Consider the following 71,759-nt stretch of genomic DNA (forward strand, 5'->3'; position numbering starts at 1 on the left):
TATTACTTCTCCCTCCCCTCAACTAGCTATACCTCAACTCATTTCAGCTCTCACCACTTTCTCCACCTGGTGTTCTACACATGGCTTAAGAATAAACTGGAACAAAACTTTTTTTCTAGTCTTTACTCGCAAACGCTCTCCCGCCCTAACCTCCCTTACTTTCAACGGTATCACTCTTCCTCGCCGTCCTTCTGTTAAATACCTTGGAATCGTCTTAGACTCTTCTTTACGTTGGACCCCCCCATTATCATCTTCTACATCAAAAAACATCATCCTTCTTACGTTTAATTCGTTCCACTTCTACTTGGTCTACAGATTTTCGTGTTCTCCTCCTGTTATATAAACAGGTTTACTTACCTATTTTAACGTATGGTGTTTTTTTTTTTATATCTCCATCTCCTTCTAGTCTTTCAAAAATTCCAATCCCTTCAATATACTACTTTCTGCCGTACTCTTAGCCTCCCTTCCACCACTGCTGCCACTGCGCTTTATTCTGAGACCCGAGTTCCACCTTTAGCAATGCACTTGAAACACCTCTCAGACAAATTCTGTCTTCAACGTTTCCAATTTACACGATCCTCTCTCCTCCCTAAACTCACTCTGTTTCGACACCTTCATACCGGCCGCAAACGTTCTCCATATCTCGCATCTCTCCCTTTCATATACTCCAGTTACCTAGATCTTGCACCACATCTATTACACATCCAGCGCACGTATACCCTCCCTTGCTACTTGCATGACTATCCAGTTTTTTTTCAATCTTTTTCTATCATTTTTCCCCAATACCCTTCCACCCACCTTTTCCCTCCCGCATCTTACCAACATTGCTTTTCCTCATCCATTTCTCCTCTCCCTCAGGACACTGTTCATTTGTACTGCGATGGTTCTGGCCAGGGCGTGCATTTGGGATCAGCCTTCTACGATTCCTCTCTTCAACAATGTTTCAGCTTTCAACTGCCCCATTATGTCTCTACCTTTCTCACTGAAGCTTATGCCTTGTTTGCGACTCTTCTTCATTCTCTTCAGCATCAGTATACATCTATCTGTATCGCCACTAATTCTAAATCTCTTCTCCAATCCTTACAATCTTCCCCCTGGACTTCAAAATCCTCCTGGATTCTTTATGAAATTTGTTTTCTTATATACCGTCGGACTTCCCTCAACTATACTACTTGCTTCATTTGGTCCAAAGGTCATGTCAACATCCTCGGGAATTCTCTAGCTGATGCCGCAGCCCGTTTCGGAGCCCTGCACGGCACTCCCATAGATCTTTCAGTCTCGCCTATTGACCTTTTTCCACGACTTATTACACTTCATTATCAACGCTGGACTGCTTATAATGCCTCCTGTACAAAGGCACGTTGGTACTGGTACCATCCTTGCTCTCTCCGCTCTCCATCTTGGCTTATTCAACATCCTTTCTCTCCCTCCTACCTCCATTTTCTGCTCCGTAACAGACTTCACATTCTGTATACTCCCCAACGCTTATATCTTCTCCGAAAACGTACTACTCCGCTTTGTAAATGTGGTCTCGATACAGGCTCTATCGATCATCTCACTTTCTCTTGCCCTCTCTATCATCAATATCGCCCGCCATTTTTCTCTATTCTTCATAAAATTCACGGTACTGGCCCTTTTAATGTAGATTCGTTCATTTTCACCTTATCCCCTCCTGTTCTTACTGCCTATTATCTTTATTTACAAAGAACTAAGTTATTTAGCATCTTATAAGCATCTCTAAAGATTCCTCTCAATTCCTCATCTCTTTCTTTTCATCATACCGTCTATAATTGCCGGGAGAGCGATCTTCGCTAAGGCAAGTTGCAACCGCAGAAGAAGAAGAAAAGGCCAGCCTTGGTTAGCTTCGTTCTTATTCGTCCACTTGCGTTGCATCGTGATGAACTTGTGTACTGCTTAAATAGTTTTCGTCTGCTTACAGCGATGGGTGAGTGGCTGTCACCGCCTACTCTTATTTGATTCTATGAGAAGGGCTGAAGGCTAGGGGAAAACAGCCACCAATGCTATGTTTTAGGAGCTCTATTTCAAAATCTATTAGTATTCGTTTGATGTTTATTATAAATCAATTTTAATAAAATTCATTTTATCAATTTCTAAAAACATTATTTGAGTATGAGGTATGAATATTTTGATAGGCTTAGCCTTATAGCCTTAATGGATCCTACGTCCCTGCCCCTTTCTATGCAAAAACCTGATAACACACATATACATATAAACACAGAGACAAATGATTTTATTATTATTGGAGACTGTTGGAGGAAGGAAGACACATGTCAAGCTTAATCCTTTAAAATTTTTGAATCAGCGTTTCATGCATGGTCAGGTGTAATTTAGCTGGAATTTACATGCATACGATTACATTGTAAATGTTTCTTCCTCCATTTGTATTCAGAAGGTAACAGGTTACCATTTATTTATGGAAACACACTTTTGTTTTTTATTGCCTCGAGAAGCTTTTAAATTTTCATACCTACCAACAGCATTTCAATGAATCCTGAAAAATATATGAGTGTGTCGTATGTTGCATTTACTAACATTCGAGTGAAGTGAAAAGAATATAGGCCCATGCAATTCAATGCAATGACACATTCCAAACCAGATTTTCCTGCCATCTGCAGGTACATTCTCAAAATTAAGCTACCTACATATTGTTCGGTGGATCGATCGATCATAAAATTCAATTTCACCGGAAGTGGCGCTTGTCATTATGTTCACCCAACCTACTATCCTAGAACATGTACTATTTTCGGGGTATGTTTCGTGTAAGTACCTAACCGTGGGCCTCTTATAGGGCGTCTAATTTTTAGAAATATACCATTTTCAGATTTCTTTTCGAATTTATGGATCATGACTCGTGTGTACGGTATCATTCAAATGAGAATGAGATGGATGATCAGAAGCTTTCTCAATGATTTATGTTCTTTTTTTTAACCAAATTTGCACTACATATATGGTTTGAATTTTTTTTTAGGTTTATACAGTAACTAGACTTCGGCTAGCTGGGGGCTCCGTCCCCAGACCCCATCGTTCGCTCGGACTACAGACTCGCACTTTTTACACCCACAATTCAACCGAATTTCAAGTTTCTTTTCTCATTTCGACTACCTCGATTGTGTATCCCAAGGATATGCTTATTTAAATAACATGGGAATTTCTTCATCTCTAAGATTCCTTAGAAGCTAAAAGTATCCATTTTTGGATTTTTTTCTGTTGGTTAGTCCCGAAAAACTATAATCATGCCAAATTTCAACTTTCTTCGTCAACCAAAAATACTCCTTTATTTTATGTCAGTCAATTCATGTATTTTTATATATAGTTAGGATTTGGAAAACATTTCTTGGCAAGAGTATGTGTCATTTATTGAAATGACTTTCTTGGAGGTTAAGAGTGGAATGCCGAAAAATATTAAAAAAAAAAAAAAAAACTTAAAATTTCCGAATTTTTCATCCGTGAGAAATGTATGTAGTGCTATTCGAAATTATGTTTTATTCTGAAGGGAATGTTGTATGAATCATGCATATCAGATAATTAGAGTACAAACAGATACTTCCTAAGTAATAGTCTACATTTTACCTAAAAAGGAAACTTATTTTAAAAGGGTTAACTAAAATCAGGGAAATTTTCTCGACTTACCGTGAAGCAAACAGACATACAAATAGTGATTGAATCGAGTAGTAAAAGTTCGATCACATTTGGTTCAATAAAACTTAAAATTACGATACAATTAGAAACAATTAAGAACAAAATAAAACAAAAATAATGTATATTGCGATTATTTTTTATTTGTTTTTAAACTTTTTTAATACATTTTTATTGCAATTGGAAGTTGTTCGTTCGTCTGTTGAAGATGTTTATGAGTTCTTTTGTGGGATTTGGATGGTCACAGTCTTGATTTCCGTGTATTCATGGATAGAATCAAGTCCACTGGAAAAAAATAAAAAGATATATTGTTGTTACAGAGGTAGCTATAAGAAAAACAAAACAACTTAGAAACCATGTACGTATATTTATTTTTTAAAAATATAAACATTCTTTGAAGATGCAATAACCTACGCATAATAGTAAAATTCCCTTCTTCCTTTAATATTTATTTTGCGTAACCATAAACTTAATGACTGTACATGATTTTCATTGTTGTGAAAGTGAACCATTTTTCAGCAATACGATTGTAATTTATATCGAAAAAGACTACACAATTTTTCCGCACATTAGGAGCAATCAAAACATAAAAGAGTAATTCTCTCTTAACTTGATGTGTCCTAATGGTTTGGACACCCCTGAGGAAAAGTCGTGGCTAGTGATGGGCAGTGGGAATATTCCCGGTGGGAAGGAAAATAAAAAATGGGAATATTCCCGGTTTTTTCCTGGCATATAAATTCCCGGGAAGGAATTTATTTCCATTTCTTTACTTTATCTTCAAAATTATAAGAACTATATGACTAATTACTTTATTTTCATTTATTATAATTTAGTTCTAGGTTTTAAATAACTCGGAGGTTTAAAAAATTAAAATTCGTTGACTATTTTATATAGCTAATAAAATATTAATAAAATAACATAATACCGTTCAGAATATACATTTTAAAAAATCCTCTGGAGACAACAGTAATAATATACTGCGATAAAGAAAAACGAATTTAACTTTGAAATCATAATATAGTAATAGAATTCAATTTTCTTTGTGATTGTAATATATTCGCGGAAAATTCCCATTTTTGGGAATATTTCCGAAAAGTATCTTCCCTGGAATTTGTCCATCACTAGTCGTGGCTAACCTCTTCCGACATAATTCGTCATAATGCGTCACTGAACCTCTAGGTTCCATAGGCCATGGAGTGATAATTTTAATATTTAATACTAAAATTTAATTATTTGAAAATTAATTGTAGAAAATAACTTCATTTTGAAAAAAGCAAGAGATATTTAGCTTTGCTTGAAAAAGAAATCAAGATAATATTAAAATTCCACTTAATTGCAACGAAAGGAGGAAAAAGTAATTCCTTCCCACCAATACATAAACAAATGGGCTAAGATACACATTTAGCGTTGGTACTCAACACCGCAATTGGAAATTGATTCTACCCTTATTTTTAGTACAAATAAATTATGCATGGAACTAACTAATGATTTATGTGAGTCTCCCTTAATCTAATACATTACTTACAATTCTCTTCCAATGCCTGAGCACTTGTACCCTCCAAATGGCGTTTGAGGAAGAACAACGTTGTAGCAGTTCACCCTGTAATTCATACGAAAAAGAAACGTTAACGATTCTGTTTTTAATAAATAGCAAACTTAGAACCATAAAGCACATCAGAGAAATATAATTTAGTGTGTTGCGAGTAAATAAAAATTAAAACAGAAGGGGAAGCGTCAACCTTATCGTTGTTGTTTAAGCGATGTTTAACAGCTATACAAAGAGCTTACCCTTAAAACAGACGTCCCGTTCGGGAGAGTAATGCTCCCGTAAGTACGTTCTTTCGCGCGCTACTCTAGCCAGTTGTTTTAAGTTCGTCACAAAATTTATATCATGAGGGTCAAGGTGGAACAAAACGAACTCTGTGGGGCTTTTAACCCGTTCCTACTACTACTACTACTACTATTATTATTATTACTTATTTGCACAAAAGTAAGTAAATCACTTTTTGAGTATTATTTTCATCTTATTTTAATTAAAAAAGTGTTATAAAATGTAAAAAAAAATAAAAAAAACTTTTCTTGGGCTGGATTTGAACCCACGCCAAAAACGACAGTCGATAATAGCGCCTGCACGCTCGACTACGAGGACCAACAGCAGCAAGCGTTTGATTTGTGATATTTGAATGTAACGTGGTAAGATATGGATAACGCCAACCAATCAGAACTGTGTATTTCGTTCCTACTTCCGGGAACATTACTCTCCCGAGTTAGTCCTTAAAACAGGGCTTGGCTACGTTCATTAACATCATTTAACATTATATGTGGAAAGGAAGTTGAACAACATTGTAAGATTCAAATATCTTACATATTGGTTGAGGTCTGCACGGACCGGAATTTTCAGACCGAGCCCCGCCCGATCCGTGAATTAACAATGTGAGGCCCGACCCAAATCCGAAATATGTTTCAACATCTAAGACCGAGCCCGGCCCAAGCTCGTGTGATAATCAAATGAGCCCGAATTACAGAAACTTAATAATTAAAACAAAATTGTATTTTTATTTACAGCAATTAGAGGTTTAACTTTGAAGTTGTGCTTTAAAAGTTCTTCAGAAAGAACAGTGCAATAGATATCGTTGTACAGTATATTTACAAAGTTAGGCCCGAAATGGCCCGAGAAATATGGCTGTATATTTAAAAATTTACGACCCGAGCCCGGCCCGGACCCGAAGTTATATATGCAATGTAGGACCGAGCTCGGACCTCGGGCCGGGTCGGGCTTGGACTCGTGGGCTCGGCCCAAGTCCTGCAGACCTCTAAATATTGGGTGTTCGCATTGGATATCTATCAGTTCATTATTAATTTATTAACAGACAGCGCGTTTACTTCTGGTGGCTAGGATAACTGATTCGATCCCCGGCCAAGTATGTTTGTCGTGGAAAACATCGTGTCCGTGGGTTTTCTTGGGGTACTCCCGTTTCCTCCTACTTTCTCATTCTACCAATTCTTCAATCATCATTCATTTACCTGAATCATCCGTCTCCCTTATCCCAACAAGTCCCTTAACAATCGTGGGACGTTAAACTGAGAGAAAGATTAACAGACAGTATCTCAAAATGTAACCTTGAAAAATGAACTTCAAAGTAAGATAAGAGAAAGAGAATCTTGAGTTGAGTTGATTTTGAGTTTAACGTCCCTTTCAGCAGCGAGGCTATATGAGACGGGACCTACTGATTAACGTGGAATCCGAACCACATGAGCCCTCCCGCCAGGAATCGAACCCGGGCCTCAGAGAGAGATCTTGTTTGTGATCGAATCACGGAAAAGCGGCTGAATCATTTGAAATTAATTTTGAAATATAATAATAATCTGCCTCGAACTGGGTTTTTCTAATGTCGATTTGATTAAAATGCATATCCGAAAGGGGGAACAGGGAAGATGATTATGAGACATATTGAGTCACATTTGGATGAGAGAATAAATCCAGCCCCACCAGAGATAGAACTTGGTCATCTGGGTTGATAGAAAGGTAAATGTGTTACAGATGACGTGACTGTGACTCTTAATCATGGAAGGACTCATATGTAATGGGAAATATAGTGTCAGCGAGTTTTTTTATTTTATTTTATTTTATTTTATTTATTCATTCTTTCCCACCATTTTCATTTCACCCAATTTTCGTACTAACATTTATGTATCAGTCCATTTTGCAAAGCATACGCGCGGGAAGTTACGCTACAAACTTTCGAAGAAAAATAATATTTTATTTAAGGAAGACGCAAATTTACTTGAATAAACTAAGATTATACAACCAGAATCGTGACAAACGGAATCATATAATTTTAATAATGTCAATCCACGATAACCCTGAGTCGACCAATGTAAATTCCATATGCGGATTAAGCCCACTTACCAGACAGAGCCTGCTTGTGCTGCTTGTGCGAAAGCAAGAGCCTTGTTGAGGTCATTGGTGATGATACCAGCTGCCAAACCGTAGGACGTATTGTTTGCCCTTTCAATTGCCTCTTCCAGGGTCTTGAATTTGATGATTTGCTGCACAGGGCCAAAGATCTAACAAACAAGATGAAAAGTAAATTAGTGATAATTTATCATCCATTTCAAAAATATATAAAATAAAATTAGAAAAAAAATCCTTCGTATTCTTGGAATAAGTAATAACAATTCAATAAACATTTTATTTCCTGGAATGCTTTATTGGGTTATAAAGAAGAAAACCATAACTACGTGAATCAGAAATTTATTTTCCTTCCGTGGAGCGGAGATGTGCGAAATTCTTTGAATTCGTAACCTAATCACTGGCGTGACAGCCCTTTGTGGACCTGAGACGCTCCAACACCATCTGTTAGCGATTGGCTGAACTACGTCCGACATAGCGATGAACATGTGATCAGCGCTCTGCATCATCCTGTATCTTAAGAGCCTTCACTACAGCGAAATTAAACTACCGCTAATTTTAGAGATTTTCTGTAATATCTTCAAAACAAATAAAAATATTCGAAAAGCGGAAACGTAGTGAACTAGATATAACGATTTTGCATGTGATACCGTTATCATAACTGATTTATCTGCTTTCGATTTGCAACTGTAGATAGATTTAGCATTTTTTTGCGGGTTTTGTAAATAGTGGCATACCAAAACCAGATAGATGAATTGTGGTAAAAGTATCACATGCAAAATGGTATTGCCTAGTTCACTACATTTCTGCTTTTCGAATATTTTTACTTAGTTTGAAGATATTACAGAAAAACTCTAAAATTAGCGGTACTTTAATTTCGCCGTAGTGAAGACCCTTAACAGGCATATCTGGGGCTTTCTAGACCTACTGGCCGTCATGTCTTTTATTTACATGACTCCCTATTTGCGTGACGACGTGGGGTGGACGTTGAAATTTGGGGCGCATCATCCGCAAATCGCGACCCGAGACCACGCGGACGTGAGTCTAACGCTATAGCCACTAGACTCCGAAGTCTCTTATTCTTTGAATTCCCTAACAAATAACTATTCCATCTTTATTTTCATGACTTAATAAATTTGTGAATCACTATGCTACTGCTTGTGTGGCCGCAGATGAGATAAGAACTCATATTTATAATTACTGATTATCAATTTGGTTTATATACCTCTTCCTTTGCAATCCTCATGTCATCGGTTACATTGGAGAACACAGTGGGTTGGATGAAGTATCCTTTGCTGCCAATACGAGAGCCTCCACATTCCAACTTGGCACCTTGCTTCTTCCCAGATTCGATCAAGGTTAGGACTTTATTGAATTGTTCTTCGTCAATCTGGAAGTAAACAAAACAGCAATAAGTGAAAGATAATTCGAGATAAATGCTGTATCACATGGCGAGTAGAGATAGTTTTATTTTAACATCTGTTAGACTTACTTAATAATAATTACAAGTAAAATTCAAGCCGTTTTTAATCAAAATACAAGGAATGATCGAAAAAAGTTACAAAGCGTAAAACTGTTATGTTATTTACTGTGACTTAACGAAAAATTTATTTGTAGATTAATAACATGTCTTCTTGGTGCAGGTTTGAAGATTTCAGATTGTGACCATGTATACCCGAAACGTAGACATTAAAAATGATGACTCGTCTGGAAAATTGGTCAAAAATAGGAGTAAGGTCAGTGGTGCAGTTCCTGCGGGACAAAGAACACTACACCTGCTAACATTCATAGGTAGAATGTAAAGGTGTATGGGGAGGGCTAAGTTTTAAAGCAACATGTAGGGAAGTGGTGTCGTGCCTCGAAAGAAAGACGGACCAATAGTGTTAATGACAACGCCTGGACACAGCGGTTAGACCTGATACTTCAACCACTGGCGTTACGCTTGGAACGACAAGAACACCCCTTCTACACCCTTGACCTAGCCCCAGTGACTTTCACCTTTTTCTCTGTTCTCAAGGAAAAATAGCTGGCCAGCATTGTCTCGCATCTGATTATGTGAAAACCGCTGCTTCACGGTGGCTACGAGAACTTGACGTGGATTCTATGTAAATGGTATAGAAAGCTTTATTTGCCGTTGTGATAAGCAGATGAACAAAAGCTATGAATACGCCGAGGACTATTGTTGAGTACCCTCTATCATTAGGTGTGTTGATCTTCCAGATATGTTTAACACATAAGACATAATAGGCTTTCTAACCTTTATTTCGACCATCCCTCGTAACTGTGAAAAATATTAATTAAAAAAATGACAAATGTTTGGAGAATACAGAACCCTGGAACGTAAAGTGGATGATGAAAAAGAGTAAAATACTGTTGAACATAGAGTATTGAAATGTTATTACGAGCTTGAAAAACGCTAGCATAACCAGTTACGATATATATGTCGTCATCTCAAAGTTCCATGTATGCTGAACAGTCGTACCTTAAGATATTTCTCGTCTTACGTTCTTAAATTGAAATTTACTCTAATTAATTCTTATCCGATAACATTAATCTATATATATAAAAGAGAACGTACAAAATCCTTTGTCCGCTCATCACGCTAATACGGCTGAACCAATTTCTTTCATTTTTGGGGGGTTATTAGGATTTGGACCCTAGATGGTTTTTATCATATCACTTTAATTTTTAATTACCAGTGTCTTGAGATAATTGACCATTCAAGTGTCCATAACGTACAAATCCTTTGTTATTAGTTCATCATAGGTAAAAATAAACGTATTTATATGCAACCCGCATGACCGTGTCACTCGGCGGGTTAACATAAATGACAGGCGATATACAGCGGAAAATAGCTTGAATCTTCTGTTTAAAATTTTTTAATTGATTTGCTTATTTTTACAGACACTTTTACAATATGCCAGCACCGGGATGACCGCAGCGAAGCGGGGCGGGTTAACATAAATGACAGGCGATATAATGTTAAGATTTACTGCAATCTTCTATGGTTTTTATCATATCACTTGAAAGCGAAAAAGTAAAAATTATCTAAGTAACAAAGTTTATTGCGTTCCGGGGTGACCGCAGCGAAGCGGGGTGAACGCTGCTAGTAACCGTAAATAGACAGATGTTGATTGATACAAAATATTTATTATCGATCAGCATCTTTCAATCAAAGTTGTATTCCGAAAAATAATATGAGCGTCAGTTTGGCATGCGTATACCTGGTATATGTAGAAAGAAATTAAATTCAATATGTAAATATCTTATCAAGGTAAATCTTTTAACAGCAAAACTCGTAGAGAGTTATTTTTCTTGGCGATATTACCGACGTTGCAATATTTCACCGTAAGTCTTAAAATTTAAATTTTGATGCCCTCTTTCTTAAGAGTAGTGCAGGGGCAGATCCAAAAAGGGGAGACGATCGGGGCAATTGCCCCCCCCCCAGAAGAGGAAACTTTCTTATTTTATATATAAATAAACCCCATCTGAGAGCTCTTAAAAGTAGCTCTAAGTAGCAGTATTACGACCTACCGCCCCCCCAGAAGTCCGTCCTGGATCCGCCCCTGGAGTAGTCATCCGGTTACCTCACATGAATCAGAACTTATCGCTCCTTTTAGCACCGAGGCTATATGAGACGTGGATCTACAGCTTAACGTCGGCCCCAAAAAACATGAGCTCCGACCAAGAATCGAACCCGGGTCTCCCACGCAAAAGGTATATGTCCCTCTATAACTATAAATTTATAAATTTTCCTTTATTGGATATAACTACAAAACTCGTAGTAACTAACGACCCTTTATGCCTGCTCTGTTTCCTTTCTCCCACATTCCACGTTCCATTTTTTTAAAATATTAAAGAATAAATTAATCTGTTGTGACATTCATTCGAATTAATCGTAATTCATTCTTATAACATTTGGAACAAGTAACGCTCCAGTACATCAGTATGTCAATTTGCATATTCCCCTTAGTTAACTCTCATTAGTAATGTAAAGTTAGTAAAGTTAATGGTGACATCAATCCTGGTCCGAGGTTTCTGTGAACCTCGCTTTCAAGAGTTTTCACTGGAAGTCCAATTGAAAAACGACCATTAGGAAGACCAAGGCACAGATGGGAGGGCAATATTAAGATGAATCTCGCAGAAATAGGAATACCAAGTAGAAACTAGATTGGCTAAGGACAGAATTTAATACAGAGCTTTTGTGAACGCGGCATTGAACCTCCGGATTCCATAGGCTGTAGAGTTAGTTAGTTTTAATTGTAACATCAGTCTCTCAGACTTACTTTTTTATTACTTTTATGTTAAGCTGTGCATTAAATAGACTTCCATTGATTTTAATATCAAGTCCAATTATTATATCATTAAATTGAAAGTTTCAAGTAATTATGAATTTTATTGATTTTAATTTTAAGTGGAGATAAGCTACTGTTATGGATGAACATTGTAGAATTGTTTGTAACTAACCGTATTTTGGATATTTGTAACGTTATAATGGACTTGGTTAAAAGCACTGATCGGTAAGATTTATTTAGTAATAAGAACAAGTGCATGCATGTCATTTTACACTGGTATAACTAGTTGAGATAACGTAATATTAGGTTGGCAGTGCTGATAAACCAGTGGTATTGCAAGATCTTACGATATACTTACTTTCTCCACATATTTAATTAGCCGTAGTATAGTCTCATTATGTAATGTATTGATTTCTACATTTTAAAAAACGCAATGATATAACGATAAATTAATTATTTACATTATTTTATCATAGTAGTCTTAATTCAGTTCAGTGGCGGATCTAGGCCGCAGCCGGGGGGCCCTAGGAGCCCAAGTTTTTTTTTAAATGATAAAAATAACTGAAGCTATTATTTAAATACCGTATTTATGAAAGTTCATAGTAAACTCATGAAATATCTATAATAGTTTGGGTTGTAGCTGGCTTTTAACTTCTAGATCCTCTATTGATTCAATTCAACGATACAGCTGCCTCGAGGCTAAGCGGTTAGCGTACGCGCCTTTGGCGTGGGAGACCCGGGTTGGATTCTCGGCGGGAGCTCATGTGGCTCGGATTCCACGTTAATCAGTAGGTCCACGTCTCATATAGCCTCGCTGCTCAAAAGGGCGCTAAACTAAAATCAATTCAACGGTAATAGGCCTATATAATATTCCTTACCTGAGGTCCTTGAATAGTTTCCTTCTCGAAAGGATCACCAACTTTCCTCTTCTCGGCTAGCTCTTTAGCTTTTTTGACGAATTTATCGTAGATGTCTTCATGGACAAAAGTTCTTGTCCCAGCACAACATGTTTGGCCGTGGTTGATGAACACGGCTTCATGAGCAATGCTTGCAGCTTTGTCCACTGAAAATACAAATATCAAAGTACAGATGAATGAGACTATAACACGTATAAAATGTTTAGAAAAAAAGTCGTTTTTTAATTTCTGAACTTACACTTTTTTGATTGTTGAAGTGTGCAGATTAACAATAGTGGCACAGAAGGATAATGGATGAAGACCATATATCGCAGCGTTTCCCAACCTTTTTCAACTTCCGGCACACTACGGGTGTTACTTGGATTCTCACGGCACACTTATCAAGGATCTTATAAAATAGAGGATCTGCCCTTACAACAAAATCTTGAAGCCATACGTCACAGTTTCGCCACCCCTACTCTGCCCACTCCGCCCAATAGGATCGCAATGTTTTGAGCCAACAATCATGGCTGAAACGAAAGTAGCCAATCAGACGATGGCAGAAACGAGAGTAGCCAATCAGACGTGCCGATGCTCGGTTATTTTTTGGCTTCATCGATTTAATAGGATGAAGATACATATAGGCAGATCCTCTATTTATAACATCCTTGACACTTATAGATATTATTATTTGTAAATATAAAACACGGTGGTATTTTTTCTGTGATTATTGATCTTCTTACAGAGAAGAAAGCTCTATCACTGGTTTTTCCCCGTAGTAAATCATTATGCTTATTTTTCATTCTAATTTTAAAATAGAAAACAATTGCAATGAAATATTGGACTCAAGTTTTTAAAAATACGCTTTCTTTTTCAAAACTGTATCCAACCTTTTACTGAGAAGGAAGATCACTAAATAACGAACGAACAAACAAATCTCTTTTACTTTCAAAACACAAATGTAGGTAATTTGTCGAAAGAATTGAATGATATTTTAAATCTTCAAGTTACGGAGTAGTCTGCAATAATAAAGAAGCAATAATGGTCATAACAATGATAACCATTTTTTTTCAACATTAGAAATGTACAGAACAGTAACACGGTATGAAACTTAAAATTCTAGATTCATAGTAGAGGTTCATCGTAGATAATGTGAAATACAAATATACATTTTCCCCTACGTTTTGCAACTTGATTGCTATAAAATTAATAATTTTGTTTCGATTCCTCGCGGTACACCACCGAACCATTCACGGCACACCGGTTGGGAAACGCTGATATATCGTAATGTTACATAAAATATTCCTTTAACAACTTGGAAACTTTTAATATGTATTACCCACTTTTATTCTTAGTAGCCATCATGAGCGTAGTGACTGTTCACATCCTAATTCTATAGTTTGTTTATTTCTTTCCTTCAATTGCCGTGAATTCCAAAATTTTATCTGCAATTCTTGAATTCATTGAACATTTTATTTCATTTTTAATACACTTAAAACCAAAAACTGAGCACATGTGAACACTATACTGAGAAAGTATGGAGTTGAATTATTAGCCTTGAAAAGCTTTTTTTTTTTACTGGTCTTTTTTGTTTTCTTCTAGGGGAAACCCCAAAAACGCTTAAAAACGTCTTTAATTATTTTAAATGAAAAATCTAAATACAATATTTCACGTCTCTAACCCTAACGAATTTCCAGATATGACCATCCAATTATAACAACTGTAACCCTCTCTTCTTTCTACCTTCTTTACTTTACTAGGCAAATATCAAAAAGAAAAATTGGTAAAAACACATGTTTAATTATTATCAATGAGAAGTCCAAACACGGAATTTCATGTTTAATCTTAAGAGATTCCAAGATATGGACATCTGATTATAATAATTGTAATTCCCATTCCTTTTTTTCCTTTTTCTTCCTCGTCCCATTTTCTCCCCTTCTACATCAAATGTCAAAATATATTGAAAGATATTGTAATTATTTTAAATCAGACATAAAATATACCAAATTTATTGTTTCTAAGATTCAGAGATTCCGAGATATGGACATTTTAAGATAATAATTGCCTCCCCCTTCCAATTCGAATTTCCAAAAATCCTTTTTTAATAGGATCTTACATCAAATATATTATACTCTGTCTTAATTTAAAGTTTCCAGCTTAAGTAGTGTAGTCCGGCCGATGATCAATCAGACTTCTTTTAAATTGCTTACGTGAAGCTTCGTACGAAACTCCACTTAAGCAATTCAAGTTATGTCGTAAAGATTTACGGAATACATTACTTAGGCTCACAAGAGTAAAGGGTCTAAATTGATAATATTTCATAATGATATGAATAAGGCAAAAGCAGACATTTTAGTATAATGCGTATTTAACTGAGATAAATACTTAAAATATGAAGATAATTGTCAACAAATCAAAGACATCAGATTGTGTATTTAGGAAACCGCCCTTACCGTCCACATCAGTCAGAACAATGAGAGGGCTTTTGCCTCCAAGCTCCAAGGAAACGCGCTTCAGATTGGATTTTGCTGCAGCTTCAGCAATCAGTCTTCCAACCTAAAATAACATGTTACAAACATTGGAGTTTAAAGCATGTCATTTATTCAACAAGAAATACATAACAGGATTCACACATATACTCTAACTGTAGGTAGCCCAACAGTTCCAGAGAGGAATATTTATTACGAGTAATCATTTTTGACTCATGCTGAATCTGTTCTTAAAAATTGGTTAAGGAAATGTTTGTCTTTTCGTAACTCCAGACGAAATAGTGGATAAAATTCAACGAATCCTTTATCAAAGTAAAGCGATTTAAGTCTAGCGACGGAGTGCTGATTACGCATAAAGGTTAATGATGTAATGAACCTTGATTTTAATCTAAACTAATCAATAAAGTTATATGAGAGTAGGGACAGACTATGTGGCCTTCAAGTAAAAAATGAAGTACGCGAGGGTGATAAAGGGTTTAGAGTTCTTCGGGATGAGTTTGAAAAAGCTATATCCGAGATTAGGAATGGGAAGGCAGCCGGGATATAACGATCGAAATCATTTAAAATATGGGGGACAAACACAAGAAAGAATTGTTCCGACTCAGCAAGAAAATATATGAAACAGGAGAATTAACAAAAGACTTCTTGAATAGAATCATGGTAACGATGACTAAGAAATCGAACCCAAAGAGATGTAAGGATTACAAAACTATTAATCTCATATCTCATCCAGCTAAAATTCTGCCCCGAATACTGAACAGAAGGAAGAACAGATGAAAAAGTTGAGGAGGAACAGTTCGGGTTCAGGAGAGGTAAGGGCATAAGAGATGCAATTGGATTATTAAGGGCGTTCGGTGAAAGGTTTATAGAAAAAGGGAAAGTGGTGTATGTGGTATTTATTGATCTAGAAAAGGGTTTTAACTGCGTGAATTCGGATTTGTTGTTGAGACTTCTAAAGAAGATTGAGTTGGAATAGAAAGACCAAAGAGTCATAAGAAACTTATATATGAATCAACAAGTAAGTGTTAGAATAGGGGAGGAACTGACAGAGGAGAGTGAAACTAGAAGAGGAGTTCGACAGAGATGCTGTCATTCGCCTATATTATTTAACATCTATCTAGAAGAGATAATGAAAAAAAGAGCCTATAAGATGAAGAAGGCATTTCAATTGGAAGTAGAATTATTAGATGTATAAGATTTGGAGTTCATATAGCGCTTGTTGCAGAATCTGAGAAGAAAATCAATAGAATGTTAGAAAAATTGAAGGACTGTGAAGAATATGGGATGAACATAATGTGAGAAAGACAAAAGTCATGATGACTGGAACGAAGCGGTCAGTGTCAAATATAAAAGTTGGAGGGGAGAAAATAGAGCAAATAAATAGCTTTCGATATCTGGGTAGTATTATTAGTGATGATATGAAGTGTGGACGTGAAATAAAAGAAGGATAGGAATGCCAGAAAGAGCCTGTAGGAGGAAGAAAAAGTTTGTTTTATGGGACTTTGAATAAAGAGTTGAGAAAAAACTCATAAAATGCTTTATGCGGAGTATTATGCTAGTATCGGGCGTAAACGTGGATATTCCGCTAAAGTGATGAGAAACGACTGGAAACTTTCGAAATGTGGGTGTGGAGACGAATTGAGAGAATTAGTTGGATCAAGTGGAAAAAAATGAGAGAGTGTTAGAAATGGTAGGGAAGAAAAGAACAATTTTAGATATTACTGAGAAGAGGACGAAAACCTGCTTGGGACATTGACTAAGAAGGAACTGTATCATGAGGGACGTGCTAGAGGGTATGGTGGCAGGAAAGAGAGGGAGGGAGCGAAGAAGGCTACAATTAATGGACGATATAAAAGCACTAATATCATATGTGAAGACCAAAAGGTTAGCTGAAGACCATGGAGCATGGACACTTCTCAGCTGCGGCAAGTGACCTGCCAATAAGAACAGAATACCTACGATAATGAATGAATAAAGGATCGCACTAAAGCATGTGACGAAACACCAACGCGAAAGTATTATGTAAAGTAAAAGATAATGAATCTAGATTAATATTTAACAGAAAGATATTTTCATTCCAACAAGAAAATTACCTACGAAAATGTGTGTGTATATATAATTGTCAGATGGTGTCTATACTGTATTATCTTCTAATATACAACTTTGTATAAAGGAACATGAAATCATTTACTGACATAATATCCTACTTCAGGCGACATGGAAAGTAAGAATTTAGTATGCTTATAGTTTTAAGAGAGAAACCAACAGGGAAAATGTTAAAAATATATTTTTTACATTTTCAGAAGATAGAAAGGGAGATGAAAAATTCCCCCATGCTATTAAAATGGAAGGTTTTCTGGATATTAAATCTAATGTATGTGTTATTGAAATTGAAACAGAAACTTAAAATTTGGTTTGTTCGTAGGCTTTTGATACAGTTAACTAAGTAAATAGCCAAAAGTAAAAAGTTCCAACTTTACTGGGGTTTTATGAGAAACTGAAAATCTTCCCCATATTATTTAAATCAGACATCTTCTGCATCGATAAGAATTAGGCATATCTAGCAGGAGTAGTGATAAAAATAAAATGCGTATGAAGAAGCAAACTTGGATGTCTGGGGGCGAATCCCTAGCTAAAGGCTAGTCCTATTTAAAAAAAAATGTCTGAGTGTTACGTCAATTCCTAGTAATAAACAATTTCGCCAATAGATGTCACTAGCGTGCAGACAATTCGTCGATTTAAAACAGTTATGACGATTTAATTGCAACTTAAATACTGTTTTAATTTAATTATTTGAAAACGGATATTGATTATACTAAATATTAACATGTTTTGCTTTTTATTATTAGCACAAGTACAGTAACCATATTAAGATTTCAGCATTATTATATGTGTAATCGTATGTTTGTTGTTGCGCAAACTCAATAAATAAATAAATAAATTCATTAACGTAAACTGTTAATTAAGTGTGATTTTAAAATATAGCTTTTACTTAAGCATGATTTTAACATATAGCTTTTCATTAAGCATTATTTTAACATATAGCTTTTAATTAAGCATGATTTTAACTTATAGATTTCATTTAAACATGATTTTAACATGTAGCTTTTATTTTAGCATGATTTTAACATTTAGCTTTTATCTAAACATTATTTTAACATAGCTTTTAATTAAACATTATTTTAACTTAGTTTTTAATTAAGCATTACTTTAACATACAGCTTTTAATTAAGCATTATTTTAACATATAGCTTTCAATTAAGCACGATTTTAACCTAGAGTATAAAGCCCGAGTCCAACAACTATTTGTTTATTATTATCAGTGGCGTATTTACAATTTTGTTTCGGGGGGGGTTTGCTAACTTTCGGGGGGGATTTGCCTGAAAATGTGAAAATTCTGCAAGATATTTCATATACTTTACTATAGTAAGTAAGATTTCAAGGGGTCTTAAGCCCGGAAGCCCCCCCTAAATACGCCACTGATTATTATTATTACTATTATTATTGCATCAAAAATATAATACGTAACAGCCAACTGGAGGAAGTTTATCTGAAGAAATTATTGATGGATATTTTACACTACCAACATGATAAGCTGAATAAACACATCTCTGTATCCTTGTTATCATTAGACGTTATCATCCTTGAAACAGGACTGCTATTCCCAGTTATTACTTCGTTTTTTTTTCCTTAATGTATGTAAAGAGAAAGAAATATATTATCTAATATGTGTAATCTGATGTTATGATCATACCTCTGTAGATCCGGTGAAGGTTACTTTGTTGATATCTGGATGTGAGGAGATGGCTGCACCCGCTGTTGGACCGTACCCAGGTACAATATTCACAACACCAGCAGGAATACCAGCCTAAAAGAAAAATACATACACTGTATTTAGAATTAACCAGTATCCAATTTTAATTTGAAATTCGAGAAACAAAAAGTAATTCACTATAGTAGACGGTATTTCCATTATATTGTGACCATCTAGAAATTTATGGCAATGGAATTTTTTTTTTTCGATTTTAAATACATATATTTATTAATTCATTTACACTTTATTCTGATATGATTTTCAATATAGGGTCTATTAGTTGAAACAAGACAGACTCCACTTAAATTATGCCGGAAATTATACAGGAAACAGCATTAACAGTTATAGGTAAAAACAATAATTTTAAAAACATAATTTCAATTTTATAATTATTATATATTACTAATGTATTAATATATTAACAATTGATTAATTAAACACAATTATAAATCTATCAATTATTGACTTCGATGTCTACGCTCATAAAATTAAGTTCTGCATTGAATCGAGTATTTTATAGATCAGGCTTTCTCAACCTATTTCTATCACGACTCCCCCTGGAACTCGCTTATCGTTTACACTTGTATATAAGTAGTCATCATTTTTAACTGTATACTTTAATCAGGAGCAGCTTTAGGATTTTAATTTTGGATAGGCTCGCTCCCTTGCTTATAGATACATATACACACTTGATTGATTAATGACAGTAGGAAAGGGGGGCCGCGGTGGCTCAGTGGTAGAGCGTTCACCTCTGGTGCTAGGGGTCTCGGGTTCAAACCCTGCTCCCGCCAAGTGAACTTTGTGGTGGACAAACACCGTGTGCGTGGGTTTTCTCGGGGTTCTCCCGTTTCCTCCCACTTTCTTCATTCCACCATTTCATTCATTTCTCATCTTCACCGTCTCCTTTAGCCTAACCGGCATAATCGTGGGACGTAAAACTCAAAAATTTCATTTCATTTCATGACAGTAGGAAATTACTTTTACAGTAGTGGTTGATGCTATTGCTTAAATAATAATCTAACATTAATATAAATAGTGGAAAATATATTCACTCTTTATTCTATCTTTTATATATTTTTTTTTATATTTTTCAAAATGTTTGGGTGGACCCATCCCTATCCGGCTTACCCACTAAAGCCGCCACTGACTTTAATTGGTTTTCGTTGTAGGCCCTATTCTATTTTTTCTTCCTTTTCAATCTGCAGTTTTTCACCAGATTCTTTTAATTTTTATTCCAATATGTTTTTAATACGGATTTTTAATAATTTAATACGTTTTGATGTATTTCACAATAAGTATGGACATAAAAATGTACTTATCAAAATAACAAATTAAAATATTCTTTTAATTTTTTTTCTGTTACTAGATCCTAATTACATTTTTGTTACCTCCGTTCGCGACCTCCATATTGAGAAAATATTTTATATATTATGTAATTTAAAATCGAAAAGTAATACTATGATTTAATTCTCCAGTAAACTAACTCAATGGTTCTCAACCTTTTTAGACTGGCGACACACTTTACTGAAGTCCAGGACACGATTGATATTTTATTATTATAAATAATAATCTCTCTCTCTCTCTCTCTCTCTCTCTCTCTCTCTCTCTGTATGGCCTATGGAACCCAGAGGTTCAATGCCGCGTTCACAAAAGCTCTCTACTGACTTCTATCAATAATAATAATAATAATAATAATAATAATATTAATAATAATAATAATAATAATAATAATAATAATAATAATAATAATATAGTGAAACCAATTAGTTTTTTAATAATTCTATGATCACTGATCATTATTGCTACCGCTGGAGGTGTTGATATAGTGCTGTCAAAATGTCTTGAGCCGTGGCAAATATGCGAACTAAAGTTTATACCCTCGCCACACCCACGGTTGAGCCAATAAGGGTTCAGCTGTTACCAAGCGAGAGAGCCTTAGCCAAAGGTAGTGGAATTCCCTCAGCCGATAGCAGCGCTCGGAACGGAAGACTAGGTGTCAAGTTAATGTGGTATATCTATAGTATAGTCTGTCTTGATTTTAACTCATTGTTATTAAATTCTTCATGATTTTTAAATTCTAAAATTTCGCGACACACCTTAGGGGACTGTATGACAACAGCAGTGTGTCGCGACACATCGTTTGAGAACCACTGAACTAAGAAACAACTTTCTCACATGGAGTCAATGCTTTACATAGAGATAAACTCCATCGCATGGCAAAAACATGCTGAATCACATTTGCATGTTTATTTACTGAGACAAGAAGTTCTGTTATGTAACTTTCGTACAGTTGATATGGGATATCTCTTTAAACATTACAATAATTAATCAGTACCAAGTACTTATCGGCCAATTTTCTCTTCTCCAGTCATTAAATAAGCATCCAATATTATACATTTACCTAGAATTAGTGTTGTAAATAGAAAAAAAAACCGTTCGTATTTTTTCAGAAATGTACGTTTTTTTTAGAAAAAAAACATCGCCTCTCGTTTTTTTTCTAAATTTCGTTTTTTTTCAAAGAGTCATTTGTAATGCATCTTACGTCTATTTAAGTATTAAATATTTGTATGTAGGTATAATCACCGTAAAATGCAACATAAATTAAATGCTAGATACTGATACGCTACAAATATTTTACAATTTACATGAATACCATATCTATTAACAATTCGGGTTTCAGCAGTTTTCATCAATATCAACTAAGAAATAAAAGTAGAAATGTAATTTTGTTTTTTCGTGAAAGCAGGCCTTTAATAAGTACGAAAATAATGTCACGAATAGCAGTGGTGCCCCCCCCCCTCAGGTCCATGACGCACCCCCCTGAATTGTCTATCCGTAGGTGTTCTTCCATGAAAAAAAAATCTTTTCGATTAATTTTTACACCCCCTCAAACATATTTATATAGATTTAGCCCCCCCCAAATATTTCAATGACGCAGTTTGCGTCATAGTCCCCCCTTGTGGGTACCCCTGCGAACAGTATAAAATTCAAATAACTTGTCTAAAGATAAAAACTAATACTAATTTGCCTAATGTATTTTTCTAAATGTCATATATAAATAATTTGTCGACAAGATATATATGATATGCAGAGCCGGCTCTACCATATATGCAACACGTGCATTTGCGTGGAGCGGCAAGTTTGGATGGTCCGGCAAAATCTGTCATAAGTATATTATTTAAATTAAATATTTCTTGTTGGAAACAGACTTCATGATGATGGTAGTTACATTTACTAAGCTGACCTTCTATTTGAATACTACATTCATAAATTATGTTTAGGTTGCATTAGTTTAAGGCCACATGGACAATGCTAAAGCAAATGGTCGAATAAATCCGAGCACAAATTGCTTGATTGTTGCCAAATGCAAGAATTCAATTCTCGAATAGTAGTGAATATCTGTTCCATTTAGTAAGTTATCACAGTTTTGATATGACAACTAGTCGTGTTTTTTGTCAGAAACAAGTTCCTTATCATTGAAGATAGAAACAAGTTCTTTAAAAAATGTTAACAGATATAAAAGAGAAATCAAGAAATAAAGATAAAAGAGCTAGTTGCACTGGAATTGTAAACTGATACATTGAGATTGAAGCTCGATAGTGAATTCTATAAAAAGGATTACCATCTTTCTTCTGCAGGTGTGTTTGCTTTATCTTTCACTAACATAATAGATTAATATTTAAAGAAAAAAAAACAGACTCAAGGGGATTGCATTTTTAGTAAGTATTTAAGCCTTTCTGAGTGCAACTGCACTTACCCTCCCCTTCTTGCTGGAGTAGCATAATTAAAATCATGACTTTGAAGATTTATTCTTTCTATAGAAGGGGGAGGCGGCAAATTATGCCATTGCACGGGGCGACAAATTGCCTAGGGCCAGCCCTGATGATATGTATATACAAGACATGAATATAGGATGACACAATTTGAAGTAATGCAGGGTGTTTCAAAATTAATATTAGGGTTATGAAACTTTGTAGTATCTATTACAATTAGGGATGGTATCGAGACGAGACGAGACGAGACTTTGTACAGTCTCGGTCTCGTCTCGGTTGATAAATAACGGTCTCGGTCTCGGTCTCGTCTCGAGTAAAATATCACCGTCTCGGTCTCGGTCTCGTCTCGGTCAACAGATGCTTATCTCGGTCTCGGTCTCGGTCTCGAGTACCAAATCTCGGTTTCGTCTCGAAAGTCTCGAAAGTCTCGAAATAAATAGTGTGAAATTAAAATAGTGAAAGTATTATTCTCGTACAGTTTGTCGTTTCCGCTTATTTTTTCCTTTCATTTTGACTTAGAATTATGGTGTACCTCTTCATAGCTAATTTGCTAGTGCTAATGCTTTCCATGCGCGTATCCTAGGTTCAATGGGTATATCACCCTAAAACCCTAATAAAACCCATATTTCACTTTCAGCAATAGACTTTGTCTCATATAGCCTCAGAACTGCCTATACAATTAAACTCTATTAAATTAACTCCAGTACTATACAGTAGTTTATTTCCTTCCTTTGAATCAGAATTGTTCAATACCTCCTAACGGATAACGCAACACATAGCAGCACGAATGTATTTAATCGTACCAAAATTGAAACTTTACAATTTCTCATTATTCAATACATTCTGCTTTGACTGTCATTTTAAAAACAGAATATAACGTTCATTATCTTAACAAATAGGGTAAATTATTACTACAATATACGTATTTTGTTTGAAATTGATGAATGCTTTATTAGCGTTTCACATTTCCGTGTTTAATTGACACTTTATAACACGAACGTCCTGAACCTTGTGGTGGGAGCTACTACACTAGGGTGACCAACCGTCCCGTAAAAACGGGATTGGCCCGTTTTTTCACTATCATTCCCAGTGTCCCGAAAAATTCTCCCGGGACGCCAAAATGTCCCGTATTTACTTACACTGGGTTCAAAAAACCTTTCGAATTGCTAACATTTCCTAATTTATATGATTATTTTCTAAGCTATGTGATTACATTGGAATGTGTTTAATTACTGAGCAACGTCATTACGACGTTTGCGATATTAGATGTGGTAGCTGCACTGTTTTCTCTCCTAGTCCTCCCCACTCCGCAGGCGACAATGCAAGGGGGTGAAAGTCTTATGAGAACAAATTTAAGCTGTTTTTACTCTCTATTTCGGGCGATGAAAGATTGAGGCGCTATCATCAGTACAGTACAGTGTTTTCGTGATTTGACTAAGATGTAACACACTACAAAAGGGGAACAAAGCTACAGAACTATAAAAGTGAAAGTAAAAAACAAAACTAGTTGTAAGTGAAATAATGTTTAAAAGTAAGAAAATGCAAATAAAAGGAGTTGGAATCCGATGCTGAGAGTAATTATAAATCATGTGGGTGACAGATTTGAGTGTTCATATATTTTTAGTAATGTTTTCAAATATTTCATTTTTGTTAGCTGCTGATAGTTACTTGTTATCTAATTAATTCCACAACCTTTTCAATAGGTTTTAAAACGAAAAAGTGTAAATTTGCCCTTTTTTGTGAGAAATAAAAAAAAAAAAAGAGAGAGAGAGAGAGAGAGAACGGAGAGATATATTTAGGGGAGCAACCTATCCAGAAATAAAAGGTGTCCCGTTTTTTATAGTTGACGATTTGGTCACCCTATACTACATTCATCTTTGCTATGTGAGGTCTCGAGTTGGATCACAAAACAAGTTAAATTCAAAGTCCGATGTTTCGCATAGTTCGCGTCTCATATTTAGTGCATTTTGTATCTTATACAAGTTCATAAAGTCGTAATGCAATACATAAGCACATATCCAGTGCCGTAATATAGATTAATTTTATTCTTGAGCTCTAAACGGTGCAAGCAATCTTTATTCGAGAAAACTAATTTTGCGTTTATTACGTTGAAATTTTATATTGATTGAAAATTAGTTGCGAAACATGGACATACATATTATATAAGTATATAGGTAATTCGAGTTATCTGTATCTATTTTTCTCACTCGCCAAAACAAGTGATTCTTAACTTTCTAGTTTTCTTTTGTATTACTCTTCGTAGTTTTGCTGTAACATGATGGATAGAATAGTCAAAAATACTTTTTTCGCTCTATGATTTTCATTAAATTTTGGATCCATTTTTACCCTACCTTACCTAGTAAAAGTTATATATTTAGTCTTAGTTGAGGAACCGGTTTTTCGCTTCTGTAAAATTACGAAATTATGACTTGATTTAGTTTACCTCTGAGGTCCAGATATAATAAAATCATCACCACTATCATAATCAACCATTATCAATCCATTACTGGATGAAGGTCTTTCCAATTCTTCTCCACAACTATCTAACTTGGGCAATTCTTTTCCAGGTTACTCCTCGGTGGCTCTTGATTTCGTCACACCTTCTTGTATGCGGAGGTTTCCTAGGCTGTTTTTGTCTCATGGTATCAAGTCTAGAATTGTTTTCGTCCGTCGATCATAATTTCTTCTTGCAATGCGTCCAGCACACTTTCCAGCTTATATTAAATTATTTCATTAGCACCATCAGTATTCATTTCTATATATTTGGGCTACAAATAATTCGAATTCGCTACTTTCGGAGTACAGACACGCTACTTTTTAATCATCGGATCTGACAACACTGACTGAATGATTTAAATCAACACAATGTAAGAACCCCCATTTGGTCTAGCGGCTAGAACTCTTGATTTCGGTTCGCGTTGTCCCGAGTTCGATTTCCGGTAGGGATAAAGTTGAACGACCGAAGTGGTTCGGATTCCACTATAATCATTAGCTGCACGTCTCCTTTAGCCGCCCTAGCATAAGTGTGGGACGTTAAACTAAAACAAAACAAAACAAAAGTTAACACTGTGTATTACTAACTGTAAGTTCTTGAATAATTGCATATAGCTATATGGTATGGATCGAGTTTGCGGTGGTCGGTGGACAAACTAAAGCAAGTGAAATGTAATTAGGGTGCAATTAGAACTTTTAATTAAGCACGGTCTTAATCTAAAGTGTACACCAGGCCTAAGGCTTAGGGAGAACAACTAGTGTTACTGAAAATGTATCAGTTACATTTAATTTACATGTATTGCTGTACATTTGTACATTTCAGTTACAATTTGCATTTACATGTATTGCTGGAACGAAGATTTAAACATTAACATTATAAGTAGCCCAAAGACTATGAAAAACATCGTCTCTTGAAAGCATTCTTGCACCATAAAACAAATTACGAGTAATTTTAAAATATTTTGCAGTTTATCTACGTTATTTACACATATTTAGAATAATATTTAGCTATCTATTTAAGTGGGCAACACTGCTTAAAATAATGTAACTGCGACTTGTAATTAAAACCACCAAAAACTGATAATGCGTCATTTTAAGCAGTACAACAATCACTACCAATGTGTTTGGCATCTCTGATGGCGTTATAAGCATTACGTCTTTTGGAAGCATCTGCATGGTGAGACGTGATATGTCAGCGCGTTTTCGAAGTAAAGTCTTTAGAAACATTTAAATTTTTCGTTTCTTGTAACTTTGTTCCTTCATTCATTCGAAATATATTATACCATGATCACAGTATTTGACGCTAAGGTACAGTTGATGCGTATTGCACCGTCCATGCCATTTGAGTTATTAAAGATTTCCAAGCTACATAAATAATGTATGGGCTATTGTGGTTTGGTTAAATAACTAAATTAGAAATATGTAATACTTTACGTAGCGTAATTTGAGAAAATACAACTTTATTTTGCTTTAGCAACATTGCTTGTTTATCTAGTGATATTGCAGAGTATCAAGAAGAATTTCCCAACTTGGTACAAAATTTCAGCATTTTAAATATATATCCTAGGGGAGGGCTATAGGGACTATAGCCCCCCTTAACGCTCAGGTATGCACTGGATAAAATGGGCTTCAATCCTATTTTCTTTACACTGGATAAAGCGGCAAACCATGGTTTAGCCCCTCCCCTGATCATAGGCTGTGTCCGCGGATATAAGATTTTTCCCATCGGTCACCGTTTTCAAAATGGCCGCCAAGACATGGTGGCTGTATCAGATAAAACGTCCAGTACCACTAGCCCTCTAATATGAAAATAGTTGGAGATAAATGAACAGAATAGAACTCGTGTAATAAAGCACAGAGGGTATTTCTCATTCCACGGCTCGAATATAATGCAACGGAAAAAAAAGATTATTAAAGTATAATTGACATGATGCAAAAGAGGAAATGACAGAAAATGATCTTTCCGATCTCTGTCCGTAAGTAGGTGAAGCGGGAATGAATGGTAAAATCTCAAATGAGAACCTCACTTTTTATTTGCAATAGATATGGTTTGTCTGAAACACTTGTGTGTACAAATGACTGGTACTATAATGAATAAAAATAAAGTGAAATAAGGTGAATAAAAATAAGGTGAAATTCAAGTTTAACAACATTTTACCCACCTCTTCGCCTTTGATAATTTAACGCATTGCGTGCAAGATTTTTGGGACATATCTGCATCAGTATGTACCGTTTCGTTACTAAGGATCACAACTGAAATTACCGTTGAAAGTTATTCGGAATGTAAATGTGGACATCTCAGTGAAACACATATTCTATCACATGCAAGAAGACATAGAAGGAAAAGAAGCGAACCAATATCATGCAGACGACTGTTGAACAAAACCAACGTTTGTAAACATTGTTCTAAAATTGCATTGTTCGACAAATTTGTTTCGCATTTCAGTTGATTCATTTTTGCATCAAACCATTACCTGCAATCAAAATGGAAGATACCATTTAACAAGAATTTTACATACTCTAACCCATTACAGAGACATTTATCTCTTATAAAAACACATTTTAAATAACTTTGTTTTGTAGATACAATTTGCAAAAACTAAGGCTCTCATTTGCAATTTCACCGATCCTTCGCGCTTCATTCACTTACGAAGTGAGGTTGGAGCGATAATTTTCTAGGAGTTAGATTTCTTTCTTTCCATTATGGCACTTTCACTCTAATCACCTTTTCGACTGTTGCAACATTCCCGAGTTATAGAATGATAAATACCCTCTGTGGTTTCCTATTCGAATATTTGTTCTGGTGTTTTCATATTAGTGATACTGGACGTTTTACCTGATGCAGGAACCATGTCTCGGTGCTCATTTTGAAAACGGTGACCCATATGAACAATCTTTTGCAACAGCACTCCTTAGTTTTTAAAGATATGTCTAACGAGGTATCATTCACCCCATGTTTCCATTTACAATTTTGAAGTTGCGCCCTGGGCCCCCATGAAGGGTGGCCCTGGGAGTCTCCGCGACAATAAAGATCAATGTGCCACATGACATTTTCTATTTGAGTTTTTGTTTGGTTCATTTATGTTCAACCGTTTTCATATTAGTGGTACTGCACGTTTTACTGTATCTGATAGAGGCAACATGTCTTGGCGGCCATTTTGAATACAGTGCCCGATATGAAAGATCTTTTGCCACAATGCTTTTTAGTTTTTCAAGACCTATCGAACGAGGTACCACTCACCCCTTGGGCCCGGGAATCCATGCAGGGCGGACCTGGGTGGCACCGCGACCACACACACACACACACACACACACACATATATATATATATATATATATATATATATATATATATATATATATATATATATATATATATATATATATATATATATATATATAGAGAGAGAGAGAGAGAGAGAGAGAGAGAGAGAGAGAGAGGGAGGGAGAGAATTCTATTTGCACCAGCAGTGGATTTTGTTTCTGGAGAGTCTTGAGGAACGAGTAAGAAACATTTGCATTGTACGTGCAATGCAAAAAAATTATCAGAAATTTATTTCGGGAGGGTTTGAGCGCGATAACCACCCCCTAAATACGCCACTGTACATCAGTCAGCCGTTCTCATATTATCTAACACAGCAACGAAACAAATTTTGAGTGAAGGCAATTTTAGTATTTATCAATATCAATATTCGAGACGAGACCGAGACTTTCGAGACTGACCTAAGTCTCGTCTCGGTCTCGTCTCGATTTATAGAGGTCTGTCTCGGTCTCGGTCTCGTCTCGGTATTTAAAAGTCCGTCTCGGTCTCGGTCTCGTCTCGGTATATAAAAGTTCGTCTCGGTCTCGGTCTCGTCTCGATATTTCGAGACGAGACCGAGACGAGACCGAGACTAGTCTCGGTCTCGGTACCATCCCTAATTACAATTAACTTACAGTTATAAATATTATATCAAATGAAAGAGCAACTCAAATAGTTTTGTACTCACGCATGTACGTGCATTGTTTCTTCTGCCTGCCGTTAGAAAGAGCAAGCAGCAAAGATGTAGACTAGAGAGCAGAAAGTTTTTTTTGTGCTTTAATAAAGACTGAATCTGTACAGTGCAACGGTCTGTGTGAAGAATATTAAGGAGACGCTTGCAACTACGTCCTTATCGTTTGCAATTGCTACAGGTCTAAAGCCTACAGACTACGGTTTAAGTGCCAATTTCGCAAGTGAAATATTGCTGCATAACAATGAAGATTTTCTGGATCGTGTCGTCTTCAGTGATAAATCGACATTTCACCTAAGAGCTAATGTGAACACTGATAATGTTTGTATCTGGCCGTCAGCAAATCCTCAGGAGATGGTACACTTGAAACGAGACTCCCCTAAACTGAATGTGTTTTGTGCCATATGGCGGAAAGTTTATGGGCCTTTCTCGCCTATCGACTAGATGTGTGCCGTGTGACGAATGAATCTCACATTGAACAATTGTAGCAAAGACTGTTTGAGGTGCCCTTTTACTTGACGCATTGCTTATAATTGTACGTTAAATGTGATAAGTACTGTACTACGAAGACTTAAAACCCCAAAATTCATTTTGAAACACCCTGCATTTCTCACCAACAGTGTTGGAACTAAGATGTAAAAAGGAGAGAAAATTTTCCTTATAAAGTTATTGTTTACAACAACGATATTATTATTAGTCGAGACTATAACTACAACAAAAACACGAATTAGTAGTCAAAAAATGTAATCAAATGTATACTCGGTGGCCCAGGTGGCCAAAGTGGCACACACGGGTGTGTCATTTGTTTAATCCACTCCTGTGTGGACACTAATTAAGATATCGGGATATTATTCTTTCAAAATATGGATAAACTATAGTTTATCATATTAATTTTTTTCTTCTGGTGTCGAATTTCCTTCTCAAATTTCACCCCAGTCAAAAATTCGAGAATTTTCTGATTTCGTATTTCCTTTACTTCTTTTTTCCTTGTAGCTTCCTTCGTAGTAGAAGGACCTCCTTAAGACTTGCTAGGTAGATACCTCGGATGGATACCTAACTGTTGACATCAATTAGACGGGCCTGCGCGCAGTGATGCTAATTAGGGAAATTAAATTTTCCTAAAATTTGGGCAAAAAATTAGAAATTTTTGTTTATAAATCCGTACCTATACGTCCGAGTGCAAGTCAACTTACGCCAATCGAACATTTGTCCTTACGTAACAAACGCAAGTACAGATCGTTACAATGGGGTAATTAGGGAACGCACGAAAAATTCGTATTTAGGTTCTAACGCTTGATTTTCTAGTTTTTCCCTACTTTTCTGTTTACCGTAATATATTTTTGGTAATTAGAAGTTTTGTTCCTTAAATATCGTCATAATACTTGTAGGATATATTAGTGGTGTAGCAATGTTTAATTTAAGATAGTTTACGTCTGTCTGGTAGCAGTGTTACCAGCTACAGAAAATTTTAATTCCAGATTTTAGGAGCAAATTCTGGAAAAAATCCCTTTTTATTTCTATTATTTCCTTCTTGTTGGCTACATTCGAACAAATGAAACAATGTCTAACAGCCTCATCCTTAGCCTACACAGCGTACCATAAAAAGTTTCACTAGAATAATTAGGGAAAGTACAGTTGAGGTTTATAATAAACCATGTTCTGTAAATGGTAAGAAAATGGTGAATTTCTGAGGTAGAATGAGATTTTTTTTTAAATTTCTTGCTTACTTTGTTATATATCGCCATGATACTTGTAGGATATATTCTTGGAGTACTAAGGTTTATTTCAGATAGTTTTCGTCTGTTTGATGGCAGTATTTCCAGCCAAAACAATTAATTCCCGCTTTCACATAAAAAATTCGGAAAATTTCCCTTTTCCCCTCTATTATTACCCTCTTACTGGCTACTTTGAAACAAACGTACCACTACCTGAAAGCTTCCTCTTTGCCCTACAGAACGCACCATAAAAAGTTTCAATAGGACAATTAGAGAAGCTGTAGCCCCGGCATATTTGATTTTTGCTTGTGAGGCGTAAAAAGTGTCAAAATTTCATGTGTATGACAGAATTTTTTCTTTCCCTCTTTGGATGGAAGCAAGCGACTTCAGGATTTCACTGTACTTTGTCAACACACCAAAGATTCTTTTAGGTGATTTGAACCCATATAGCAGGAGTGGTACTAGATACAAAAAAAAAATAAATAAATAAATAAAATAAAATAAAATAAAATTCGGTTAGGGATATTTTTTGTAAATTTTCACCCCTACATTTCCCTCAATAATTTCCCACCCATTGGCAACACTGTAACGCAACTTACACCAAAAAATAGTCACATCCATTTTCTAAAATACAAGGCCTTAACAATACCAATCGAATGAATGGTTTTTGAGCAATAAGTCACTAACTGGAAATGTAGGAAAACCCCAAAAATGACCTCGGGCCGAAAGGAGTAATCACACAATTTTTGCTAGTATATAGGTACAAAGAAACAAAAGATTTGTAAGTGACGAGGGCTTCGACTCAAGTTCTGTTGATTATTTCAATAATCTGCAACGTAAATCAATAAATAATAGTTGCCAGAAAAAAAACAGACATTTGAAAAAAAACATGAAAAAGAACGATGTTTTTTATTGAAAAAAAACTTCACAGAAAAAAAACCGTTTTTTTACAACACTACCTAGAATTTCACTTATTATGTAATTCATTGATTTCTCAGTGTCAAGGTTAAGTCAAGAGGAAAAAAAAAAAAAGAAATCTCTACACAACACTCTTTTCCTTCTATTTCTTTTAAATTATGGTGATTTAAAACTGATTTCTTATCGTTAGATCGTCCGTTTTATATACTAATGTACTCTCAAATGTATTTGTAACTTCCAGAATTATATGTTACGAAATCTAATGTTCTCTTAGCTTATTTTCAGACGAAAAGGTCTTCCGGTCAGAAAGACATTAATGACAGTTTATTTCTAGTTAAGCTGATAATGATATGAAACATAGATTATTACATAATTTGGACAGAATTGAAAAGCAAACATTACATATAACGAAGGTAAATAATATTATACATATATACGTGGGTGATTCAGAAAGTAATGCCTCCAAGCCAACTACTTGGCCAATAGTACTGCAAACATTCCGAACTGTTAATGAACTGTCACTTGTTTCACCTTCCTATCTCTTCTACTTTCAAAGTAATGGAGCAATCCATGACATCTAGTGGTGACGTCCGGTTGAAACAGCGGGCTGGCATTGGAATTTCTGACTGTGGGAGGTTGTGCGCCCAGGAACATCCACCGCCAGCGATGAGTCGTGGATACATCATTACGACGCGGAAACGTTGCGTCAGTCGATGGAATAGCGCCACACGTCCTCTCCTTCGCCAAAAAATTCAAAGTTGTCCCATCTGCTGGCAAAATGCTGTTGACATTCTGCCTCATCCTGCCTATAGTCCGGATCTTGCACCCTGCGACTTTTGGCTCTTCCCCAAACTTCCCCATCACCTTAAGGGTCAATGCTACAGTTGTGACGCGGAGGTGGAACAGCAGTTCGACAATGTTGTCAACAGCAGCCACCACAATTCTTCGCCGACGACATGAAGAAAACCTTGTTTCGCGATGATGCAAGTGTGTTGCCCGTAATGGAGAGTATGTTGAAAAATGATGCCACCATTTGTAGCTGACACTGCAAGCTTTCCACTGATACCTGTATCGGTGCCATCAGTCAAAGACAAATAAAGCATCACCTTGGAGGCATTACTTTCTGAATGGCCCTCATGTATATAAAGAAGGCAAATCTACATATAGGACACACATTAAGAGGCCTCATCACTGCGAAATTAAAATACCGCTAATTTTACAGTAATTATGTGATATCTTAAAATAGATAAAAGATAATCGAAAAGTGGAACAAGAGCTCCCTAGACAATATTATTTTGAGTGAGATACCATTATTAAGACTCACTTATCTGCTTTCGATTTCAAGCCATTCAGAGATTCGGCATTTATTTTCGCGTTTCTAAATAATTGCAAACGGAAAGCTACTAGCTGACTCGTGATAACGGTACCTCATGCAAAATAACATCGTCTAGGGAGGTCTTGTTCCACTTTTCGATTATCTTTTATCTATTTGAAGATATCACATAATTACTGTAAAATTAGTGGTATTTTACTTTCGCGGTGATACGGACTCTTAAATAATGTAATACAACTATAGCAAGTAAAATTATTAAGATGTCAGTACCTCTTTAATGAGTGATGCAAGGTAAAGAGCTGTCAGAGGGGTTTGCTCGGCAGGCTTAAGAATTAAGGTACATCCAGTTGCAAGAGCTGGGCCTATCTTCATGCAGGCGATAGCCATGGGGAAGTTCCAGGGAATTATGGCCCCCACGACTCCTACAGGCTCTCGGCGGGTGAAAGAGAAAAATGGACCATCTACCAAAAGAAAAAAAAGGAGTCAATAATTAGTACCAATACAAACGTACAGAGTATGCAATAAATTTTAAGTAGAAGTTCTAAGAAACTAGGCAGATATCCGTCTTATAATGTACCGTACTCTCTTAAGAGGAAGTTAGTTTCGGAGGAAGCCAATAACATTAACAAGTACGATTATGGTCGATATTTTGTGAAGTAAAACATGGGCAGAAGGCAAAAGCATAATGAATTAAAAAAAAAAAAAACTTTTTAAATACTACTTATTCTCATCCTAACAAAATGTAATGTCGATATTACTGTCGAATCCATAGTTTTGGGGGTCGCTAAGATGAACAGTGACACTTCCGATGACGTTAAAATCCGGATTCAGCTACGCAGCTTGAGGAAGAGGGATGATCGAAAATGACCGATATTAGTGTCGAATCCATAGTTTTTGATGTCCCTAAGTTCATTCGTGACGGTTTTGGTGTCCTTTATGTCCAAAATGAAACGTATTCTCCCCGTGCGAAGAACGGGTATTCTGCTAGTTCAGACCTAATAGTGGCGGTAGCAGAGTCAGCGTCGCCTTTTTTAAAACTCCTGGAAACTTTTACTCTCTGGAAAATTTTACCCTGTTGTCAGTTTTTGTCAAAGAAAAAGCCAAGTGTTAATGTCCCAAGGAAATCTTGAAATTTTTAAAGTAAGAATGTTAATAGCCTCTTTCCTAACGTTATACATTATCAGTTTCTCTAGTTTTTAATTTGATTATTCGATGTCGCGTTTATATTCAACTTTCTTTTCTCACTGATTTTATTTGATGTTTTAAATACAGGGTGTTACAAAAAAATTATCACAATATTTTGAGAATAGATTTCTCATATCAAAATAAAGCTCATATGGACCTGTGCTCGGAAATGCATGGTTTCGAAGTTATAGGGTGCCGAAAACGAGAAAAAAAAATGAACTTTAAAAGTCTGTAGTTTCACTGCTATAGGGCCGATTGTAGTCGAGTCAAGACATCACTGAGGAACTAGTATGTGAACTATCCAAATATCAATCTTTCAGAACCTCTGGTACTTGCACAATCATTTTCAGAGAGGCTGTTTGGGAATACTTGATCACTCTCCACCTACCTCTCTAAAAATTGGTGTGCAAGTACTGGGGCATTCTTAAACATGAATAGTTGGATAGTTCACATTAGGGATGGCCACAAAGATCCGGTTCCAGCGGAACCGGTTCCGCGAGGAACTGGTTCTCGGAGATCCGGTTTTCAGAACCGGTTCTGGAACCGGTTCCGGACCTGGACCCGAAAACCCGGTTCCAGAACTGGATCTTAGGAACCGGTTCCAGACCTGGATCCGAAAACCCGGTTCCAGAACCGGATCCTCGGAACCGGTTCCAGACCTGGATCCGAAAACTGTTCTAGGACCGGATCATAGGAACCGGTTCCAGATCTGGATCTGAAAACCCGGTTCCAGAACCGGATCTTAGGAACCGGTTCCAGACACCTGGATCCGAAAGTCACCAAAGACCCGTAAAGGAAGCACAAAGTTCATCTTCAAAACACTGCAAAGAGGACCATGCGCTTGTGCCCTCCCCGCCCAGACCCGCTTGTGCCTCCAGAAAAAAAAATTGGTCCACAAGTGGGTGTTTAGCCAAATGATTTGGCCAGTTTGCCTGTTTAGCCAGTGAGTTTGCCAGTTACCCAGTTTATTTAGCCAAATGAGACAAGCGGCCGCCGCCTGGGCGCCTGCCTGTCGCTTCCACCATTTATTTCATCTAGCACACTGTTCACAGTCTGCCAGCAGCTCGGGTTTAGCGTAGGGATGATCACAAAGTTTCGGTTCCAGCGGAACCGGTTCTGCGAGGAACCGGTTCTTGGAGATCCGATTTTCAGAACCGGTTCCAGACCTGGATCCGGTTCTGGCCATCCCTAGTTCACATACCACTTCCTCAGTGATGTCTCGACCCGACCACGATAGGCCCCATAGTAGTGGAGCTATAAACTTTTAAAGTTCACTTGTTTCACGTTTTCGGCACCCTATAACTCCGAAACTATGCACTTTCGAGCACAGGTCTATATGAACTTTTTTTTCTTATTTTGATGTTAGGAATCTGTTCCCGAAACACTGTGACACATTTTTGTAACACCCTGTATAAAGGTTGGTTAGGTCGGTCGAGTTGGAGTTGAACATCCCGTTCAGCACCCAGGCTATATGAGGCGTGAACCTACAGCTTAATGTGGGATGGAACGAAATGATTTCGCACTGGGAATCGAACCCGTGTCTCCCCCATCGAAGACGCATGCGCTAATTGTATATAGCAGCATTTCCCAACCTTTTCCAACTTGCGACACACTACGGGTGTTACTTGGATTCTCGCGGCACACTTATAGATATTATTATTTCTAAATATAAAACACGGTGGCAGGACCGTGCCGTGGGGGGGGCGAGCGGGGCAACGGCCCCGAGCGCCGAAGTAAGAGGGGCGAAATTCGGGAGAAAAAAAGGAAAAAAAGATACGAAAATTGTTTGGAATATATGTATGGGGGCGCCGTCGTATACTCTCGCCCTGGGCGCTGATTTTCCACGGCAGGGCCCTGCACGGAGGTATTTTTTCTGTGATTATTGATTTTCTTACAGAGAAGAAAGCTCTATCACTGGTTTTTCCCCGTAGTAAATCATTATGCTTATTTTTCATTGTAATTTAAAAATAGAAAACAAATGCAATGAAATATTGGACTCAGCTTTTTAAAAATACGCTTTCTCTTTAAAAACTGTATCCAACCTTTTACTAAGAAGGAAGATCACTAAATAACGAACGAACATTTTTTTTTTTTTTTTTTACTTTTAAAACACAAATGTAGGTAATTTGTTGAAATGATTGAATGATACTTTAAATTTTCAAGTTACGAAATAGTCTGCAATAATAAAGAAGCAATAATGGTCATAATGATAACCATTTTTTTTTCAACATTAGAAATGTACAGAACAGTAACACGGTATGAAACTTAAAATTCTAGATTCATAGTAGAGGTTCACCGTAATGTGAAATACAAATATACATTTTTCCCTACGTTTTGCAACTTGATTGCTATAAAATTAATAATTTTGTTTCGATTCCTCGCGGCACACCAGCGGCCCATTCACGGCACCACACCGGTTGGGAAACGCTGATATATAGCTACGAGGGAGTTATATATAAAAGGAAACCAGCATTAGTTTATGGTTGGTAATATCATACATCTTATTTTCAACTTCATTCACCAAGATAAGAGAAAAGACTTTATATTATATGTCTGTTCGTAAGTAAGCAATTACAGCTTGCCTTTTCCCCACTTGTTTTTGAAATTTACACTCTAACAACAGGTCAAGTCCTCACAACATAGAACACACAGTTAACTCTTTTATGAGAACTGAAATCATAAACTTTGTGTACCGCATATTACTTGTTATCTAATAGTTACCGGAAAGATATGATCAAATATCCTTATATCGTGGGAAACGAATCATGTAGTTATACGGTCAGTTACGGTAAGAATAAGAATTATTTACTGTTGTTAAACAAGATGTTGCACTAGAGAACGTCACGATTTAAATTAGCATATGTATCAATGGTAATTACAATTACATTATTAATCTATACCTTACTTATAACAATAACATATAATAATTGTTTTGCACAGGAACGTACGCAGGAATTTATTTCGGGAGGGGTCTAAAGCGTTTCGGGGGGTCCAAATACAATTTGACGCTAAATTATATGAAAATTTCTAAAATTGCTCCTAAAAGTAGACTACATTTACAAAAAAGTCGGGATTTCGGGGGGAGGGGTCAGGACCCCCAGGACACACTCCCTGCGTACGCCCCTGGTTTTGCATGATTTAAAATAATTGAATTTAAAAAATTAAAAACTACGAGGAGGAATCCAAAAATAAATTTCTCCAGGTGACTGTGGACAGAGGTGGAGATTCAAAACCAAAAATAGCACGTGACTTTACAAATCAGACATACCTTTACTTTTCCACATAAGTACCACGTACGGTACATTGAGACATTTGTCATACTGGTCTATAAGCTTCAAAAACCCTTGCAGGAAAATTTCAGAGCTCTGCTTACGGAAGAAGTGTCGAACAGCTTCTGTGACTTCGCCTGCCACCGAGAGTTTTCTTCAAAGCCGGAAACAGGTGAAAGTCGCTGGGTGCAAAATCAGGATTGTATGACGGATGGGCAAGGCGCTCCCACTCAAAATTTGCAATATGGTTTTACGTTGCCGTCGCTGAGTGTTGCCTCGCATTGTCATCCAACAACAAACACCAGATGTGAGAAGGCCAGGCCGCTTCTTCCGAATCGGCTCCTTCAATTTCGACAGGGTATGACAGTACCGCGCAGCAGTGATAATTCTAACCTCCAAAAAATCCAGCAACAATGTCAAAACGTGCCTTCTCTCCATAGCTACCAGGCTCAGACTGAGTCTGAGCAGTGTTGTCAGATTCAAAATAACAAATTGCCGCTCAAAGCCCTGAAATTTCCCGATCGCTTGCAAAATTTCCCGCCAAGGAATAATATCAATCATTAATTAACTTAATTAATAATTAATGATTAATTAATTAGTCATTATATTAATAACTTCAAACTAAAATCAAATAGCTATGAGCAATCAATCAGAAGCAGCCTACATCTTTTCCTGCAGGAGGAGAAATCTATCACATGGCTATCCTTCTATTTTCTATCCGTAATTTATTTCGTATAGAGAGAAATATACATTGTGTGTGTGTGTGTTTGTGTGTGTGTTTGTGTGTGTGTATGTGTATTGGATACTGGATAATGGATATTGGCGCAATTAACAATCAGTTCCATTTGGTTCGGTTTATAAACCTCTCTTGCGGTTCTGGTTCTCTCGATTTTCAAAGACGTTTCCAATCCATGTATTATTCAATGTACAAAGAGATGATGACAAGAAATGAGTAAGAGGTGACATGAAAAGAAAGAAAAGTTGACAGAATTTCCCATTTTCAACCAGAATTTCCTGCATTCCCACCAATGTTAAGAGTTTCCCGTTTGGCGGGAAATTTCCCGCTATCTGACAATACGTCTGAGAGACTCGTCTCCGCTTTGCGCAGGCGCTGCAACGCGCCATCTGCTGGATCGCGGACGAACGACATTCACTTTTGTATGGGTGTGTTGCGCGTGCAACCGCTGTCTTTGTTTGTCCATTGCTGTTCGCTTTCCTGGGAAATAACGAGAGCGGAAACTTATTTTTCGGACTCCCCCCTAGTACTTCTTATATCAGCTTTGAAATTTCTTCTTGAAATTTTACACTGCACACGCACTAGTATAAGCAGTATTTTGTCAAGAATGGTAAGGGGATCAAGCACCCAAGAATTTTCTCATCGGTTTTTGTGGTAAGCATTTAAATTCTATTTTTGTCCCGTTATAAAATGCAATACGAGAAAGTAGAGAGGAAGTACGAAAAATATCTTAATGATTAATAGATTTTTCATTAACAGATATCTTTAATTTACGTGTGTGGCACAGTGGCTCAGTGGTAGAGCCCTTACTTCTGATGTGAGGAGTTTCTGGTTCGATCCTCAGCCAAGTAAGTTTGTAGTAGACAACATCGTGTCCGTGGGTTTTCTTCGGTACTCCTGTTTCCTTCCACATTCCCATTTTACTAATTCTTCCATCATTAGCCTAAATAACATAATCGTGGTACTTTAAAGACTTCTTTTAATTTATGTATAATTTGCGTGTTTACCTAGTTGCATAATATACATAACCAAGCCCGTATATAGGTAAGTGCTATTCTGTGGTTGAGCACAGGCGGCAGAATTTAGGGGGCTGCAAAATTTTGGATTTTTTAAAGATTTACAATAAAGTAATATCTAAAACTAGCAACTCGCAGAGTCCCGTGCAAGCGCGAGAAAATATGTTAATGTGTTTAATTCGCTCTAATTACAGTAGCCAGTAATTAGCTAGCTTATCTGATTATTTTAAAAAAGTCAATGCCTCCCATCCCACTTCAAGGGGTGAGGATGAACTTGAACATCATGAAAACTAATACTGTTAAACTCAGCGACCTCGTAAACTATGAATTCAATACTAATATATGTCGTTTTCGATTACTTTTAAAATCTTATCCCCTACCTGGTGAGAGGAGTATGATCTTGAATTTGAATTGGATTAAAAATGCCACTATGCATTCCAGCGACCGCAAACACTATGAATTCAACTCTAATATGGGTCGTTTATGATTATTTTCAAAATGCCCCCATGTTATCCTTATGGGGACTTTGCACCCCCATATTTCAGCTCAAGTGTGACCTAGAGACCTCGAATAGGTCATTTGGATAATTTCTCTGACCGAACATACACTATGTGATCAAAAGTATTCAGACACCCCAAAAACTTACGTTTTTCATATTAGGTAAATTGTGCTGCCACTTACTGCCAGGTACTCATTATCAGCAACCTCAGTAGTCATTATGCATCGTGAGAAAGCAGAATAGGGCGCTCCGCGGAATTCACAGACTTCGAACGTAGTCAGGTGATTGGGTGTCACTTGTGTCAGAAGTCTGTACGCGAGATTTCCACACTCCTAAACATTCCTAGGTCCACTGTGTCTGATGTGATAGTGAAGTGGAAGTGTGAAGGGATACGTGCAGCACAAGAGCGTACGGGCCGACCTCGTCTGTTGACTGACAGAGACCGCCGACAGTTGAAGAGGGTCGTAAAGTGTAATAGGCAGACATCTATCCAGACCATCGCACAGGAATTCCAAACTCCATCAGGATCCACTCCAAGCACTATGACAGTTAGGCGTGAGGTAAGAAAACTTGGATTTCATGGCCGAGCGGCTGCTCATAAGCCACACATCACGCAGGTAAATGCCAAACGACGCCTCGCTTGGAGCGTAAACATTGGAGGATTCAACAGTGAAAAAACGTTTTGTAGAGTGACGAATCTCGGTACACAATGTGGTAATCCGATGGCAGGGTGTGGGTATGGCGAATGCCCCGTGAACGTCATCTGCCAGCGTGTGTAGTGCCAATAGTAAAATTCGGAGGTGGTGGTGTTATGGTGTGGTCGTGTTTTTCTTGGAGGGGCTTGCTCCCCTTGTTGTTTTGCGGGGCACTCTCACAGCGCAGGCGTATATTGATGTTTTAAGCGCCTTCTTGCTTCCCACTGTTGAAGAGCAATTGGGGGATGACGATTCCATCTTTCAACACGATCGTGCACCTGTTCATACTACACGGCCTGTGGCGGAGTGGTTACACGACCATAACATCCCTGTAATGGACTGGCCTGCACAGAGTCCAGACTCGCATCCTATAGAACATCTTTGAGATGTTTTGGAACGCGGACTTCGTGCCAGGCCTCACTGACCTACATCGATACCTGTCCTCAGTTCAGCATTCCGTGAAGAATGGTCTGCCATTCCTCAAGAAACCTTCCAGCACCTGATTGAAAGTATGCCTGCGAGAGTGGAAGCTGTCATCAAGGCTAAGGGTGGGCCAACGCCATATTGCATTCCAGCAGTACCGATGGAGGGCGCCACCAACTTATAAGTCATTTTCAGCCAGGTGTCCAGATACTTTTGATCACATAGTGTATTAAAATTTCATGTTTCTATCTATTATGGTCCACCTATCTAACACCACATCATAATCCTCATTTGGAGAATTGGGCCATTTAAAAGTACGTTCTAAATTTTATAACTTGTAATACCTAAACTGCTACTCAACAAGATCTGGTATGTTAGTAAAATCACGGCTTGTTTCCTTATTTGAGACGGAAGATTGTGCAGGGGGGGAGGGAATTATTGTGCGGGCCTGTACATAACCCAAAATAATCTTTCTTCTCGATGTGAAAATAAATCTCCACTGGTCTTTCACGCTAATGTCATGAATGCTAACTACATTCCTTATTTATTTGGAGAGTCTATAGAAGCAAACAAATGAATAAAAATAACTCACCAACAGGAATAGTGCTGCCTTCAATTTTGTCGCTGATACCTGCGTAGTAGCGTAGATTCTTCACAGCCATAACAACGTCGGATTGAGCATTGATAAATGTCTTTCCGTTGTCCAGGGTTTCTAAAGCGGCCAAGTAGTCGGCGTCCCTCTCCAGCAGGTCAGCGAACTTTAGAAAACAAAACAAAATCACTGCATTTTACTATCAAATACGACTTTGGATAATGGAATTATAGTTTTTAGTTTCTGTTTCTGAAATTAAAGTTGGAAACCTTGTGTTGTAGTTAGTGTTGTAAAAAAACGGTCTTTTTTCTGTGAAGTTTTTTTTCAATAAAAAACATCGTTCTTTTTCATGTTTTTTTTCAAATGTCTGTTTTTTTTTCTGACAGCTATTATTTATTGATTTATGTTGAAAATTATTGAAATAATCAATAGAACTTGAGTCGAAGCCCTCGTAACTTACAAATCGTTTGTTTCCTTGTACCTATACGAGCAAAATCGTGTGATTATTCCTTTCGGACCCAGATCATTTTTGACGTTTTCCTACTTTGTCAGTTAGTGACTTATTGCTCAAAAACCATTTACCCTATTGATATGGTTAAGACCTTGTTTTTTAGAAAAGGAATGTGGCTATTTTTTGGTGTACGTTACATTGCAGTGTTGCGAGAGGGTGGGAAATTACTGAGGGAAATGTAGGGGTGAAAATTTACAAAAAATCCCTAACCGAATATTAAGATTTTTTGTATCTAGCACCACTGTTGCCATATGGGTCTAAGTCACCTAAAGTCACCTTTGGTGCGTTGACATGGTACAGTAAAAATCTAAAGTCGCTGGCTTCCATTCAAAGAGAGAAAGAAAAAATTCTGTTTCCATACACATGAAATTTTGACACTTTTTACGCCTCAGAAGCAAAACCCACCAGATATGCCGGGGCTACAGCTTCTCTAATTATTCTATTGAAACTTTTTATAGTGCGTTCTGTAGGCTAAAGAGAAGGCGTTCAGGTAGTGGTACATTTGTTGCAACGTAGCGAGCAACAGGGAAATAATAGAGGGGAAAGGGAAATTTGCCAAATTTTTTACTTAAAATCGGGAATTAATTGTTTTGGCTAGAAACACTGCCATAAAACAGACGTAAACTATCTGAAAGTAAACCTTCGTACCCCAAGAATACTACCTACAAGTATCATGGCGATATCTAACAAAGTAAGCATGATTTTTTTTAAAAAAAAATATCTCATTCTACCTCAGAAATTCACAATTTTCTTAACATTTACAGAACATAGTTTATTATAAGCCTTAACTGTACTTCCCCTAATTATTCTACCGAAACTTTTTATGGTGTGCTGTGTAGGCTAAGGACGAGGCTTTCAGACAGTGGTATGTTTGTTCGAATGTAGCCAACAAGAGGGAAATAATAGAGACAAAAGGTTTTTTTTTTTTCAAAATTTTTCCCTAAAATCGGAAATTAAAATTTTCTGTAGCTGGCAACAGTGCTAGCAGACACACAAAAACTATCTTAAAAGAAGCTTTGGTATCTCTATAATATACCCTATAAGTATTGTAGCGATATCTAATAAAGTAAGCAGGTCATTAAAGAATATTTCAGTCTACCTAAAAAAATCACAGTTATCTTTCCACTTAGAGAACAAGGTCTACTGTAAACCTTAACTGTACTTCCCCTAACTATCCTATTGAAACTTTCTATAGTGCGTTGTGAAGGGTAAAGACAAGACCTTTAGATACTGGTACTTTTCTTCCTATGTAGCCAACAAGAGGGATATAATAGACAAAACACATAATTTTCCCCTAACATCTTGAATTAAAATTTTCCGTAGCTGGCAACACTGCTACCAGACAGACGAAAACTATCTTAAAATAAACACTGGTACATTACTAATAAATCCTACAAGTATCATGGCGATATTTAAGAAACAATGCTTTTAATTACCAAAAATGTATTTCGATAAAGAGAAAAGTAGGGGAAAATCAAGAGTTAGAACCTTAATCCGAATTTTTCGTGCGTCCCCTAATTACCCCACTGTAACGATATGTACCCGAGTTTGTTCAGTAAGAACAAATGTTCGACTGGCGTAAGTTGACTTGCATTCGGACGTATAGGTACGGTTTATAACAAAAAATTCGAATTTTTTGCCCAAATTTAAGGAGATTTTAATTTCTGTAGTTGGTAACACTGCGCGCAAGCCCGTCCAATTGATATCAACAATTAGGTATCCATCCGACGTATCTACCTGACAAGTCTTAAGGAGGTCTCTCTACAACGAATGAAGCTACAGGAGCAAAGTCATTTAAAAAATCGAAAATTCTCGAATTTTTGACTGGGGTGAAATTTGAGAGGGAAGTTCGACACACAGAAGAAAAAGGAACTAAAATGATAAACTATGGACCAACCATATTTGGCAAAAAATATATATACCGATATCTTAATTAGTGACCATACAGGAGTGGATTAAAAAATGGACACACCCGTATGTGCCACTTTGACCACCTGGGTCCGAAAGGGTTACGAGTGTACATTTAATTACATTTTTTTGACTACTAACTTATGTTGTTGTAGTAATTATAGTCTTGACTAATAATAATATCGTTGTTGTAAACAATCACAATCTCTCCTTTTTACATCTTAGTTCCAATACTGATGCTGAGAAATGCAGGGTGTTTTAAAATGAATATCGGGGGAATTAAGTCTTCGTAGTACTTATTACATTTTACGCACAATTATAAACAATACCTCAATAAAAGAACACCTCAAACAGTTTTTGCTTCAAGTGTTCGATATGAGCTTCATTCGTCACATGGCACACATTGAGTCAATAGGTGAGAAAGGCCCATAAACTTTCCGCTATATGGCACAAAACATTCAATTCACACAAAGGGTTGCACTTAACTACAGATTCAGTCTTTGCAAAGTTAAAACACACAAAACTTTCTAGTCTCTAGTCTCCATCTTTGCTACTTGCTCTTTCTAACGGCAGACAGAGGAAACAATGCATGGCATGCGTGTGTACAAAACTGTTTGAGTTGCTCTTTTATTTGATAATACTTATAATTGTAAGTTAATTGTTAATTGTTCAAAACCGTAATATTCATTTGGAAACACCCTACATTACTTCAAATTATGTCATCCTATATTCATGTCTTGTATGTACACTCATGTCCAAGATTATTGTCGCATGTCTATAAATATGTTGTTGTAGGAATATAATTTGATAACGAATCCGCCTGGTATTTCTTATAATGTTAGTATGTGTATAATCGACAAAGACATGTATGTGGAAAATTTCATGTCAAAACAGCAGTAAATAAGAACAATAAAACAAAAATAAAATTTTTTTGTCCATTTAGCAACAGTTTCTTTTACTCTTTCTCATTTTCGTATTTATAATTCTTTTCCTTTGAAATTTACCACAAATATACATTTTCCGATTACATACACAGCATCAGTATTAAAAGTACCCTGCAAAATCATTATCAAATTATATTCTTACAAGAAGACAGTTATAGATATGCGACAAGCATTATGGACATGAGTGTACATATCATCAGGCCGGCCCTAGGCAATTTGTCGCCCGCGCAATGACGTAATTTGCCGCCTAAATCTTTCTCCAGAAAGAACAAATCTTAAAAGTCGCTATTTTAAGTATGCTACTCCAACATGAACATCGAAAGGGAGGGAAACTACACTCGCACTCAGAAAGGCTTAAATACTTACTACAAATACAATATTGTTGTGTCTGTATTTTTCTTTAAGTATTAATCTATTATGTTAGTGAAAGATAAAGCAAATACATCTGAAAGATGATAATCCATTTTATAGAATTCAATATCGAGTTTCAATCTCAACATATCAGTTTGCAGTTATAGTGCAACTAGTTCTTTTATCTTTATTTCTTGATTTTCCTTCTACATCTGTTATTATTTTTTTTTAAGTGTTTCCACCTTCCATGATAACGATCTTATTTGCGACAAAGACAAGAGAAGCTTCATATCAGAACTTTGATAACTAACCAAAGGGGACAGGCATTCGAGAATTGAGTTCCTGTATTTGACAACAATCAAGCAATTTATTCTGGGATTTATTTTACCATTTGCTTTAGCACTGATCATGTGACTTAAACTAATGCGACCTAAACATAATTTATGAATGTAGTATTTAAATAGAAGGTCAGCTTAGTCAGTGGTGCCCACCCCCCTCATGTCCATAAAGCACCCCCTCAATTGTCTATCCGCAGGTGTTCTTCCATGAAAAAAATCTTTTCGATTAATTTTTACACACCCTCAAGCATATTTATATAGATTTTTAACCCCCCAAATATTTCAATGACGCAATTTGCGTCATAGCCCCCACCTTGTGGGCACCTCTGGCTTAGTAAATTTAGCTACCATGATCATGAAGTCGGTCTCCAACAAGAAATATTTATTTTAAATAAAATACTTATGACAGATATTGCATCTCAGTGCAAGTGCACGTGTTGCACATATGGTAGAGTCATCATATATCTAGTCGACAAATTATTTATATATGATATTCAGAAAAATGTTAGTAGGAAAATTAGTATTAGTTTTTACCTTTAGACAAGTTATTTGCATTTTATACTGTTTGTGATATTATTTTCGTTGTTATTAAAGGCCTACTTTCACGAATAAAACAAATGTTCATTTATACTTTTATTTCTTCGTTGATATTGGTGAAACAGTACAGAAACCCGGATTATTAGTAGGTACGCTACTTATATAAATTGTAAAATATTTGTACCGTATCAGTATCAAGTGTTTAATTTATGTTGCATTTTATGGTAATTACACCTACATAAAAATACTTCAGGCTTAACTGACGTACGATACAATACTAATGATTATTTGAAAAAAAAACGAATTTTAGAAAAAAAACGAGAGGCAATGTTTTTTTTTTCTAAAAAAAAAACGTACATTTCAGAAAAAATACGAACGGTTTTTTTTTCTATTTACAACACTAGTTGTAGTCTATGTCAATCAGTTCTAGGTTTGACATCAGGAGACGAGCAACACGAGACAATTTTGGTGATATCTACAGAAGCAAAGGAGCGAACACAACGGGTTCAGAGAGGTCATCGTAGCATCAATGATGGTGTGGTATGGTGTGTCCTACCAAGACGTGACACCATTCATTTCTGTCAACAAAGTGTGAAAATTGGGGCACAAAACTACCAACGGACTGTCCTGGAGGATAGCGTAAGTCCTTTGAACAACTCGGTATTGGCTGGAAAGCCATGGGTATTGCAGCAAGACTCAGCTCCCCGCTCCATCCTTTAAGGCATGGACGATACAGCAGTGGCTGAGGAATAATGTTTATGCATTTATTGCTGCTGAGGATTGGCCGTGTAGCAGTCCGTACTTTAGTCCGATGGATTACTGCTTGTTGGACGTTCTTCAAAGGAAGGCCTCCAACAAACCTCACCTCAAATTAGACCATCTCAAGATATATCTATTAAGGCAGCGAGGGAAATGCCCATTGAGATCATCCGTACCGCAATTGATGGAATCTTGTAGATCACTTCGAATGAATTCTTGTTTCAGCATTTTTCTGTATCTCAGGTAATAAATGTATATCATTGGTACCTTTTTTCTTTCAGTTATTGTATTCTGTATCCTAATGGCTTAACCGTTGTGAATTAAGATGCCAAATTATATAAAAAATTAAAAGTAAGATCTACCATATTGAAGTATACCTAAGATCGTCATGCGTAATCTTCGAGAAAATAGACAAAACTAGTTCTTTTGTTAACATTAAAATTGATGCTACAGTAATATAACCACATCATACTTAAGAAGATTTAAAGAATTTATCATTAACTCAAACTCAATTTAGCAATAAGAAAAATAACTCTATTGTAGGAAGAAAAATAATAAGATGATGCATTAATGATAAATTCAACAATACGAAAAAGAACTCAACAATAACAAAAGAGATTTCAACAATGAAAACGTATTCTTCAAGAAAATAAAAACTATTTAATAATAAGGCCAATAATTTTATAATAAGAAAAGAATTCGCCAATAACAAAAAAGTAATTAGATAATGAGAAAAAATTTACCAATAACAAAAAAGTAATTAGATAATGAGAAAAAGAATTCAGTAATGAGAAAAAATCAACAATAACAATAAAGAATTCAACAATCAGAAAACGTATTCATCAACAAGAAATAGCTATTCATGTAAAAAGTATTCAACAACAAAAGAATTCGGTTGTAAGAAAACGTATTCAACAATAAGAAAAAGAATTCTAATTTAACAATTAGAAAACATTCAACAACAAGAAATGCAACAAAAAAAGTATTCAACAATAAAATAAAGAATTCAATAATAAGGAAACGTATTAAACAGTAAAAAGAATTCTATGACAAAAGTAATTTAAGGGTGGATTTTCATGCAAGCGTTCGTTGCTTGCGATTGCTATGTGTAGCCAACAGAAAATTGTGTTACACGTAGAACCATGGTTAAATAGCTTTCTCAATTGGCTATTCAGCCAAATCGCAAGCAAAGAACGCAATGGACGCTTGGATGAAAATCCGCCTTAAGAATAACAGCAAGAAAACTAGACTTACTATTTTCCATATATTCTTTGGACTACAAAGGAATAAAACTGGCCACCTTACTGTTGTAAAATGAGAAGTTTTTAAGACCCAGTAATATTTCGGAGAGAATTGCAATGTATCAGAAAAGGACAAAATCGTAACATGGAGCTGAACACTTCTTTAATGTTAAACAACAAGAAAAAAATATTTTCTAGAAAATGTTGCAATAGAGATTTCTATCAGACGATGACACAATTAGTTTACAGATATAAGTCTATACTGTTTACTTCTACTTTTAGAAGTGTATTGAATAAGTTCCTATGCGATTTTAATAAAAATATTCATTCAATTTCAAGGAAATAATGGATTAATCATGCCATACTTAAAGAGGAACAGATGATGGCATAATTAATCCATTATTTTCAATCTTTCCTTTAAATTTTGAAAATGTATTGAGTAATTCTTACGTTTTAATAAAATTTCAAGAAATCAATGAAAATAATGGATTAATTATGTCAAACTTGAAAGGGGCATACAACCAGTTTCTAACATAAACCAACTATTTTGCATGGTGACAGCAGAACACTTTTGGTGACAATGAGATTTACAAAAGTCTAAAAGTTATGTTACAAATACATTTTATTTGTTACTTTTTTAAATTCTCAACCTATAGCTGAAGCACTTACCTTGTTAATGAGTTCACCCCTCGCAGAAGCATCAAGAGTCCTCCATTTTGAACCCAGCTTAAAAGCAGCCCTTGCTGCAGCGACAGCCTTGTCGACATCAGCCTAAAAGAAAAACAAAGCAACAATTACAATTAGAATCGTTTCTATTAATAATAGTAATCAGAACATTTTTGTTAACCAGCGGAAACACTGTCATAACACACAACACAAGCAAGAAATTATGATCAGAATATTGGCCAATTAAAAAATTAAATTAAAATTATTGTAATTAAAAATGATTTTAACATTCCGTCCAGCAGCAGGGCTATATGAGACGTGGACCTATTGATTAATGTGGAATCCGAACCCCATGAGCTTCCGCCGAGAATCGAACCCGAGTCTCCCACGCCAAAGGCGCGTACGCTAACCGCTTAGCCACGAGGAAGCTTTGAGTTTTACGTCCCACGATCAGAGATGTTCACCCTCGCGAGGGTGCCCTCTCGAGGGCATCCTCACGCTCAAATTCCCTCGCCCACAATGACGCGAGGGCGAGGACATGTTTCGACAGCGATGGCGAAGATGCGCAAGAGCGAGTGACGGCGATGGACAACTCCCTTCGCGAGGACGAAGACCAAATGTCAGTGCGAGGGGAGAGTGACTAGGGTGAGGGGCAAATGTCAATGCGAGGGCGAGCGTTTGAGAGGGCGAGGACAAGTTTCGACAGCGTTGGCGAGGGTGCGCGAGGGCGAGGAGAAATTTCCAACGCGAGGACGAGGGTGCGCGAGGCCGATATACAACTCCCTTCCCGATGGCGAGGGTGAACGAGGGCGCGGGCGACGGACAACTCCTTTCGCGATGGCGAGGGCCAACTGCCAGGGCGAGGGTGTGCGAGAGCGAGAAGTTTCCAGTACGGGAGCGAGGACGAGCGAACGTGATGGACAACTCCCTTTGCGAGGGCGAGCGAGCGCGATGGACAACCATCCTCGCGAGAGCGAGGGTGAACAAGGGTGAGAGCCAACTTTCACTGTGACGGTGAGGGTGATGAACAACCCACTTCGCGAGGGCGAGGATAAGTTTCCAGCACGAAGGCGAGGGCGGACGAGGGCGATGGACAGCTCCCATCGCGAGGGCGAGGGCTAACTGTCACTGCGAGGGCCAATGCCACTGCGATTGCGAGGGTGAGTTCGGTCGGAGTAAAATGAACATCTATGCCCACGATTATGCCGGCTAGGCTAAAGGAGACGGTGATTAGAAATGAATGAAATGGTGGAATGAAGAAAATGGGAGCAAACAGGAGGAGCCCGAGGAAACCCACGTACATGGTGTCTGTCCACCACAAAGCTCACTTGGCGCGAGCTTGGATCGAACCAGAGACCACATGCACCAAAGATGAAAGCTCTACCACTAAGTCACTATGGCCCCAATTATTGAAATTAAGTTCTTTTATTTTTTTTTAAGTGTTGCAGTATTCCTGAAACTATTGTAGCACTCGTACGAGGGTCAGTCTAGAAGTTAGTTGCACTGCTTAAGAAAATAAATCAGGATAGAAATCTTACATTAACTTTATTTGTATCCTAAATTTCCAATCATAATATACTTTTCAACGTAATTTAGCTATCTCCGTTAGTTAAGAACTTGTCGAGGCACAGTGCAAGTTTTTATATGCCTTCTGCAAAGAAATACCGTCCTAATGCCGGATAATCATTCTTGGGCTGCAGCTTTCACCTCGTCATCCGAGTGGTAGCATGGCTTTGAAATTTCGTCTTTGATGGGACCACTCGACCACATATATGAAAGTCACACGGTGAAAGATCTGGTTATAAGGAGGGTGATGGTCTTCCCTCGCGCTAAGCATCGTCAATATCCGTACATCCGTTCTCAAAGATGTTGTACCACTTCGCGATAGCTTGAAGTGACATTGCATTTTCACCATACATTTCATGCAACTGCCGATAAATTTCAGTGTAGTTACACCTTTTCGCCCGTAAAAAACGAATCACTGCACGCATTTTCAATTTGGATGCCATTTGCAGCTATCGAGACATGTTTACTTCTGATTATCAGAACACCTCCACTTGCCTCATGAAAGCCGCTACGTCACATGATAAAGCTACATGTCTGCAGTGTTGCCACACAGTTTCATCAAAATAGCCTTTTACCGAAAATATTTACGAAGAAGTGCAACTAACTTTCTGACTGACCCACGCATAATTAGTTTTACTTTGATTATTAGATAGAAAGTTAAATCATCATTCCTTACCTTGTCACCTTCTGCGATGTCCGCAATTTTGGTTCCAGTGGAAGGATTGATAGTTGGGAAGGTCTTGCCGCTTACTGAGTCCACAAACTCATTGTTGATGAAAATCTGAAAGATAAAAGAAAAAATATAAATATATAACAAATTCATCCTTTCTAGGATTACCCTATTGCAAGTGATTGAAGGCGTCGATTAGGATCCACGCCCAGTCATCCAGGCTCGCAACTAGAGGGGGGCTAGGGCGGCTTGGCCCCCTAAAATTTTCGTGGCTCCTCCAAACCTCAATACAAAAAACACAATTTACTTATATGTAAGAGAATTTTTGATGACTTGGCCCCCTCTAACATATTCATGCTTCTCCTCTCTCTCTCACACACACACACACAAAAAAAAAAAAAAAAACTGTGGCAGGTTTCGGGCCTGCAGTCATCCCGACTAAAGCTTTTCTTCAGTTCTACTACACGAATGTGGGGTGGTAGCTTGATTTATTTGGCTCCGACTGGTTCCCTTTCAAAATTGCTTCTGCTATTATTTCAGTTTTACATATCTGTACTTCTTTAAAATATATATGAAATAGTGTCTTGCCAGAAAGGCACTGTTGCTTCTTGACAGCTAGTCGCTGTAAATAAATACTAATTCATATTCCCCTTTGCATTAAAGATTTTCCAGGAATCCATTAGATGTTTTTGAGGAAATCTCTTGCATTGATATTGAGCTATTCTGAACTCGTTTCAGTTCCATTGCTAATAGGTTTGGCGATACTCACAAGGGAACATCTTATATTGATAGTAGCATTGCCCGACCAAACAATGCGCAATCGATAGGAGAGTGAAGAAAAGTGAGAAATCCAAAGTTTTATGGGCCGGCACTCAAAGACACAGGAGATACAGAGGAAAGAAGAATCTAAAATCATGTGAAGATAGCAATGCAAAAGATACACTGACACAGAAAGAACTTCAAAATGATTAAAGTATTAAAAATGACACTCACACACCAGTATAGTAAGCAAACATTGTACCCACAGACATGCTCAATAACATCATATGTAATGCAGTGTTGCCAACTGAGCTTAAAACAAAGTTTTGTTAAGTGGCACGGAACACAAATTATAACATCTAACAAATCTAATTATGAGTAGAAGCATACTTGTGAAGTCTTGATGTACAGTGTTGTCAACGTTTGAGGATAAGCCTAAATGAATTCCTATATGAAACTTGGATACAGAAGAGTACTACAGTACACGATTCGAACTAGTTAAAACCAAAATATGAGACCTCAAACAAGAATGTAATCACTGAAGTACGAAAATAAGGGACGAAGCACAGTGTCGAAGCAGTTTTGTCCAAGTAGAAAATCTGAATACTATTAAACACAACACACAAATTTGACACTGATATTCCAAGATTCACATAGGAATTCATATACTGTAGGCCTATCCTCAAACGTGATAGCACTGCGCGATCTGTTTGAAGCGCTAATTCCGCGCGATTGACTACAAATGAAATACCGATGGTGTAAATTGATATTCGTGTTCACTGTCAGTGCCAGCCAGTAGTGAATAATTTATTTAGTTTAACTTCATTTTAACAATAAATAGATTTTTGTTTTTCACATATGATACTATGTTATAATGCGCATAATGCAAAATTTTTGGTGGACAGCTGATCCGCGCAAAACAACAACAGAACCTTTTGAGAAAATATTGGTCCCACTCCTGCCCTACAGAAGGGAAAGAACGTCACAATATAGATTATCACAAGATTAATTATGCATAACACGACTTTCTTCATTGAATTTCGCATGTCTGACAAAGCGTTTCGGAGACAAATACCATTGTTCAATTTGAAGGTGGCCACACAGGAAAGGGATATTTGAATGACAATACAGTCGAATAGGGGTGGCAAATACATTTTATTAGCTTATCGACCCCGTGTGTCAAACATGAGTCAAATTGAAACACGCATTTACCTTCCATCCCATCCCAAATAAATGCCGTTATCTTGAAAAATACGTATGTTTTGCCTTATCACTGTGCTGGGCACCAAAGGAAACCACCCCAATACCAAAACTGAAGCCTGTATCTCAAGAAATATTTACTTCAAATTTTCTGCAAAATCTATTCAATTTTGAACTTAAGTTATAACGTTCGTAATTCAAACACGCTTGCGATGAAGGATTTCTCCGTTTGCGTAATTGTTTCATATGTAAACACGTGTTGATAAAGCATAGTGTCAATATGAAGTCAGAGTAACACCTCATGACCTTCCCTAGTGAGTAATCTTAATTCTGTCGACTTGACAATAATGAGAGGAACTTCTTATAAGGCATCGAACCTATACAACTAACAAAGTAAGTTATATGTCACGTTGCAAAAGTATGGGAAGACTTCAAGACTATAAGGGTCAAATATTCAGGCCAGCTTTATTAGTTCCAGTTTCCGTAGATGAATAAAAGAAGAGACGGAATCTACTCTTCGGGTATAGCATCTAGATTTTAAAAAATACTCTCTCTTACCGTTTCTGTCCTCTGAAAAATTTTATACTAAAACCAGACGCGACCGCTTTGTACAACTTTGGGACACTAAATTCACGTCAAAGAAACGGTGTCTCACTACGTATTACCGTTTTCGTTTTATGCGAACCAACGTTGGAACTAGAAGTGGCAATTTAAACTATTTCCGGTTTCATTAGAACCGACACAAACCCTATTTTTGTAACAGATAATTCATATAAAAAGCCGTTTCTCGCTTGACTTTCCGTTTTTGCTTTACTACGTTTGACTGAAACTGGAACTGATTGATTTCTATCACTTCCGGTTGGAATTAAGACATAAGGATTAAGATGGAGTATATAGTGAGTAATCTTAGTGCCTTAGAAGCCCTAAATTAATACCAAAAAACGTTTTTTTTTTTTATTTAGTAGAGTAATAAGAATACCGAATAAATATGAGGGGAAAGCGTGTATTGATATACAAGCTTTTCTCTTATATCTATTCCGTTTATCAATACAAAACTTGGTACAGTCGTTTCTTATCCCCCCACAATATTTTTCGAGGTACATTTGGATTGTGTGCTTTTTACCCGGGGTACTCCAGAGGGGCCCAAAATTGATGTGAGGGATTTTTGGAGGGAATTTTCCCAACATTCTCCTAATTTTCTCTGTTCAATTACGTTATGGGCCCCAATACATAGCACATCTGAAAAACATGTTGTATGATGAAGAGAGTGAAGTATAAACCATTATTTTCCAATGAAGTGTTGATGCAATACGCGTAGCTATTTCACTGCGAGTCTAGGATTTTCTTTATATTAACAGGATTAATGGGCTCCAACGACTTACTCAGTTGTCTATGGCACTTAATTTTTTGCGGAGTGGGTTTGATTCGGATGTCCGGATGACAGGATAATGTTCGTTCCTTGTCAGATGCTTAATCTGTACCAAAAAATATCCTTGTATTGAACCATTTTTGCTCTAAAGTTTGTAATATTGAAACCGGAACTATTATATTTTTACTACTTCCGGTCGGAAAAGAGTCATAAGGATAGAGATCGAATCCACTCTTGGGACGCTGAATCCACACCGAAAAATCGTTTCTCGCTATCTCTTATAGTCATTGATGATTTCAGGAGGAGGTCCATGTAGAAATTCCTCCCGGAACTACGAAATTCCCTCCCGGGTCCATATCTCCTATCGTGATCAATGTAGATTTCCAATATTTTCGCAGTATGCTTTCTATCCTTAGTATGTTAAAATCCCCCCGTTTCTTGGGGAAAATCTGAAATCATCACTGGTCCCACTTTTTGCACTCATAACAAAGCTGTTCAAGTCTAAAATCAAATTCCTTAAAGTCAATAGATAATTCCAACGAAAGCTAATAGAAGGCTAGAAAATACTTTTGCCTGATGACATGGAGTCATTATTTCCGATTTTCTATATAGAATCCGTTTCTCCAACTTCTCTAACTGAAATATTTTATTTATTCCCTGGAGATCAAAATTGTGTCACGTGAAACGTGCTAACTGTTCGTGTAGACAAAACCCACAGAAACAACCAGCTATTTTGTTTAATAATTAGTAAACTGAACAGGACGCGCGGGTAACCTTGGAAACGTCTGTGGGAAGCACAGCTCAACCGGTTCGTGTACTTTTCAGCTTCATGTATACACAAATCACGAGATCCTATAATATAGGCCTACTGCAAGTCTTCAGAAGAAAACAAGGATAGAATTTTAATAATAGCTGAGTTACATAATGCTAACAAAAATCTTAAGTCCACGAACAACATGTTTGTTTATGTCTACATTTCTTTACATGTCGTATCTAAGGAATGTTAAAAAGATTATTTTAACGAACATGACTTACTACAAGCATGTTAAATATTAAATTACAACCCAGTTATTCATTTACCCCAAAGTGCAATTATATTCCAAGCTTATTACTTACCTTGAAATGTAATATTTTCTACCCTCCCTTTTTAGACTTACAAAGTATGCTATGCATAAGTGTTGGAAATCTTATAGAATAGCTATGACCATTCGTCCGTCCTAGGGTTGCCAACTCTGGAAAATGAAAAAAAAAAAACCAGCGCCCCCTCAAAATACCCTATGCTATAAGTTTAAGTGTGAAGTACAAGGATGTTATAAAATAGAGGATCTGCCCGTACGTATCTTCATCCTATTAAATCAGTGAAACAAACAAAAAAAAAAAAGCATCGGCACGTCTGATTGGCTACTGTCGTTTCCGCCATCGTCTGATTGGCTGATTTCGTTTCCGCCATGATTGTTGGCTCAAAACATTGCAATCTTATTGGGTGGAGTGGGAAGAGTGGGGGTGGCGAAACTGTGACGTATGGCTTCAAGATTTTGCTGTAAGAACAGATCCTCTATTTATAACATCCTTGGTGAAGTATCTCTGTTCGGCCCCATCTATCGGAAGGAAATATATTATCGTGAACAAAAGTGCACTAGCACCTGTATCCTGCATATCCTTACTAAACTTAATAAACTTCAGATACATTGTGTTATAAATGAGAAACTAAAATCGGCATTGATCATTTTATTGTAGTTACTAGTAACTAACGGTTCTTTAATATTTCGAAACAGATGAACAAAAGTATATTAATCCTTACGTGATAATTTTGGATTTGGAAAATTAAGTTTATTCTTTAAACTTATATTTCAACTATAGGAAATTGCCTAAGGAAGTCCATTTTCACTCTCAATAAATGTATAAAATTCCTTACTACTAAATTTCAAATTTTCCCTAATATAGTCTCTGTCATCTCTTTAAAGTTATCTAAACAGATGAACAAAATGTATTAATCGTTGATAGATGGTGAAAGGTAACAGTCTTGGATTTAGATAATGAAAGTAACTTTATAAATCTATACTTCGAACTAGATGAAATTGCTTCGAACTATTTATAGATACAAATTTGAAAAAAAAAAACGATCATAAAGGGGCCGGTTAGAAGTTTTTACCGGTCACCGGCTTTAATCAAAATAACAGCAACATATCCAACCAGTTAGCAACCCTAGTCCGTCCGTCTGTGTGGCTATTTGTTTGTCGATAGGTCTTAGAGCAAAAACGGTAAAAGATATCGAGATGCGTTTTTTTTTTTTTTTGTAATCAATTTAGCGTCCCAAGGATAAGTTCCATCTGCTCTATTAAACCTGTACTCAAACCGGAAGTAGTTCAAATTAACCATTTCCAGTTTAACGTTTGTTGTCATAGAACAAAAAATGTAACAGATGGCGAGAAGCGACTTTTCGCAAACGAATTCAGCGTCTCAATATGACATATAATATCACGACTATCTGCAACACTACCAAAACCGGAACTGGTTTAAATTTACTAATAATTCAGGTTTCAATATTAATTTCCATAGAGCAAAAACATAAAAAAGATATCAAGCAATCGATTCAGGATCCCAAGAATAGGTTCTATTTCTCCGTTAACCTTCAAACCGGAAGTGATATAATCAACTGGTTCCGGTTTTAATTTGATTGCATAGAACCAAAACGGTAACGGTGAGAAGAGGTACTTTTACACTCGATTTAGCGTTTCAACAGAGCACACCGCTATCACCGGCAATAGTTTAACAAAACCGGAAATGGTTAAAATTTACTACTACTTCCGGTTTCAATATTTATTTCCATAAACCAATAACGGTAAGATATATCGAAAAGCATTTTGTTTACACAGGCTCTGCCATCGAAGATTGTGTTTGTTCTCTACTCTTATCTATCTATTCAAACCGGAAGTGGAGAAAATTTACGATATCCGGTTACCACATTGATTGCATAATGAATAAACCGGAAATACACAGAGACTAGCACTTTTTGGTATGCATTCAGTACCCCAAGAATAGGTTTCACTTCTGATTTTATTTATCTATTGCAACCGAAAATTATAGACATCAATTACCACTTCCGGTTTTAATATCTGTAGAGCCAAAGTAGTAAGAAATAGTGAGTAAAGGCTTTCTGACATGGATTCATCGTCAAGCAACAAGTTCTACCCTTGATCTTATTCCTCTATTTAAATAATTACAGATGTACTCCTTCAAGTTTGACTATTGAAATCCCATAGTTTGGAAGTCTAACGTAGTTTGACACAGTAAAACGAAACTCACTTGTTTCTTTTTGTTTTCAGTTCAGTCTACATAAAATATGAGTTTACTTTCAAGGTAGAACCATGTCACCAAGCCTAGGAGTACAACTTCGTGGGCCTTGCGTAGGCAAATGGTCGGCATAGTGAAAAATAGTAGGCTAATTGTCGGCCTGGTTGGACATTGGCAAGCTAATGGTCGGCATGGGTGGGCATCGGTAGGTTAATTGTCGGCATGGTTGGGCGTCGGTAGACTAATAGAAGGGTGATTTTTGCAAGCCTATTGTAGGCATCATTGACCAATAAGAGTAGTTTTCGTGTATGACAACTTAGGGCACATGTAGCAACGTCCTAGAAAGTTATAATAGGAACTATATTTATTTTCATTTCTGCTAACACTTACTATGGAATAAAGTCCGAAATGAACCCAACCCAGTTTTTTCCTATCTTTAGAAAATAAATAAATTACATGTCACCTTTTCTCCCCATAGAATTCAGACATACTTAAAGCTACAGTAAATTTTAAATCTATTTGTACGAGCAATTGCAAAAGAAACTACGATGGGGTACAAAATGGAAAGATGGGTCAAAAATAAAATATAATATTTAAAGTCTCACGTTTATGTACTATGAAGCTTTGGCGTGGGAGGCCTAGGTTCGATTCCCGGCATGAGCTCATCGTGGTTCGGGTTCTACGTTAAGCTCGACTCATATAGCCTCGCTCTTGAAAGGGGCACTAATTTTAAGATCAAATCAATTTATGCACTGAAGGTTGAAGGAGGAAAGTGAACTATGAAAGTGAATGATTATAGGAGAGTTGTTGGAGTGAGAGCGTGGGAGGAAACGAGCGATGTTATTTACCACAAATGCACATGTTCTAGGATCGAACCAGGGATCCCTTGCGCCGGAGACGAGCACTATATTACTAAGCCACCATATCTCCACACAAGATTTTCGGAATGTCTATTACTGTAAATCAAATTAATGCTATTGTAGATCAAATTTTATTATTTCACTTTCGCATTATTATATAGATTCCCGATTGTATACAAACACTTTGTATTGTATATTATTAACAGGTAATACTAGAAAAGCTGAAAATAATAACACCTTACCTTTGTGTACTTGATGGTTGGGTTTCTGTTGGCCATGGTAGATGCTTAGTCTCTGCGAGGGTCCCTGTTTGTGCTGTGTCGAAGCGACTACTGCGACGAGCGCTCCCTTCGGTCAGCAAATTATACTTGTCACTTGGATACGGAGGTTGGAGGAGAGGAGTAGCTGATGGGGGAAGGGACATTGGAAGGTCACGGGCATTGATATGATTATTTCAAGGTCACATATATTCTCAACATATGTACTGTGATGTGTATTCTTTTAGTTAAAAGGGTTTTCGCGTCTCGCATGTTGTCTGCGTTCGTAATGAGACTTTATTGACGTAACAGAGTGGTTGTTAAGGCAACTGGAAAGAATGGAATGCTATTTTTAGCCAATAATATGACCAGGGGAGTCGAAACCGGAGGGCAGTTGCTCCCCCATGAAATCTGATGGGTGCAAAGATCATGTTTCTCTCTCCTCCACGATTTGCTTCCAAAACGCACGATGTATAGTATTTGTAGAACTACTTTATAACGGGCTATTCACACAAGCCGTCAAACAACAGCATTCTACCACCAGCAAAATATGGTTCAATGTATTGTAAATAAGTTAATGCACACACAGCAGCCTGCAATTCTGTCCCCCACCAACAATCACGTTTACCATTGTCTAGCTCTGGTGACCCCTCTAATTATCATGTTTCATTATTCATACAGCGTTGGAAAGCCTATAGACCACAGATTCTAACGAGGTAACATTCGTGCAATTCCCAAATCATCGTTTTAGCTTAATTAGGGGTTGAGTTAATGATGTTTGTTGTAAAAATAAATGTAATTTACGTCAAAAAATTGAAACTCAAAAAATTGGCCAACTTCACCTTCTTCTTACTCCCCTATATAAGCAACACGTACAGGTACAAAGTATTACCATGTAGTGGACTACTTCATTGCTTCACATACCAATTTTTACGAGTGTACCTCCACGGAGGAATATCTCCCCCAAAAAACAATTGAAAACACAAAAAACATTATCTTTACCCTTCTCCTTCGCAGTGGTACCCCCACATACGTAAAATGTACACCGGCGGAAAGCTGAATCCTTCAGGAATACATTCGCATCAAAATAATCTTCCTACTTTAACTAAGGGCTGAACTATTGAGGTTTAAAGCCCCGACGCAGGAGTTGCGTCGCCATTTCCATTAAAAATCCAATTTCCCAGTTTTACAAGTGAGGAAGTGGTATATAACTGTTACTTAGGCTAAAATAGGTAAAATGTAATAATGGTTTATTAATTGAATTCATACATATTATTTTTTAAATATTTTACCGTAGCCAACATGCGTATCCTGGAAGCATGTGGTTTCCACTTCGAGTATCGATGGGCGTAGTTATGGTTTCGATCAAGCATTGTGAGAGAGTTGGAGGACTAATTGAGTTAAAAGGGTTTTAACTTTAGTATTGAAAACACCAGTGGGGCGGATCCAGGGGGAGCTATCGGGGCAATTGCTCCCCCCCCCCAGAAGAGGAAACTTTTATTTTATATATAAATAAAACCCAACCCAGAGTTTGGAGCTTTTAAAAGTAGCTGTAAGTAGCAGTATTACAACCCACCGCCCCCCAGAAGTTCTCCCCCGGAAAGCACACAATTATACAAACATTATAGAAGTATACTATTGATTAAAATATGTGTGTGTGTATACACCTTAAGAGGAAGGGCAATTACCGCTTGCTGCAGTCTCAAATGACACCCCTCTCTCCTGTTTTAGTAGAGAATCAAGAATGGAAGTGTGCGATGTGATTTTGAGTTTACCATCCCCTCTAGCAGCAACGCTACATGAGGCGTGGACCTAAAGCTTAATGTAGAATCCGAACCACACGAGCTCACACTGGGAATCCAACCCGGATCTCCGACGCTAAAGGCGTATATGCTAACAACTTAGCTACAAGGAAACTCGAAGAATGGAGAATAAATATATTTTTGGGACACTTATTCGATTGCAGAAAACCGCTTCTCGACAAGGGCACAACCACGAAGGTCCACCGGGTTTGGATCACCCCGCAAAAAAAAGAAGAAAAAGAAGAAAAAAGAAAAAGAAAAGAAAGAAAGAAAGAAAAGAAAAAAACGTAAGAACATACATTTGCACACTTTCTCAGTAAAACTATAGTTGTTTAATAGGGAAATGATGGATGTAGCACGGAAATTTCATCTTACACTTCATATGTACTCTTTCTCTTATAAAAACAATCTAGTTCTATCTTTTTTTCCCTGAAAATATAGGTGGAAGTATTTTATCTTGTGGCTTGTACATTTTGTATAGTGGCTTGTAGTATTAGGCCCCTCCGAGCAAAAACTTCTAGATACGCGCCTGCTTCTCGCTATCTATTCCCATTGAGTTGAGTTCAGTTGATTCGGAGTTTAACGTCCCTTTCAGCAGCGAGGCTATATGACACCTACTGACTAACGTGAAATCCAAACCACATGAACTTCCGCCAGGAATCGAACCCGGATCTTCCACGTCAAAGGCGCATACTCTAACCGCTTAGCCACGAAATAGCTCTATCTACTTCCGTTTTTATTCTTAGCAATCATTATGAAAACTAGAAATAGTTTTATTTTCTGCCATTTTCGATTTTAATAAAGCGGAGTAACTTCGGGTGCTTCATTGACTTAAAAAAAATCTGCTTCTGACTAGGTATTAGGTTTTTATTCTACGAGATAAACGTTAAAACCGGAAGTAGTTGATTTTCTACCATTTTCGGTTTTAATAAAACGACTAGACTGGAGATTAAATATATTCTTTTGACATTTCATTGACTACAGAAAACCACTTTTCGCTGTCGGTTACCGTTTTTAGTCTGTAACGATCAACGTTAAAGCCAAATATGCTTGATTTTCATCCAGTTCCGGTTTTAGTAGTGAGATGAAAGTGGACATGGAATATATATGCTAATCGCTATCTATTACAAATTTTATTCTCTTGCGATCAAAGTTAAAACAAACAGAGGTCCCTAGTGGCTAAGCGGTTAGCGTAGCGCCTTTGGCATGGTAGACATTGCCTTTACCCGGTTCGATTCACGGCGGATGGTCATGTGGTTCAGTTTGTTTTGATTTGATTTTGAGTTTAACGTCCTGTTCAGCAGCGAGGCTATATGAGACGTGGAAATAGTGATTAACATGGAAACCGAACCACATGAGCTTCCGTTGGGAATCTAACTCGGGTCTCCCACGCCACAGGCGCGTACGCTAACTGCTTAGCCACGAAGGATCTCACTCATGTGATTTGGATCCAACGTTAAGCTGTAGGCCCACGTCTTATATACACTCGCTGCTGAAAGGGACCCTAAATTCAAAATCATAACACAACGTTAAAAAGCAAAAGGGCTGAATTTTGACACTCCGGTTAGAAACGGGGCTAAGAGAGTATATATTACCTACTCTCGCGACGCTAAATTGGTTGCAAAAAAAAAAAAAAAAATCACTTCTCCTATCCTTTATCGTTTTTGTTTTATGTAGATCAATATTGAAACCGGAAATTGAAGTGGATTTCCACTGCTTCCGGTTTTAGTGGATATGTAAGTGTGTAGATGACATGTATTCTTCGGAAGCTTAATCCATTGTAAAAAATGGTTTGTCGCCATCTATTACCGTCTTTGCTCTATATCCACCATAGCTAATAGCGAATTTCTACTACTTCCGGTTTTAAGTAGTAATGGGCAAAACCGTTTCAATAAAAACCGAAAACCGGTTTCTAGAAAAACCGAAACCCGAAAACCGGCATTTCTGTTTTCTCCAAAACCGGTTCGGTTTTTTTTTACCGAAACCGGTTTCGGTTTTCTCCAAAAACCCGTTCGGTTTTTCACTGAAACCGTTTTCGGTTTTCTTCAAAACCGGTTCGGTTTCTACCGAAACTGGTTTCGGTGAAAACTTTTGGAAGACACATAAATCTATTTGTATGGAAACAGATTCGGTTTCCGGAGAACAACGAAACACTATTCTGGTCAGAAGTGGAACAAATTTTGGAAAAAAACCGGAACCGGTTTTGAAGAAAACCGAAACCGGATCCGGTGAAAAACCGAACCGGTTTTTGAAGAAAACCGAACCTGTTTTACTAAAAACCGAAAACCGGAAAACCAATTTTTATTGTCCACCATTAGTTTTAACATTGCAGCCATTAACGAACTCCTTTTAATTCCTAACATTTAATTGTCTACATCCTGACTAGAGACCTGCATGGGCCGGGCCCGCCCCGAGGCCCGAAGCCCGGCCCGGCCCGCGGGCCGGACTTGGGCGGGCCGACTCTGTTATTTCTTTGGGCCGGGCCGGGCTTGGGCGGGCCAACACTGATTTTCTTCAGGTCGGGCCGGGCTGGGGCCGATCAATTGCAATTCTTTAATAATTATTGACTTTCGTTAAACGATAATTGGAATAAAGCCAAACGTTTAAGAAGTGTGTCATTGAAAAATGTTACAAAGAATGCAATAGCTATTTACAATTTGTGTTGCTTAGCGGCTCCACTTTCACTATAGGGGATTGCGGTAAATTGAGCTCTGACCTTGACCTTCACTGAACTCAAAATATAAAAAGAAGGGGTGGGAGTGTTTTGCCTGTCGCTAAACAATATTACCATCTTCACTTTATGCTAAAAATCAATTAAGTTAGATTTAGTTTAGTTTAGTTTTAGTTTTAGTTTAGATTTAGTTTAGAGTTAGATTAGTTTTTGTTCTCTCGATGACAGGCAAAGTTCTAGGAGGCAATGGTACCATTCGGAAGGCTAGCGTCAGGTTGTGAACAAAGTTTAGAAAATGTTTCTGAGGGTTAGGTCAAATTTAGTACTAAATTTTGAGAAAGATTCGGGCTCGAGCTATTTTTTTAAAAAAAAATTATCGGGCCGGGGTCGGGCCAAAAACTTTTAAAATTTATCGGGCCCGGGCCGGGCTTGGGCCAAGAATTTTGAAAAACTTATCGGGCCGGGCCGGGCTCGGGCCGAATATCTCCAAAACTTTTCGGGCCCGGGCTGGGCCGGGCCTAGGTACGTTCGGGCTGGATAGGGCTCGGGCCGAAAAATTCGGCCCGTGCAGGTCTCTAATCCTGACTACACGTGATGCATGAAATACAGACGACATCGATAACTCGAAAGTGACGGGAATAGATAAAAATTCGAGTTATCGAATCAAGGTTCGAATCATCAGGATAGACAACAAAAATTCGATATACCGAAATTCCGCGTTCCTCGTGAAAAGTGACTACCTTATGCAGTGGCATATTTACGATTTTGTTTCGGGAGGGGCTTTGCAAACTTTCGGGGGGGGCTTTGCCTGAAAATGTGAAAATTCTGCAAGATATTTCATATACTTTACTATAGTAAGTAAGATTTCGGGGGGGGATTAAGCCCGGAAGCCTCCCTAAATACGCCACTGAGGTATATAACCTCTATAACTTGAATTTTTATTCATTCAACCTCTATAGCTCGAAGTTTTATTCATTCAACCTCTATAACTTGAATTTTTATTCATTCAACTTGTATAACTCGAAGTTTTATTCATTCAACCTCTATAATTCGAAGTTTTATTCATTCAACCTCTATAACTCGAAGTTTTATTCATTCGACCTCTATAACTCGCAGTTTTATTCATTCAACCTCTATAACTTGAATTTTTATTCATTCAACCTCTACAACTCGAAGTTTTATTCATTCAACCTCTATAACTCGAAGTTTTATTCATTCAACCTCTATAACTCGAAGTTTTATTTATTCAACCTCTATAACTCGAAGTTTCATTCAAGCTCTATAACTCGAAGTTTTATTCATTCAACCTCTATAACTCGAAGTTTCATTCAAGCTCTATAACTCGAAGTTTTATTCATTCAACCTCTATAACTCGAAGTTTCATTCAACCTCTATAACTCGAAGTTGTGAAAGTTCCTTAAATTAAATAAGATAATTAGTAAAAATAAAATACTAGACATGAGTAAGACACAATTACAGTACACATTAGCAACAGGCCCGTAGCCAGCCCAAAAATGTAGGGGGGCCGGTAGATGTTAAGGGGGGACTACCCAACCATATTATAGTTCATCACCATATTATAGTTCATTTGCAAGCCTACCGTGAAAATTTTAGGGGAGTAGTGAAAATTTACAGGGGGCACCCTAGCCCCCTCCCCCGTGGATATGGGCCTGATTAGCAACAATGACAATTACATAAAAATCATGGAGCTATAGCTTCGAGTTATCGAGATCACATGAAAAGAAATTCGACTTATAGAGGTAAATGTCGACTCTAGATGTTCGTAAATACGAAAGTTCATGTTACCGAGGCGTTTAAATATGGTTATGAAACCCTTAAAATTTTCTTATCGATGTTCTAATTTTTAAACGTTCAACTTACAGACGTTATTTTAACATTGTGTATTATGGAGAGTTCAAGGGAACGTGAAAAAATTCGAGTTATCAAGGAATTCGAGCTATCGAGATTCTTGTTATCGGGGTCCAACTGTAGTTCTTAAAGTATTATTATTATTATTATTATTATTATTATTATGTCTGAAGATTATAGGAATATAACACTTTTTTGTGTTGTTTGGCATAGATTTCAAAAATACCACATAAAATTTTATTCATATCTAATTATAAAAACTAATACAATTTCTCAAGGTTAGTTACTAGATAATTATGATATCTTTGGGAGAAAATGTAGAAGCTTAAAATTACAAGGCTTATCTATCTGATACCTTTGTTAAGTCCTTGTTTTTACGAGATGGAAAGTGTCACTGACCCCCTGACAAGTTCACCATTCTAACGGAGATGTTACTAGTACAACATAGAATGGATAGAAAGATCATTGTGGCGCTGTTCCTATTTACACATTTATTCACCTAGTTCTGTAACACCACCGCAGTGTTATCTTCACACCGCTTAACATTGTCTTTGTGTCAAATTGATAACACTAGGTCTGTGTTACCAGTAACAACGTATTCTTGGGTCGAATCTGTCTATTAAAATTGAGTTTTTTTTTCTTCATAATCGTTTGTTGCTGTATAGTCACTTGCGTGTACATTCAGTAACTGTTTGCGTCAACGCAAAAGCAAAATTTTGCAATTTAGCTTGCAATAATCGGCAGATCAGTTATAATGACTGCTGGCATTCTTTGTGTTGCGTTGCTATACACAGAATTCTGTGACGAGTCGTGCAGAATGATTCCCTTGAAGATTCAATAATTGATATTCCTCTTTGACTTGAGTGTATGATGTTAAAAAAATAATAGAAATGAATGTTTTATGTTTATCTTCGTGTAGACTTATCAAAAGAAGTTGATAACTTCGTTTTTTCGCGAGCAGCTTCCATCGTAACATTTATCGCTAAATGACAAAACCAATAACATAACCTTGAACTTACAACATCCAACGATATGATAATGCATTTCTAAAACTTTTTGTCTGGTTTCAGAGATAATAAACTTCGAACAACTTATGCTCCCACAACAAACCATTCAAAAGATGACTTTTATAAGCAAACTAGCAGCGTTCACCCCGCTTCGCTGCGGTCACCCCGGAACGCAATAAACTTTGTTACTTAGATAATTTTTACTTTTTCGCTTTCAAATTGCAGTAAATGTTAACATTATAGCGCCTGTCATTTATGTTAACCCGCCGAGTGACACGGTCATGCGGGTTGCATATAAATACGTTTATTTTTATACCTATGATGAACTAACAAAGGATTTGTACGTTATGGACACTTGAATGGTCAATTATCTCAAGACACTGGTAATTAAAAATTAAAGTGATATGATAAAAACCATCTAGGGTCCAAATCCTAATAACCCCCCAAAAATGAAAGAAATTGGTTCAGCCGTATTAGCGTGATGAGCTAACAAAGGATTTGTGCGTTCTCTTTTATATAATAGATTACATAGAGTAATAACCAGAGGCGGATCCAGGACCGATTTCTAAGGGGGGCGGTGGGTTGTCATACTGCTACTTAGAACTACTTTTAACAGTTCCAAACTCTGGGAGGGTTTTTATTTTTATATATATTAAATAAATAAAAAAGTTTTCTCTTCTGGTGGGGGCAATTGCCCCCTTGGATCCGCCACTGGTAATAACAGATTTTTCAAATGCGATTTTGAAACTCTGTAATTCCACTTAAGCAGAAACGGCCGTTCTTTGAATGGGAAGAATAAAGTTTAATGAATAGTTGTAAACGGAAGTGAAATCTTTCAGTTTAGCGTTCCATGATTATCCGCTTTCGGCTAAAGGAGACGGATCATTAAAGCAAGTGAATGATGATGGGAGAATTGGTGCAATGAGAATGGGGGAGGAAACGGGACTATCCCGAGAAAACACATGGATATGTAAATAGATTGTAAAACTAGAAAATCGAATATTATAATAATTGGCTTTATTTCTCCCTTTAGAAATGAAACTTTCGAAAACAATACATCTCGTTTTCGCTTCCTTCAATTAAGAGCTTATATACCGAATTTGACACTTCTAACAGTGTTTCTTTCAGACATATTTTTTGATAGGGCATGTCTTTCAGGCATGTCTTTGATAGATAGAAATGTTCATTTCCTTTAGCTGTTTAAATATTACTTCTGTCAGTCCTAGACCAGTGGTGTCTGTTACTGGTACGAAACCAAGAAAGTGTTCGCAATTTTTTGCAACGCATTCCCCATTACTGTACGTAATTTGTACAAAACGAACGATTATTGTCATTTGCTCTGTACCAGAAATATCTTGCGTACAATCTAGTATTGTACTATAATATTTTGCAGCTCTCAACAAAGACGGTATTTTACTTTTAATTTGTTCACTAAGAATTTGAGTAATTTCATTTTGGACATCTTTTCCTAAGTAATGATATTTATTTTGTCCTCCCATGATTGTTTTAAAGTGTTCGGCCATGACGCTGTCAGACTTTGCAAAGAGTTCTACCAGTTCCAGGAAATTACCATTATTATTTGTGTAAAGTTTATCTGATGTTCCGCATAACGGTAGACATTCTTCACCTAAAAACTGTATTATTGCAACTAGTCGTTCTATTACGTTCTTCCAATATTGTTTTTCGGCATTTAACATTTTCTGCATCAACTGGTGTTCTGCATTAACTGTAAAGCCACTCTTCAGCCTTATTGAATGCTCCATTCACCTTCTTTGCGACTCAAGGTGAATTAGAAGACCTATCATGACTAGCCAAAGCTTCAAAAATGTAGCGCCAATTGTTATAGCCGTAAACTGTGAAAGGCTTTACTTGTGGAATGATAGGTTTCCTGATTTACTTGTGAAAGGCTTTAATTGTTATAGCCGTAAACTGTGAAAGATTCTTTACTTGTGGAAAATAATTTGCAACAAAAACAGAAAACAGCATTCTTATTTTCTGAATAAACTAACCACTTTCTGAACACAGATTTGCCATTACATAATGTGTACTTGTAACAGTTACCTGTGAACTGACGGTTGAAATTATATCTGGGACAGTTATCACACTTGGTTAATTGCTCTGGAGGACCTCTTTTGACTAGGGTGGTTCTAATATTCGGAATGAACAATTTGTAAATTGGCTAAAAAGTCACTGCTAGAACCTAAATGTCTCTAGATGTTGTAGGCTAGAACGGCCTGTAGTGTACTTTTTGCATACTTGGAGTGGAGCGTTAGAGCATTGCTGAATAGAAAAAATATAAAAGACACCGTGGTAATCTTATTCGCCCTAGCAGAAAATCTTATCTACGCCGCTGCAAGGGACATATTGAACGAGTTACCTGTGGCTAGTAGCTTGATAATTGAAAATAAAGGGGAATGATCTGAATTTCCTGGACATACTTTCGGTCGCAAGCGGTTTTTTGCTAGCGACAACCGCAATAGCGTGGCTATTGTGTATTTTGGAAACCTTCCTATTCCACATCCCGGAGACTTTTCTGTGTCATTCCTACGAGCCCTGCACTCCAGACTGATCAAGCCAAGGGTGTGCAGTGCTACGGGTCTGTCCGGAAACTTCCTCCTACCTTGGTGGCTATCCAAACGGGTCACCTCACCTTCATCGTCTCTCATCACATCATTGTACACTTCTCTAGTACCTTAAGTCCCGGCTTCGGCCCACCTGTTGATCTCCATGGCGGATCCTCCTCTGATCACTGGGGCTTCGATGGATGGTCGTCACGGAGGATTACCCCCAGTCTTTCTCGCTCCACCGGCTCATGCCACAAAGGTGGAAAAGCGGAAGGAGGGCGGCAGACATCGTAAAGCCTCAGAGCGCTCCAATGCCTCCACCGTCTCGAACGCCTCCAGCCGATCACGATCGCCCATTCGCACGGAGAACTACGCTGACCGTGTAAGAAATTCACCGCCGGCTAAGAGACAACATTTGTCAAATACATCATTGTCAGCATCTAATGCTATGGATTTGGAAACTGCACACACATCATCCCAATCACCTATGATCACTCCAACATCCGAAAATCAACTACATTCATTTTTACTTCAGAATTTTGACCCGAAATTCGAAAATGTTAAGTTTTTAGTTCTCCAGCTACGAAAGTATCTTCCAAGCATCAATGTCACTAGAGTAGTTAAGACTCGCAACGGAATCATTTTTAAATCAACTGATCCCAAGTTTGCCATTACTGTACGCAACAAAGCCTCGTTTGAAATCTTTGGCAAGAACGCTACAATGGAAACTCTTAGTTCATCTCGGCGCAAACAACCACCACCTCCTAAGAAACCTCCCCTTTTATCCGTGGTTATTAGGGGAGTTGATCCTTCGTATACAGACGAGGAAATTTTAGAAGAGTTGCGGGCAGAGGGACTTACCATCACGAAAGCACTTCGCATTCGCAATGATCAAGGACCGACATTTATATGGTGCGGATATTAACTTCATGTCATGAAACAATCGATACCTTACTTGCAAATGGTGCTTTCATCTATAAGCAACGACATCGAGTCGAACCCTCTCGTTCTTCACCACCGTTACCAATTCGTTGCGAGAAATGCCAAGTTTACAACCAACATACAACTGCAAACTATCGTAATACTGCCGTCTGTGGCTACTGTAGTGGCACTCATCCTACTCGTCCATGCACTAATCTACAACTACCACCTCGATGCGCTACTTGCAATGAACAACATCCCACTTATAGGTATAAGTGCAAAGGGAAACCTCCACCAGAAACTTCTCATCCTGAATTAGTAGCTCCATTACGAACACATGATTCATCCACCAACACAGACTTTCCAATGGAATTGACACCAGTCACTATCGATAAACTTCTGGCTTTCACAACTCTCGCCTTACAAAATATCCATCCTTTTATCCGCCCACATATCTTACAACAAATTACTCATGCCGCCCGGATCATCTTCCATGATTCCTTTAATGCTACGTACTCTAACACCGATGTCTATTTTCACACGACAAATCTTCCGTCCGACTTCTAACTACCACCGCATACTTCATATCATGGGTATTGTATTCTTATTTCTAAACATTCGATCCTTATCCAAAAACAAGCTGCTCTTTGACACGCTTCTGTTGGAAGAAAAGGTGAACGCCTTCCTTCTGAACGAAACCTTCTTAAAACCCCGTGATACTATCCACATACCCCATTACAACATCCTTCGTAGTGACAGCCAGCTTCTTGCTCACCGAGCTAACGGTGGAGCAGCTATTGGATTTAACCACGCTTTACCATTCGACGCCATATCTGTCCACTTACCAATCTTCCAGAGCATGTTATCACAACATTGTATTTTCCCAATATCGCAATCAGTGTCATCACCATCTATATCCGTCCCGGACATCAGATTCCTCTTGTCTTTTTCCAACACATTTCACATAGCTAAAGCACTATTTAATCATGGCAGACATCAATCTCCATAGTCGAACAGATAATGAACGCACTACGTTCCTTCAATTTATTTCTTCGCATACAACAGGAATTATACATGATTTACCCACACCGTCCCGTCCTATCTCTCAGACAACGCCTGACGTTATTATCACTTTTAATACCATAGCTTCCCACTGCACAGTCGAAGTCCTTGGTCTCATTGGCAGCGATCACGCACCTCTCAAACTTACTTATCACCACAATACCGCCAACAAACCTGACCATGCACCACCTCCTCGCACATTCCTTCGTTATGACAAAGCGGACTGGACCAAATATCGTGAACATATTACCCAATCACTTCAACATCACGCACCACCATCTACGGAAGAGCAGCTATACGAAAGCATAACTACAATCAGCTCTACTATTTCTCACGCATCCGAACTCTATATTCCTGTTCAGCTTCTGTTCCATACAAACCACAACTACCGCCTCAATATTTAACTATGATTCGCCGATCTCGACAGCTTTATCGCGAATACGTTCGTACTAGAAACTCAGAAGCCCTTCACCACCATCACCAACTGCAACGCACTGTTCGTAATTATCTCAAGGCATATAAACTGAGAAACTGGGTAAAAACTTGTAATAACCTCAATGAAACCAGCCACCCTTCTAAATTCTGGAAACGTTTCAACGCACTCTGCGGTAAAAATACAAAACCTCATTATCCTCTACTCCACAATAACACACCACTTCAAAGTGATCAGGAAAAAGCCAATGTCTTTGCAGATTACCTGCAGGAAATTTTCACACCTACACCTCTTTCCGATCTCACAGTTCCGCATCCTGTTGGCAATCTACCTCTTGACTCTCCCCATTTACAGCCCAGTATCAATCATACGCTTCCAAATCATCCGCTTACAACACCCATTTCCACAACCGAAATTATCACTGTTGTTAACCGCAAACGTAACTCTGCCCCAGGTTTTGACAATATTACATATCGGCACATTAAGGAAAGTCCTCC

The 71,759-nt window shown here is 37.3% G+C and overlaps 1 protein-coding gene across 1 annotated transcript; it reads right to left on the bottom strand.

Moving 5' to 3' along the window:
• Positions 1 to 3,780: 3,780 nt before the first annotated feature.
• On the bottom strand, positions 3,781 to 59,075 carry LOC145665293 (aldehyde dehydrogenase 1A1). The gene is made up of 12 exons (XM_081732587.1): positions 58,919 to 59,075; positions 51,201 to 51,305; positions 48,962 to 49,063; positions 41,704 to 41,869; positions 33,559 to 33,749; positions 19,005 to 19,118; positions 15,215 to 15,317; positions 12,744 to 12,928; positions 8,796 to 8,960; positions 7,568 to 7,725; positions 5,183 to 5,257; positions 3,781 to 3,942 (listed from the first exon to the last, which is right to left on the bottom strand). Exons 1-12 carry the CDS (start codon positions 58,952 to 58,954, stop codon positions 3,870 to 3,872), a joined length of 1,473 nt encoding a protein of 490 aa, XP_081588713.1. The 5' UTR covers positions 58,955 to 59,075; the 3' UTR covers positions 3,781 to 3,869.
• Positions 59,076 to 71,759: the final 12,684 nt, after the last annotated feature.

The sequence above is a fragment of the Thermobia domestica genome, chromosome 1 (genome assembly GCF_964235325.1).
Source record: "Thermobia domestica chromosome 1, izTheDome1.hap1.1, whole genome shotgun sequence".
Taxonomy (NCBI): Eukaryota; Metazoa; Arthropoda; class Insecta; order Zygentoma; family Lepismatidae; genus Thermobia; species Thermobia domestica.

Coding starts and splice junctions, on each gene's coding strand:
- LOC145665293 (XM_081732587.1), bottom strand. CDS start 58,954: ATGGCCAACAGAAACCCAACCATCAAGTACACAAAG. Junction 51,306..58,918: donor CAACCATCAAGTACACAAAG/GTAAGGTGTTAT, acceptor TTTATCTTTCAG/ATTTTCATCAACAATGAGTT. Junction 12,929..15,214: donor TGTTCTGACTGATGTGGACG/GTAAGGGCGGTT, acceptor TTGTATTTTCAG/TGGACAAAGCTGCAAGCATT.